This window comes from Trematomus bernacchii, unplaced genomic scaffold (assembly GCF_902827165.1).
Source record: "Trematomus bernacchii unplaced genomic scaffold, fTreBer1.1, whole genome shotgun sequence".
Lineage (NCBI taxonomy): Eukaryota > Metazoa > Chordata > Actinopteri > Perciformes > Nototheniidae > Trematomus > Trematomus bernacchii.
The window spans coordinates 6,970,058-7,042,146 of NW_022987656.1; the positions used below are offsets into that span (position 1 = coordinate 6,970,058).

At 42.3% G+C, this 72,089-nt stretch overlaps 1 protein-coding gene across 1 annotated transcript; it reads left to right on the top strand.

Annotated features, from left to right (window-relative positions):
- The first annotated feature begins 15,160 nt into the window (after positions 1–15,160).
- Positions 15,161–58,945, top strand: LOC117486663. The gene is made up of 5 exons (XM_034135171.1): positions 15,161–15,363; positions 15,516–15,617; positions 16,622–16,746; positions 53,540–54,540; positions 58,243–58,945. The coding sequence occupies exons 1-5, from the start codon at positions 15,161–15,163 to the stop codon at positions 58,636–58,638; spliced, it is 1,827 nt and encodes a 608-aa protein (XP_033991062.1). The 3' UTR covers positions 58,639–58,945.
- The last annotated feature ends 13,144 nt before the right edge of the window (positions 58,946–72,089 follow it).

The window sequence follows — 72,089 nt, forward strand, 5'->3', positions numbered from 1 at the left end:
AATGTAGTGGAGTAAAAATACCAGGATAACCTCTGAATTGTAGTGGAGTAGAATTGCTGTTTTGTTTAGTAATAGATATTGAATATGGAATAAAGGTTTTGACAAGACCTGGTGTAACAATAATCAAAAAGGACATTAAAAGAGCTCCAGATGTCAATGATCTAAACAAAACAGCACACCTAAATGTATATTTAAATACTTTATTAAGGGCAGTGAATTCGTTTTCTCTGTATGTTTTTCAAATCAGTGTTATACAGTAAGTGTCATAGACAGTGTTACATTGCTATTATTATCCTTAAAATATATGTAAAACAAAACCACTTATGATCTTTTTATTTGAGTGGTTTACTAATGACAGTTAATTCTGTTTTTGCTATCGATGGTTTCATTTTTGTGAAAAATAATAAAATTCAATAACGTGCTTTAACCACTAGATGTGCCTTTCTATCAGCTGTGCACCGTTATGGTGTAAATATAACCTATCTACCAATTGGATCAAATATAAAAGTCAGCCGAATTAGTGTTGATACTGCAAGGAGACGTATTGTGTGAAAAGAAATCTAAGATGTTGTTTAATTGCTGATATATTTATGATCCACGTCACGTTTTCAGTTTTGGCGGCAGTGCTTCCTGTTTGTCCAGAAGTCTTCTCATCAGGGCTCTATAAATACAGAACTACGGCAGATATGTCATATTTAATGCAGCCGAACCGTGTATTACAATGCCGTTATGTGATGACTTTCAAAGAGAAAAGCAAGCACACTCGGAATAAAGTATTATTTTTATTTTTATGTTTTTGGATTTCACATTGCATAAACACCATTTCCCAACGTGCATTGCGGCTAAACCATCGAATCACCAAGCTGAGGACCTTGCCTACGTCTGTTTCTGGTATTTTTTATGACGGATGTATTTTGTTATACACATATTCCTTCACATTTAAATTTAAATTTACATTAAAGTATTTCGTGAGGCCTTCTAAAATGTTTTTAAATATAACTACGGTTCTAGTTGAAGAGTTTGTAAATTAACATGAACCGAAGCTGTTGCCTGGCAATGCAATCGCACAACGTCACGTCCGTTAATTCCACATCCACACACATGGATTAACATCAATTTAATACATTAATGTAGCCTTTGTTTCTGCTAAAAGAGGTGTCGACCAGCTGGGGCAACAAGAAAATCGGCGAAATCGAGTGTGACTATTAAAAAATAAATCATTATTATATTAATATTGAAAATAATAACCGACCGTCAGGGTAGCATTTGCTTGGCATTTCCTGGTATATCTCCACTGGTTGGGCCATGTTAACAATACCGTGTAACTGTCACGTTTGAAGGGACGAAATCGTGACATCTTCACGTCTCCCAGCATGGTAAATCGTCACATGTTCACGTCTTGCCGTGATACCGGGTTGGTTGTAAATGGTGGTGAGTGTGATCAGTTTATAAAGAAATTCATCCAGATTTGCAAGGTTCTAAAATGGATTTGCATTGGCCTCGCCTGTGTGACATGGGTTGTCTGTTCTGGAATCCTTACTGAACACTTTAATTGTCGACATGTGCCTTGTAGTAGTTTGACTTATGGGAAGAGCATCATGTTATTGTTGTAAGAAGCCATGTTTCAGTGAAACCTCTGAATCAGCAGCAGAGAAAATAAAGCAAACTGAACAGAAAGGAAAATTGCTGATAAGATGTCTGGACGGCAGAGCAGAGCTAAAAGCAAAGGTGCATTTTTGAGTGGCCTTGGATGAGCCTGAATCTGTATTTAGCTTGATTGTCTAATCTGAAAAATATTTAAAAGAGACTTTGGAGACAGTGAGAGAAATAATGAATTGCTTATGCAAACAGGGACTTGCCAAGGACTATATAACAAGAGCTCCTGGTAAATGAAGCATCACAATGTAGGAATGTCCAACACAAATCAGACTCATGCTCATTTTGTCATAGTAAGCACTGATGTACAAAACACTTTAAGAAGTTTCCGGTATGAAGAGATGCAGGATGCCGACACAGATTCACACACTCCTGGGCTATGAAACAATTCAGTTTAGTGCTACATAGTTTGGAAGAATAAAAAAAACATAAAGTTGAAGGTTATTTATTTTCATTAAAGTAGCAAAAAATCTAAACTATAAAAAACTGATTTAAAAAAAGGATGCAATACAGTCAAATAACAAAAACAGCTCAACGGTCGGACACATGCGTCCACTCAAAGTAACTCATACTATGAAAACTAGCCCACATCCGGCCCACAAACAAACTACTTGTGCAGTTGGAAGTATAGCTCCTCATTTTTGGCAGCTGCTCCTGTCCTTCTTTATTTGCCTTGTAAACCAAAACACTTTAAACACAATACACTTTGTATTCCAAACTTCTCTCTGCCAATGGAAGGCAGATGATTTTTACAAGACTACAGCTTTGTTATCGGCAGAGAACGGTTTTTGGCTTGAACACAAGCTGCATAAGCACTCCTAAGTGCCTATTTCTTAGGACAACTGAGGTAAAAGTCGTTAAACTTTTTGCCGGCAGCAAGGTGTCATGTGACGAAGAACAACCATCAATCAATGTTTCTTTTATAGCCCAATTTCTTTTATAGCCCAATTTCACAAATGTTACATTTGTCTCAGTGGACTTCACAGTTTGTACAGTCACAATCTGCAGATTGTTATATGCAGGGCTGCACATAACTGGTGCGCAGGTGCGCATGCGCACCCCCCGCCAAAAAAGGAACACCGGGCTGCAGTCGAATAGTCCAAAAATCAGCTCCTAAATTCTAACCCTATCGTCTATTCCTTGACCTCTGAGTGAAACGTCACGGGGTTAAGGGATAGTGGATAGGAGAATTCAAATGGACTTAGGAGAAGAGACTGCGGTACTTTAGAGAATCGACTGCACTTTCACTATCCGACGTGTTTATGATGCGGACGTCATAAATGTGCGTCTGCTGCTGTGGGGAAACTATGGAAACTACAGTTTTCTATACAGCGGACTACAACATGGATGTTTAATAAGAACGAGGGACTACTGTAAACTCATCTAGAGACTCTGCACCGTGCTCTGATGCTGTTGCTTTATGCTTTATGAACGGGGACAACAGAGAAACATATTCTTCATGACCAAAGTTGGAATTGAAATAAAAAAGGAAAGTGAAATTTATGCTCGTCACCCTCTCCCTCCGGTCCACATTAATACAAATGATCCCAATACGTATGATTGTATGAAAAGATCTTAAAAGCAATACAAATGTATTTATTATAAACGTTAGTCCTTAACATCTATCACTGTGTATATCACCATTCTAACATCTTTTTAAAAGTTGAACAAACCCCACACAGCTCAGTAAAGACTGTGAAATGTTGACTTTATTTGATCATTTCAGTAAAAACTAACGTTCATATTTCTCTTTTTGATTGTAATACTGATGAAAGTTCAAAATAAAGCACTTTGGCAAGTTACCACATACGTTTTAAAAAGCTTAAAAGGGGACCTATCATGCAAAATGCACTTTTGTACGTCTTTTATACATGAATATGTGTCCCCGGTGTTCCAGGGAACTCACCAAGTGTCAGAAAACACAACCCTCTCTATTTTCCTCCATACCCAAATCTCTAAAAAAGGGGCTGCAACGGATCTGATACAGACTGATCCAGATTTGAACACTGTCCTGACGTCAGGACGGTGGCGATACGGCTATTGGGCCAACTCTCCACCTATCAGGGGAATGTGGGGTTGGGCCACGGCCGGCCATTGCCGCTCGAAAGCGCTGGAGACGCTGTAGTACATATGCCAGGCCTGTAAGTGGCGCTGTAGTCTGCCACAAAAGCAGCGAAGAAGACTTCCCGCCCATAGTTACCATGCTTACCCTTCTGTTTATTCTCCACTGTGGCTTTTTTTCTCCCTCCCAGAGGCAAGCGTTTGCTCCCGCTGCAAACGCTTGCGGGGCAAGCACTGTAATTCTCTCCGGTTAGTCCACCAGCAGATGACAAACACCCACCTCTCCGCTTCTTCCAAGGAACGAGGGGACCGTGCGGCAGAGTTTCAGTTTCAGTTACTTTCGCCGGTCAAGATGTCCGTTAAAGTTTAAATCTTCCAGACAAAATTAGAAAAGTGCCGGTCAAAGGTCTTCTTTGTTATTTATTGAGCTTTAAAACAAATGAATAACGACTCTATATAATAAAACACGGAGGACGGAGATCTCTTTTTCTCCCCCTCTTCTGACAGCCCAGCAGCTGATCAGAGCACGTCTCCCCTCTCCTGCAGGGGGGCGTGATCAGCAGAATCAGACCCGTAGACAGCAAACAGCACATAGAGCGAAATGAGGCATGGCTAAAATGCATGATCTGTTTGGTATTTTGAAAACAGAAACGTATAAATATACCTTATATAGGTATGGCCCTACAATATATCATTTAAATATAGCATGATAGGTCAACTTTAATAAGCACCGTAACTTTCATGATATCATTTCTCGGTCATAATCGGTTGTTTCCGTGAACGGCCGACTGTTGTGTGACGGCAAATGCTGCGGCTGCAAGGCATTGTGAGGGAGGGAGGTCCAGTGGTCCCTAAGCTAAAGGAGGTTATAAAGGAAGTTTGAAACCTCCTTTCCTATCATCTAGAGCAGGGGTGTCAAACTCAATTTCATCGCGGGCCACATCAGCATTATGGTTGCCCTCAAAGGGCCGGTTGTAATTTTAACACTATATAAATATACATATATAAATATAAAAATAATGTTTTATACTGTATAACAATATTGCCTCTGCATTGGAGTATTATTGGTTTTGGCAATAACTACGTCTGAAAGCACATGGTTGTGCATTAATGTATTGTGCACGTAGACACAAAAATACTGTATGTGGGCTCAGACTAACATTTCACTCTCTTACTGTTACATAAATCCCATGAATTTATGAAATTTAGTTAGCCTCATCATATCTTATCAAAAAGAGATACAATGTTTGTGAAATCTATTTTTTGTGAATAATAAAGTATTTTTCTTTTGTATATCAAGCATTATTTAAGTAGGCTATATTTCATTTCAATTCAGCAATAATATTTTAATAGTCTGAAAGCCAAGACTTTGAGAACCCCCTGCCCCAGATCCTGCTGTGTTACTATCACCTGTCACTCACTATTTCAGTAAGCAGTGAGTGGGGGGGGGGGCGGCGGCGTGTTGAGGAGGAACAGAGTGAGAGGGGACAGGGATCGCGGAAGTTTTCCTCCTTCCTTTACAAACTTTACACAAGTATTTATAAATATTTATCGTCTGAATATAGCAAAAAGACGTTCATACTCTGCAAGCCAAGACCTCATATATTTTAATCAACCAGAAACCGGAAATAACCGTAACGCGAGTTTTTCTAAAACATAATAAATCCATGTGTGTCTCTGAGCCGCAGCAACACCGACTGATTCTTAAAGAGCGGGTCATTCTGTCTGTTTGTTCTGGGACTGGAGTTGCTTGTCTCGGTTGCTGAAGCAGACTTTGCTCCGTGTTTGGTGTCTCTGTGCCGCTGTAAATTCTGTTCCTTCAACTCTGTGTCACTCACAGTCACACACTGGTCACTCACCGCCTCAGAGTGCCGCTGCTGATAGGAAGTCACTTCAGTGCGCACGTCACAAAACGAAATGCATTTTGGGACATGCAGTTTATGGGCAACGTGCTTAAACGGCATGTAACCGTATAATAAACTGTTTATATTCTTTGCGAGCTCTCGCGGGCCACATAAAATGACGTGGCGGGCCACATTTGGCCCGCGGGCCTTGAGTTTGACACGTCTGATCTAGAGAATTCGAACGGCACTTATCATGGCTGCCACTGAGGGACTTCCGGGTCATTTCACTCGGGAGAGAGAGAGAGAAAAGATAGAGAGAGAGAGATTTGCGAGTTGCATAAGAACTGGTAAGATAGCAGGGTTTCTCACACATAGACTTTACCATTTAGGTTTAATTTTTTTAATCCGTCCGCGAGCACAACGGCATCTGTGATCCCTCGCTCTACCCCTCGCTATCGCGTGAAGGGTCTGCTTAATGCGCTCCGCACAGTAAAACCCTGCTGCGAGGCATACAGGGTGTTTCTCAATCGCGAGTACGCTTGCTTGGTACAACATGTCTGCCGAGCATCTTGCTTCAGAAGCGAGGCAAGAATACTTCCTGGCATTCGGAAAACGAAGAGTGGAACACGCTAGCAAGTGTGCAGGTGTGCGTCATATGAGAGGCCCCGCCTTACATTTTCCGCCACAGATTTGGGGAAATTGGTCCGTGCGCAAAGCATTGTGGGGATTTTAAGACCGCGGAGTCTACACATGTGCAGCCTCGAAATTTCTCGCTACGAAGTACTCCGGGCTATGTAGAATTCCAAGTATGCTGGAGATTGGAACAGTACTTCGGCGGCACTCGATGACGTAGTATGCTTGAAATAGTGGCTCTGAAGCAGCTTTACTCGCGATTGAGAAACACCCACAGTGAACAGCGAACAGTTCATGAGCGTGCTCACTAGCATACAGTGATTGAGCCATGGCCCCAGTCCTTCCTATGAAAGTGGAGCATGAAGCCAAAATGACTGACTCGAGAAATGAAGAACCTGGGCTTGCAGTCGAATAGTCCAAAAATCAGCTACTATCGTCTATTCCTATCGTCTATTCCTTATAGACGATATTGAAATTATTGAACTCAACCTCTGCTTAAAAAAACTAAAATCACAGCCCATTCATTTGGCCTTTCTTTCATGCTGTGCAAAGAAAAAGCAACCTCTTGATCCAGATATTTTACCATGACTTGCGTATGCATGCACGTGCACGGTGTGGCATGACCACCAAAACAGAAAGATATGGACACAAGATGTGAGCAAATGTATTTAGTTTCCTATCCATGTGGACATGATTTAAGTGAGGGGGGTGGACCTAACATCCTCCAGGGGGGTCCGGGGGCATGCTCCCCCGGGAAGATTTTTTTTTTAATGTTGAAGTTAAAAGCATCAATCTGGTGCACTTTGAGAGCAACATTAGGAGATCTATGGATACATCTCTCAACACCCATAGGAAACAGAACTGTAAGCAGATTTTCTTTTTCTTTATGGATATTTTACAAATCACTCCCCTTTTAAACTGTATTCTTGTTTATTAATAACAACTTTTTTTTATGTTATATAGTATTTTATACCTGTTTACTCTATTCTCTTATTTTTTAATAACTATAATGATCATATAAAGATGTGCCTTTACCTCACTGTTTGTAGAAAAAGCTTCTTATATTCGTTAGCATAGCTAGCTAACCAGATGCTAATAACAACAAAGTTATTGACTGTCTGATCAGTATGACAGATGAACAGATCGCCACTGGGCTTTCAACTAAAGACACAGCCACGCAAAAACTGCGGCATGTGTACGGCTCCTTATGAGTACTGACATTTCTGGAAGTGCCGGAGCGTCGTTCCGGTGCTCTCCGGCAGAACTGCACCCCTGTCCCCCACCCCTGATTTAGGGGCTAATAAAGTGTTCAGACTGTGAAGTGAATTTACCCCAAAAGATAAATAATCAAAGATTTACAGACCTCACTTTCCCAATTTAGGTTAATGGGAAACGTTTCTTTGGCCATATGGCATCATAACACTGACACTGAGGTTGTAGTACAACCATTTGGCTACAACAACAATCAGCTTTTGGCAGTGTATAAGGGAAGTATCCGATTCAGACACAGCATGGGTCTCAAATGACACAGCATGGGTCTCAAATGACACAGCTGGCTCTCTCCAGAGGTGGTGGTGTAGCTACACTGAGCAGCAGCCTCTCCAGGGTGGACCAGTAGCACCACCAACCACACCTCTCATATTTGAGCACAAAGTGTATTGTGTGTGTAAAATATTAATTGTTACATGTCTAATATATGTAATATATGTAATGTAAAGAGCTTTGAGCATCTGGAAAAGCGCAAAAATAAATGTAATTAATTATTATTTATTATTAAAATGTGTGTATAAACGTCATGTTGGTGAACAAAAGAAATATCTTTGTTAAAATGAATATGATGTGCACAACTCTAAATACATACACTTGTTTTCAGTGTGTAAGGACACTAAACTGAATAAAGAGGGCACAGACGTAGCTGAGTTTCCATGTACAGTATAATGTAGGACTTCCTCATTTTTTCGACTTTCTCAGATTCTTAGATAATCTTTTGCCAGAACACACTGACTCGATTCTCCTGAAAATATCTTTGCTCTACAAATGGTTGCAACAGCGAGTGATTGACAGCTGCCTCCGCTGGAATTAGCACTCAGGTATAACTCTAACAAACACCATACCTCAGTCTGTGTCTGTTTCTTATCTCCTGTCTGTATCTGGGAGATGAAGAAACACATAAAGTCAGACAAAAGCCATATTGTCCAACTCTGGCAACTGAAAGTGATCCCAAAATGCGCCAAAAGAATGAAAGGTGTTTTCCACAAGCATCTCTTTGACAAATAAGCATTGTTTGAAAATTGGCAGCAGGAAGCTGATTCCTCCTTGCAACACATTCTTTATTATTGTGACCAACACCCAACACCTGACTTCCACCTCCAGTCCTTATTAAACCAATAAATTGTTGATGGCATGACACCTGCTCTGCGAGAGGGAAACAGAAAAAGTATGTCTTCACTGTGAAAATAATCCTCAGTGGCTCTTTCTGCAAACACAAACACAACTGATATGTCTCCCTAGATGTCCATTCTATAGTTGTTCACTTCAAACATGTATTGTTAGAAGTGTTGTGTCATGTATTTTTTAAAGAGGGTTTCAAGTAGGATCCAACGAAATGGCAGAAACTTGTTGAACATCATTTTTTTCATAATCAGCCCTCTTAAATTGCCGTAGAAAGTTCTGATTGTGAACAAAATGTCACAAGAGAGTACAAAGACACACACACCTGCTGTCAGTAAGCAGCGGAAAATTAGTAAGGTCAGTGTTCAGAAAATATTCATATAGATATAAAATATGTAATATTTTCAGAGCAGCGCACTGAGAACACGTGTTTTAAAATCTCACACGGCTGTGTCCTCAGTGGAAGTGACCATCGCCGTTGTTAGTTAGCTAGTTATTTAGCTCATGTAACCTCTGTCACGTAGCCAAGATGGCTGTCATTAAGTCGAAGAAGTGTGTTATGAGTGCAACATCCGGACACTCATTGTGCATTTTTGCAGTACTTATGCACTCAAATCATCAAATGGTAGTACAGAAGTACACAATTTCATACACAGCACCTGTCTGCCCCCCCCTTCCCTGGATGAAGATACAGAACAATCAAAGCTAAACAAACAGATTGAGAAATAGCTTTTACTCAAGAACTGTAACCTCTGTTCACCCCCCACTGCCAGAGACAGAAAAAGACTGACTGCTGGGGGCAATTAAAATCACAGTGAGGTAAATATTTGAATTTTCTTAGAAATACGTAACAATACAAGATAAAATACAATTGTTAAGCAAAACTTCATAGTGTTTATGACAATTGTGTTTTGGGACGTTGTGCATGGGAGGACCCAACATGTTGAGTCGTGCATTGATCCGTAGCAATAAGAAGCTGGATGAAAAACAGGTTCTTAACACCATGAGCTCTATGAGCAAACACATATGTGGTTGTTATTAGAAGACTTACCATCGACCAACTCCCCAAATTCCTGTCCTAAACTCTCTCTCTGTTAAGTGTGTGTGTCCGCTGTCAGACAGCTGAGAGCCTGCTGCAGGAGCTGATGTCTGCTTGATGCTTCCTGCAACTTTTGGCTGCTGCGCACAGTCTCCACATGTCTGATGCTCCTGATCGGTGATACATGCGGAACCAGTGAAAAACGTTGTACTCAAGGATCCTTTATAGTGGTTCTTTAGCACCGGTTTGCACAATGAACTACATTACATGACATGTCACTTGTTAGACGCTTTTATCCAAAGCGACTTACATACTCAATACTGTGGACAATCCCCACAGGAGCAATTTGGGGTGAAGTGTCTCAGGGACACAACGACATGCTGACTGCAGTGGGGTTTATACCTGTATCCGAACATCAACGCACAACCCACTGCACCACACGCCTCCCTACAACTACAGTTGTATTGTACTCAAGTATTCGTCTAAAGAAAAAGGTGACATAACAGAAACAGAAGTGCATTCCTGTAGTGCATATTTTGGATTTGAATCAGGAGGAAGGTAAACAAACTAAATCAATGGTGAATTGTCTGTTCATATTAACAGGGCTGGCTTCTTTAACAGGTTTGAGCAGCAAGCATCAAAGGTGCATTCCCCCCCTCGCTCCGTACAGTGGTCAAACCGTCCACTGCAACAGCTTGATGGGGGGGATTGATTGAGATGATGGATCCACTCCGACCTGTTGCTGGGTAAACCTTATTCATTTTACCATACATTGGCCAGGAGCATTCTTAAATGTCATCTATTATGCAAAATCCACTTTTTCATGTCTTTTATACATAAATGTGTCCCCTCTGTGTAAAGAGATTCTGAAAGTTTCAGGAAAAAAGATCGCTCACTTTTTGTCCAGGGGCCTGTACTACGAATCAGGATTTTCGTTTAGCAAGCTAACTTCAGGGATTTCCAGGCCTTACGACGCTGGTTCACTTCTTAGTGGGCTAGATAACTTATGCTGAACGGCTATCCTGCTCTGGAGCAGGATAGGTTCCAGGATAAGAGATCAACTGTGCAGAGTTCTTCTTCTTCTTTGCTTTAATGGCGAATCGCTTCCACTTGGAGCATATATCGCCACCTACTGTTGATTTATTTAATGTCCATGTTAAATCCTTGTCCTCAGACCGTTTCAATAAGGATACATCTATTACAGGTTGAGGTAGCAACCATGGTGGAACAGCTGATAACAACAGTGTGCAGAATTTAAAGCAATCAAGTCATATTACAGGATAAAGGAAAGACGGCCGGCCAAAATCACCGACTGTGTGAACGTGAAAATTAATAGAATATCCCCTCCCATCTTCAGAGCAATCTGACTATTATAACATTAGCGTTAAGAAAGCTTACTTAAATATCTGCCACGACATAAGTAACCGGATCAAAGTAACATTACGTACAGTCCGCGGCACTGTGAGTGCAGACGTCGATGTGTCCCATTATCATTCATATCATATCACATCATAATGTATCATATATTTCCTTATTTGAGTCAGCTTCTTGAGCCGTATCTGGCCGTGCAACACTCACAGTGTCACATACTGTATGCAGAAGTATTATTTTAAGCAACACATTAAGTTGACGAAACACTCGAGTCAAATGTAATTAAAGTCAGATCGTGTCTTAGACGGGGCAGTGATATCATAAACCTGTTAATGTACGCATTCAAACACTTTCTGTTACCAGCTGTATGCACCTTGCAGGTGCAGCTATGTGGCTTTTATCCTGGATAAAGGGTTTAAGTCATGGATGTTTAAAGTTTAACTTCTTCATATGTCTAATATTATAGTTGACTTTTCATTCAGGAAGTATGACGCTGCGCTGTCAGTACGCTTGTCCATGTTTGTGATTGGTTGATTGCTCCAAATACCACCCCTTTCATGTGAACGCGCACCTAACTAGATAGGGTACGGCTGGCTTGAGCGATCGAGTTGATAGCCAGCGTCGTAGGACAGTTTAGCGAGAGCGGGTTTGTTTTGGATTTAGTCAACCGGATAACTCAAAACATATCCAGGATATGTTGAACTAGATTCGTAGTACAGGCCTCTGGTGTCTTAGCAGCTTCAAGAAACACAGGATAGAACAGATATGAATTCACACAAGGAGACAAATAAAATAAATGTAATGTATATAACCAAATTCTGCAGTCCACATTTTAATCTTTTAAAAAAGCTTATGTTTGAACAGTGAAATAGCACTCATCGTGAGGACTTTGGTTTCTTTGTTTTACTTCAATCCCACAAACTGAGGGGATTTCTTGCAGAGTTGAAAAACTAAAGTGAGGAACGAAAAAAAGGAATGAAGAAAGGACAGAAAGAGGAGAGGGAGCTTGAAAATCAGTTTTAATAAATAAATACAAAACTATATTAGATAGTATCGGAGTGATGAAACCCTCTTTAATGGTCACACATGCAGAGCACACAGCACACACAGTGACACTTGTTCTCTGCTTTTAACCCATCCTAGGAGCAGTACTTGGTCACATTTATTAGTTTAGGGTTAGAGTGAAATATTCATTCAAAAAGTTAAGTCATTATTGATGTGAATGTCGGAAAGTTGAGTAAAAACAAATGTTTACCTTTTGAAATGTATCAATGAATAATATTAAAATATACCTGAAGAAGGTACTTATGTGAAACACTACTTCAAGTGCTACATCAAGTGTACTAATCCAATGCAGGAAGTGGTGTAGTGTATAGTGCAGATGGATGTAGGGAGGTGGGGGGGTGGAGGTGTAGCCCCTCTAACCCTCCTGCAGCAGACTGCAGATCACATGCCGTCACAGAGCTGCATCTAATTTGCCTTTTTAATCACCATTACCAACATTACTTAACTGTAGTTTACATATGCAGATATTTGTTTCTCCTCAGGTGATAAGAATGATGTCCATATACAGATGTCGGGCAGCTTTCTCCACAGAGAACATTATTAAAACCAAATATGGTTCCAGACTCCCCAATGAGCACCTACATATGAACACCTAAGAATGGCAACAACTTAATCAAGCCGAGGTTTGAGATCACGACAGGAAATCTCACTCTATAATAGAGGGAAAGGATGAGAAAAGTAACTGCTCAGTTGTTATCATGTGATGAGGTTATTCATTTTCAAATTAATTGTACGGTGCTATTATCCCTTTATGTAAAATACATATTTTCATAAATGTTCCAAAATGTATTTTTGAGGTACTTTAATATGCTATTTATGTCACTTAGATTTAGTTTAAATGCTGCTACAAATCTATTTTAGCCATGGTTGTGTACTTATAGTCTTCATTTTTATTTCATTACTAATGTCCTCTTTTCTTTTTATTATTGCATGCCTTGTTTACCTGCTATGCCACTTTTGCTCTTACACTGTTCATTTCCCCACGGTGGGAATCATATTTTGAACATGTAATAACAGAGGCAGCATTTTCTAAAAGTCATCACTAGGAAAATACTGTTAAATATCTGCGCTTAGGTTTGTCTGTAGTGTGAGTTTGAACAGTTATGAACAGGTTTGCATCCCGTCTCTCAGCAGACTTTATGCACATTTGAATATTGTCACCAGGGAAATAAAGAGGTCAAACACAGCTCCCTCCTCCTGTTGGGCGTCATTAGGATGTCTGCGCCTCACAAGCAAGTGCATTCAGGTCTGCACCCAACTGACACCCTGACACTCCCATCTAATGAAACCAGGTCTTGGCACTTATTCAGGAAGCCGACACATTAATACTTATAAAGTTCTTATAAAAAACCAGGAGCATGATCTGTTGCTAATGCTAATACGGCTTTGTAATCTTCACATTTACCCTTTGCTCATAAACGTTGATGTATATTTGACCTTAGCATCGTACTCTGCCCGCCTGTAAGAGACAGTTTTCATATCTGCAGATATTTTGTATATGCTTGTATAAACAATAACAGTGCGTCAGCCGTGTGAAGTATTTGCCCGCGGGGCAGACAGCACAAACCTCCTTTGTTTCATCCGAAGAACAGAAGTTGTATTGTGGTTAAGCTGTTTCGCTCCGATGGAATGTACTGTTGAGGGAAGCCAATTGAAACACACACACACCTGTTTTGACTGCGGAGAGCATCGCGGTTGTCATAATGAAGGCTGCTAATTTCTCTGAATTGTCAGAGGTGAAGATTTATTTATGGCATTCAAAATGTTCTCACTGATTTACGGAGCAGGAGGAAGTGTGTTGAGTATGTTGAGTATGCAAAACTCGTCATATACTCGCTTGCTTTTATGAGGGTGGTGGTCTGTTAGTTTATCCATTCATACAGCACTTCAATTCAGAGGAGAAATACTACTGTTCAATTGCTTTCAAAAATAACCTTTATATACATCTCATATACCTTAGGTCAGGGTGTCTGAACTTATTTCACTGAGAGCCACAAACAGACTAACGAAGGGCTGGGCCCCTCACTAGACGTGAGGGAGCTCCATGCATGCTGGAGAGACACCAGGGACCTCTCCCACTCTGCTGCCATGCAGGATCCGGCGTAGGGTGGGGCTGGGTCGCATGCCATCCATTGAGCCTGCCATCGCCTCCCCGATTCTGGCTCCTGATGAGGCTCCAAGGCCCGATGCCAGGTGCCAGGTGCCCTCAGCCTCAGTGCAGAGTCACAGACGAACTGCTCTGTAAGGCGTACAGTGGCACACATGGGTCGTATCGGGAACTCCCTCTCCCATCTGATGCTGGCAGTCTCTACCTCTCTGCAGCAGGCTCTGGCTGAGCCTTCTTTGCTGGGCCTCAGTGATGCATCACTGCAAGCCTTTGCCCTAATGTCTAGGGAATTGGGACGAGTTATGTCCTTATTGGTGCAGACTCGTCGCCAGGTTTGGCTTGCTCAGTCACCACTGTCGGAGACATGTCCTCCGTAGTGTGCCAGTCGAGCCAGGGGAGCTGTTTAGGGCAGCTGCCCTGGAGGCACTGGAGCGTGCTGCCCAAGCTAGGCGGACCAGGCAGCAGCTCTCGGGTCTTCATAGGCCTGTGCCCACTCCCAGCAGGCCCAGGGGCACCTCTAGCAGCCACACTCAGCCACCAGCTTACAGTGGTGGTCTGCGGAGGTCCCATCGGCCCACTCTACCGCCTCCCGGTGGCTTTGTTGCCCCCGGTCGCCAGCCTTCTAGGCAGCCTCGCCGGGGGGCTAGGCCCTGAAGTCTCGGGGCCGGTCGTCGGCTGCTTTTCCCAGCAGCAGCTCAGTTACTGGGCTGTCTGTACTTCCGACCCTTGGGTGGTTTCCACCTTAACCCAGGGGTACGAACTGCAGTTCCAGCCCCTAGCCTTCGGCCGTGTCAGAATGACAGTTGTCAGCGATCCGGCGAAGGCCTTAGCTCTGGCCCAAGAGTTGTCCGTCCTCTTGGCCAAGGGCGCAATCGAGCCAGTAGACCCTCTGCTTCAGCCGGGGGGGTTCTACTCGGCAAGAAAGTCGGCGGATTTCGTCCGATCTTGGACCTCAGAGGAATCAACAGATTCCTGAAGGTGCTGCCATTCCATATGCTGACCACAGCACATGCACAGGGGGAGTGGTTCTCAACCGTGGACTTGAAGGATGCCTTTCAGGGCCGACACTATCAGTTCCGGGTGCTTCCCTTTGGTCTCTCCCTCTCTCCAAGGGTGTTCACCAGGGTCGTGGCGGCAGCTCTCGCACCCCTGCAGGCGCAGGGCGTGAAGGTCCTGCCATATTTAGACGTAGCCCGGTTGGGTCTAACAGTAAACACCGGGAAGAGTTGCCTGGACCCTTCCCAACAGGTCACTTACCTGGGGATGGTCCTAGATTCGGTCGCCATGAGGGCCTACCTGTCACCTCGTTGTGTGGACGACTTTTTTTCTACCTTCTTCCCATCTTCAGGCTGGGCAAGATGGTGCCTTACATTCAGTTCCTCCAGCTCTTGGGCAGACTGACGGCTGCCTCAGCCGTTGTGCCCTTAGGCCTGCTGTCGCTGCGCCCCATGTAAATGTGGCTGAACAGCCTTCACTTGGACGCCAAGTGGCACAGGCACAGAAGAGTCAGGGTGTCTCAGCGGTGCCTCCACTCTCTGTCCCGCTGGAGGGACAGGGCCTATCTTTTGATGGGCGTGCCCAGGGGCGCCATCCCATCCCGCCGGGAGACTGTCACTGCAGATGCATGTCTCTCAGGGTGGGGTGCAGTGTGGCAGGGCAGGACTGTTCAGGGTCAGTGGTCTGCCCAGGAGTGTGCACGCCATGTCAATGTGCTAGAGCTTCGGGCTGTGCAGCTTGCACTCACGCACTTTTTTACCCCAACTGGGGGGCAAGCATGTGCTTGTTCCTTCGGACAACATGCCCACTGTTGCCCAGACTGCAGTCCCTTCTAGATAGTGGACGTTCTCACTCCACTTTAAGAGTTTATGTGGCTGCTATTATGCCCGACATGTTCGGGTCGACGGCGCCACGGTGGGGAGCCACAGGTCAGTGTCCCTCTTCCTGAGAGGGGCTTTACGGCAGCGTCCCCCTAGCACCCCGAGGGCTCCGGCTTGGGACCTGCCCCTGCTGCTGGATGCCCTATCATCTCCTTCCTTCGAGCCCCTGGCCCAGGTGGGGCTTAAGTGGCTGTCCACGAAGGCAGCATTTCTGCTTGCCATAACCTCAGGGAAGCGAGTTCCGTGAGCAATACATGCCTGAGGTGGGACTCTCAGGTGTTGCCCTTTGGGCAAATGTGGCGTTGCAGCCCAAGGTGCTTCCATAAACCCACTTCAATCAGCCTGTCCAGCTGGCACGCTTTGACATTCAGGAGAACGGCACGTCTGCGTTGCTGTGCCCTGTGGGTGCCCAAAGGGCGTATATTGATGCTACTGCCTGTATACGGCAGTCGGAGCAGCTCTTCGTTTGCCATGACGGCACTAAAAGAGGTTGTGCCCTCTAAACAGCGGCTGCCCCACTGGATTGTCGATACCATCTCACATGCCTATGGGGCCTGTGTCTGCCCCCTGCCATCAGGGCTGAGATGCCACTCTACAAGGAGCATCTCAACATCTTGGGCTACCCTGAGAGGGGTGCCCCTGGAGACCATCTGCGCCGCGGCATCGTGGGCGTCGTCTGGCACATTCTCCAGGTTTTATCGGGTTAATGTCGCCACTCCCCATCCTTTGGGCGTGGTCCTTTTGCCGAGCTCCGCTGCTTCCAGTAGTGAGCAAGGGCTTGGATTCTTCATGACATTGTTGGTATAAGTCATCCAGTGCTAAAGCACCGCCTCTGGCGGTCATTAGGGACGAAATAGAACGATAGTTACGTCTGTAACTACGGTTCTATGAGTCCCGGATGACCGCCAGAGTATCCTGTCACTCAGAATTCTTGTGTGCTCGCGAGAAGATTCTGGGAACAGATCCTCTCGTGACACCGGCAGATATAGCCGGTGTCACGTGGGGTCACAGGTGACTTTGTTGGTATTGGTACTCGACCTGCGCATGCGCGCGATGGACATATCCAGTGCTTAAAGCACCGCCTCTGGCGGTCATCCGGGACTCATAGAATCGTAGTTACAGACGTGACTATCGGTTTATGATTATGCATCGGTTGATCACATCTGGTAAAGTTGGAGCTACTTTTAATTACTTTATATACTTCTGTTGGATATCATAACCTATAATTATATGTCAAAGTGTTATTGTTAGTTGATTTATATTTAGTCGATTTGTTTTTTTGTATTGTATTTATAACAGATAAGAAATGTGCTTTAATCGCAATTAATCGCTTGTTTAAGCACTGTCAAGGGGGGCGATATAGCGTGTATGTAATTACATTGCAAATACTGACTTGAGCCCCACCACTGTATGGGTTAGCCCTACCATAGATTACCTAACAAAAATACTCTGGAGCCGCCACTGATGACAGCCCCACTAAATCTAGAGTACCAGTCTCCACATGCTGACTATCACCTGTATCCGTCAATAAAGACTGCAATCCTGAGAGCTTCGCCCTGTTACATGATGAGGGATCATCAACTGTCAAAATACCAGTAGACACAATATCAATAAATAAAACATATTCAGAGTCCCCGGAGGATGAATGCACATCATTTATTTTACAGTCTTTTTAAAATCAGGCCAACATTTCCACTTGGATCGAAGCAGAAGTGTGCCATGGCATTACTGAGCTCAGGATCAACCCCTTTAGATGAATAACCCTGCAGTTTTTCATCCAGTAGTATGCAGTAATAGTGTAAGTAAACAGCTTCCATGGACCTGTTTTTTGTGAGCGTTATTCTCTGTTTTCACACTTTACTGAGTGTCCAGATACTTGCTGTCAGTCCCACTGATCACTGATCAGCTGTTAGTGATGCATGCCTGCTGCTCGGTGATCCGGCTAACGCTGCAGGTTAACTCAGGCATTTGATCTTGTCTCTGGTCTTAACTGTGATGAAGATGAAAATTGATCCTGTCATATTCTCAGTTAATGGAAACGATGTTTAACTCCACTTAAAGCATCCTGAACTGACTTACCACTGAACACATCTCAGTGATCTCCAAGAAATGTGGAGTTTCACAGAAAACATCAACAGGTAGAGTGCTGATTTAACTCAGTCTGTGTAGAAAAGAGTTCATTGTGAGAGGAATATAAACGTAGCTTTTTGAATATTAAAAAGCTCACTTGGTTGCTGTACTAAGGCTGTGTCCTTTGCAGTGGCTCTTTGCTGTATGTCTCTCTCTTGACCTTTTATATCTATCTTCAGCTACACTCTAATAAAAGCCAACATATAATCTTAGGAAATGCTTAATGATTATTTCAAAACCACACAAGGCTTCTGATGCATCACTGATGAATCGCAGTTTTTATAATCAGGCTTCTTTTTTCCATTTTGAATGCAGTATTTACCTTTATGTATTGTAGCTAGCTTAGCTATAAACCCCTTTCGATTGTAACGGGAACTGAACTGACATTCAAACATTTAATAACTCAAACAAGGAGATAGGACAATCTAATTAAAATCTTTAAAAATGTGTGACTTCAAAATTAAATAAATGTATTTATAGGAACTGGATGCTAAAAAAGCCTTGGGGAAAAGAGCAGAAATAATTATTTATACACTTTCTAAGTATGGATTTGGAAGAGAATTAACTAATTGGATAAAGGTACTTTACCACAAATTAGATAAAACAAATGGTGTAGGCTTTAAATCATTCCCTCATCACCAATTATTTGTATTCTTGCCAGTGGCGTAACAAGGTTGTGATTGGCCCTGGTGCAAATATTGTTTTGGGGCCCCCCCCCCCCATCGCCCCAAACATAAGCGCACGCTGATGCGCTCACACACGCACGGACACACACAACCACTCAGAAGCGCCACATGTAGGCTATCAACAACAGCCTGCCCTGGCCTCATACCACCACAGCCTGACAACGGCACAGCGAACTAATCACACAATCACTTTACAGAATTAATCGAGATTTCGAGGACGATGTATGACAAAAAAAACAGTCTAATTTCGTAAGTTTAGCCGTTACATCTCCTTGTTCTCTCTTGTCCTTTCTCTTTGAGAGCCGCTCTTGTGCAGGTTTCACCAACTCAAATGTAAGACTTTTTAAGACCTTTTTAAGACCACTTTGAATAGAATTTAAGACCTATTTCACGGCAAGAAAGTATGAAAGAAAATTGCTATGAAAGAAGAAATACGTCCCATAATTACTTAAAAAGTAAATGTCTTCATGTTCAACATAAGAACAATGACTGAACATAACAGCATAACAGTACACAGAAGTGTGTGTGTGTGTGTGTGTGTGTGTGTGTGTGTGTGTGTGTGTGTGTGTGTGTGTGTGTGTGTGTGTGTGTGTGTGTGTGTGTGTGTGTGTGTGTGTGCGTGTGCGTGACAAAAGCTATATGCAGAGCTCTGCTGCCTTCATGCTGTTGTATGATTGGTGTTTAGCTACGGTATTTAGCGTCCACAGCACCTCCGCTTTTAGGGTTGACGTAGACTGCTGCACTAGCGAACGCTGCACTAGCTGACGCTGCTTGAGCAAAACAAACGCAAATTTTGTTTGCAAAAGGTGCAGCGGGCTTCAAACACGTTCCCCTCCACTGGTTTCAACCAAGCACTAAATTTGATGTTTTCCAACCAAATACGGTTGAACTTACACTTCCCTATATTTATTTTAAAGTAGATTCGAAGATACCTGAGTTTCTGACTGCCGCTAGCTGAAGCTTGGTTGGTTGCTAGGTTACTAGCTGGATGTTCTCCGATAAGTGGCCCGGGGAAACAAAGTTAGTGATTACTGGTTCCATGTTGATTTATTTCAATACAGATTGTTGGGGGGAACTGAAAGGCTCTTACCGTACTGGTTACTTTGCAGCCCGGACATTTCCCCCAAAACACATTTAGACGCGATCGCAACACAGAAGTACCTTTCAAATCCCATCATTTTTAAGACCTTCTAAATCATATTTAAGACCTTTCTTATTTTTTTGATCATATTTAAGACTTTTTAAGGCCTTAAATTCTGATTATCAAATGTAAGACTTTTTAAGACCCCGCGGGAACCCTGATTATAAATGCAGGCTATTCAATTTTGTATGCTGCCGAACTTGCTGCTGCCAGACAAATTACAAATTAATTTAGGTTGCTTGGTTACTTTGAAGACTGCGTGAACCGGCCAATGCCATTGGGGCCCCGAAAAAAAAGATGTATATATTACATTATATGTCACTTGTTAGACGCTTTTATCCAAAGCGATTTACATACTCAATACTGTGGATAATCCCCACAGGAGCAATTTGGGCTGAAGTGTCTCAGGGACACAACGACATGCTGGCTGCAGTGGGGTTTGAACCTGTGATCCTCTGACCCCCCTGATCCGATCACCAATGCACTAACCCACTGCGCCACACAATGTGCCCATATATATGAAAACATTTAATTTTTTTTTTTGCATGGGCCCCTGCCCGGCTCTGGGCCCCGGTGTGTTGCACCGGCTGCACCGGCGATAGTTACGCCACTGATTCTTGCTCTTAAACTTCAAATTAGATTTCAGTAAAAGGAAAGCCATTCCACTAATCTTCACACTTTCCAATCACATTTGGACAACCCCCCTTTAAGTGGAAACCAATTGGCATGAAATACATATAGGAAGGACAATTTGATCCCCCATTGAAAATATGGTTGAGTAAAAATGCATCGGACCTTCTTAAGACTTTAAAATATGGACAGTCCTACATCCAGATCCATCTGGGGCAGATCTGAACACATTTATTTCAACACAGCTGGACTTCCTTATGTTATCTCAGGCTTCCTTATAAAAAATATAGTCGGGCTAGTAGATATTCACCAATACTTTATAGCATAATATATATACATAATTCAAGATCCGCCCTGCAGAGGGCTTATAATGATGTGAGAAGGATTGGGAGTTAGGAGCGGCTTGAAGCGCAAATTATAGAAGAAGAAAACAAAGATCTATCTTTTATGTTACAACCCATAAGTCACTACCAGAAATCACATCACACTGTTACAATTTTGTTTATTGCGGGTGTCAGAAATGGAAATATGGTCCCATTTAACAAATTGAAAACACAGTTTGGCCTGAAGGAATGGAAATCTTTATTTATTATGTAACTACTTTCTTAGGGCAAACACATGGGAAACAATAGACGGATTAAAAGGAGCTGCTGGCAGGTGTTTGAGTTCTGACATCAACTAACCACAATAGGAAGGTGACATGGGCTTATCACACTTAAATAGTACTATCAAAATGTAGAACTTGCAAATAAAGATGATCCAAAGGGCCTACACTGTACATTGAACAGAATTGATCATACTTTACCCAAATTGTGCTGGCATGGTACACTCGTGTCCTCCTGAAAACCTTTTCTTAATATAGTCTTCCAACCTTGACTTGTATATTTGACGTGACAACTGCCATTATGCAAGCAGGAATCAAAACATGGTATAAAGCACTGGTCTTCCTGTCAGCTAAACGGATTGTTTAAATGAATGGCAAACAACGTAAATCAAACTGAAGGGAAAGGACTTTATGGACTTTTCTTCCTCCCTTCTCCTCTTTTTTCACCCTTTTTCGCTCTAACTCTCTTCCATGCTTGCCATAACAAAAGACAGAAAACACAAATAAATGACAGCTGCTAAACACACACAACGAATGTGCGAGTGTGTGAGTTTTACCAATAAATGAAGACCATCCATTTGGCATAAAAATGTAGTTGGTTGTCTCAGGCTTTCACATGGTTTCCATCAGCTGTAGCGTCAGGCAATAAAGTCCATGTCTCCTCGCTCCTCATTACAGAAAGAGGAGCATCAGAGTCTTTCAGGATGGAAGACAGGAAGTGTTTCTGGGTCAAGCAAGTGAGGAGGGGTCAAATAAGGAGACTTTAGTGTACAAGAGAGAAGGAAGAGAGAAGGAAGAGTGATGGAACGTGCTCTTAGTGTTGTTGCCTGAAATGTGCCTCAATATGTTATTTATACATATGCCATCAACTCTTAGAAATGTCATTATGTTTGATTCCAATCTGGGTGATGAGATGTTGCAAAACATTATATTGAATTCCAGGATGAATACATGTTCTAACTAATCTTATCCTACGAATGGTTAAGTGCCATAACTATGATAGTGAATATAACAGAATAAGTACTCCAATTGGTAAAGACTCTAGGTTACTGCTCCCTTTTTGTGTCAGTGTCTGTTTCTTTTCTGTGGTTTGCTTGTATGTTTTGTCTTAAGTGTAAGTCTTAGAAATGTCACATATTTGCTGTTATATTCTCCATGTTGTTTCTTTGTCTGAATTATATTCTTTTTTTTGTAATGCTTCAGACGCTGGTGACTTATCCATCTCTGGGAAGTGTGTGACTCTCTAGGACAATACAGGTGAAACATTGCTCTCCATTAAACCTCTGAAGATGTTATTCTAGGTGAAAAAACACAGGATATTTCGGTGCAGTGCAAATCCAAACAGAACTGGATGCACAACAAACTGAAAAGCTTAAAAAACTGGACAACCACATGCTTCTGTAAAGCTTCCCTTCACTCATCTCCTCTTTATTGTCTGCAGGACAGCACCCTGGTGCTGGGTACAAATATGAACTCTTTACTAGTACTTTAATCGTACCTATCTATTCAACCTTACACACACTTCCCACTCTGTATGGGCGGTTGTGGCTAAGGATATTATTGCGGCATCAACCAATCAGAGGGTCAGGGGTTTGACCCCAGGGCCCTGCAGTCAACATGTCAAATGGCGCATTTCCACTGCAGCGACGGTTTAAGCGTGCCGTGACTAACCCGGCCTGTTTTTTGTTGCGTTTCCACTAGGGGTAGTTCCGGCTAACGGGTACTTTTTCACAGTTTTTCTGGCCCTCCAAAATCGTGGTTCTTTCCGGGCCAACAACCGGGCTGAATATGCTAAACTAGAGAGAGAATCGCTGGCAAGGGGGCTACAACTACAACAAAATGAACATATTTGACCGTGATTTAATTGTAATCCACGTTTCAAAATGATGCCGAAGTAACAACATACTGATAGCGGTTAGTAAAAACCATTAATTAATGCTTTGACAAGTCTGCAGACAAGACCTTTTAAAATGTGTGTTTTCCGAATGGAGATCGGCTAAGCTAACGTTGTATATGCTCCGACCGTCCACACTCACAACAACGGCCTATACAGACATAAATAAAGCAGCGACTGTATTCTCCATGACACAGGCAGTCTGTGGTTTGTACTTGTTTAACTTTTGTCTAGTTTCTGAACAGATATGAGGAGCTGTGAGCTCTGAGGGCTAACAGCTAACGGCTGATGTTGGTTTTGTGGTTCGCATTGAAGATGACTTCACGGCTCCGCCTACACTGCGTTACTATAGTTACTACCCCAGTTCCTAAACTGTAATGAAAACGCAGCATAAAGTGAGCCTGGCCTACCAAGGCCTAACTATACCGTACTAAGCCGTGTGAGGCCCTGCAGTGGAAATGCGCCAAAAGTGTCCTTGGGCAGGACACTTGGGAAGGAGTTTCTACGGTATGTCACTTTCTATATAAAAATGAAGGATGGAACAAATTTAACAGACCATTTTCAAGCCTTGGAAGGAACGGTTTTACACCATGAAGATATATTTTGGTATCCTTTTTTATATCATTTGTACATTACCTTAAAGTAATAATTAACCATACTGCAGCTGATTTGAAGAAAACGTTCCTAAACCTTTCCACACCTTCAAACTGTCCTCTCTGTTTGAAGCTTCACATGTAGAAGTTCTCAGATCACATGAAGACAATGCACTCTCTCCCTCTCACACACACACTGTAAACCATATACTGTACAATATATTCATTTGATTCCCACCAGGGCTGCTCTCTCACTGTGACGCATTTGGTCCTGGGAGCCATGTTGCATACCTCAGGCCCTTGTCTAAACAGGAAAAGGAGTTTGAATCAGTAGTCCTTTGTAGTGGATGAGCTTGGCGGGCAGCCAGCCAGCTCTTCTGCTGCAGAGAGCGGGAGGAGAACTCGTGGATCCTGATCTGATGACGGCCCTCTCCGCTCTGTTTACATGGGCCCAGGACTCTGCTCTCAACCTGTTTTCTCATGTAACCTTGCTCTGGCCCGGCGGTGTGGAGCAGCATTGTGTTTGCATTCCTCTCAGTGGTAACGTGTGGATTTCATCGAGTACGGGAACAGGAACACAATCTATGGACACATTAAGATACTTCATCTCTATGTTGTGCATTCAATTTGAGGAAAAATTATTTGCCAGTCCTATTGTTAACCCGGAAATGTTCAGTACCTAAAAGAACTGTCAGATAATAACTTTCTCATGTTGGACAATTTGCATAATTAGCAATAAATAGCATAATCACCTGTATGGGAAATATTTTACCTCACCTTTTCGTTTATCATTTTTCATTTATAAGTGTAAATCACACTGGGGCATGTCACCTCGTCATTTGTAATCGCTGATTTTTTCCATATTACTTTGTCAAAGTATAATTTCTAAAATATGTTTTAAAAAAAGCTTGCACCAAGACATTTTAGGTAAAACAAAAAGCGCTTTCAGAGAGGTTTATTCGCACAATAAGAAAACGTAATATGCAATGTTTATATATTGTAAATGAATGTGCATTGTCATAAGTTGAACAAATCTACCAATCTGCTAAGAAAATCTTCTGATCAGTAACTTTACATTTTTGTAGTTTCTTGTTTTTTTCCCGATCTGCTAAAACTGATCCAACCCCACCCAAATATTGCCTGATATTGTGTATGTTGAGAATCTTCTGACCCCTATGTCCCGACCATTGACACCCTCGACCTTAATCCTTTCAGGATCAAAGATGGCAGTTAAAACCAGGAAAGGGCCCTTTTCCGTGGTGGGCGGATTTTGGTTCACTTTGAGTTGATTTTGAAGTTTTAGATGATGCTGGATCAGTTCTATTGGACAGATTGCTTAATCTATTTGAAATAAACCAAAACCACACAACTATTCCCGAAAGTAAACTACAGTGTATTATCCTGCCAACAATTGCTTGCATTTATAAATGAATGTAATCATTAATTTGGTTATTTTTGTCTACTAATGCAAAGCAGTCGTCCAGTTCTTGAGGGTTGACAAAGATAAGTGTCGACTGTGTTCAATCTGAGCTGTAGGATAGATGATACACACCAGGCCATGGTATACATGTGAACATACAGAATGGGGACAACATGTTTTTCATTAATAGAAAAGAGGAATCTATAAGTTAGGGTTTCAGTTGGGCTGTTACACCATTCCATCACATGCCTCACAGTGGATAGAACAAACCTAAGATTTAGATTAGAAGACACTTAAAGGTAGGGTAGGTAAGTTTGAGAAACCGGCTCGAGATCGCTAGAATTTGAAAATACACAACCGGAGAAAATCTGCCACTTCCTTACAGAGCCCCTCCTCCAACACACACGAACGCGCACATGACCAATGAGGGCACGAGATAAGTTTGTGCACAGATGGAAGGCTGACAGGCAGGTAGGCCATCCAGTTATTTTAGCCGGGCCGGCTAAAATGATTGGTCGTACTTTTTACAGTACTACGGCTTCCACAGATGACATTTTTTTATGGATTTTTTGTCAAAGCACTTAAGATATTCATTGCTATCGGGATGTTAAGAGCATTCCATGGAATATAACAAAAAGTGTATCTCGAGCCGGTTTATCAAACTTACCTACCCTACCTGTGAGACTTTGTGCATCTCTAATGGCCAGATCTCAAATCTGAGCAGCGTGCCAATTTGTTTCCTGGCTTTATGCAACTCAAAGCGGGCCCATACAAATCTAATACAGCAGTGAGGCTCCTTAAAATGAAAAGCAGGAGCACTTTAGCAGCTGACTTCCAAAAATAATAGTTTAGGTAAGATGCTAATAATACATGTAAGAATAAACTACAATTGCAATGAACACTAAACACACACAAAAGAAAATGAAACTTTAATTAAATGTATTATGTCTACAGTATTCACATAACTGTATGAGGTTAGTTGAAACCAATAATATCAAGTTAAAATAAGAAATAGTAGGTTCAACTTAATATTATTGCTTTCAACTAACCTAACACAGTTATGTGACATTTTGTTGACATAATACATTTAATTAAAGTCAACGTTTCAGTTTTTTCAGAGCAAGCAAGACGTTACATTGTCTCTGTGTCAGTTCTCAGGTCAGTTCCTTATAGACAGCGGCCCCTCAGAAATATCATTCATTTGATAGAAGTTTAAGTACTTCCTTGTCTTTCCTGTCTGATACTGGATTTCCCTTGTGTTCCCCCTGTCTTTTGGTTTCTCAAGTCATCCCGGTTTGTTCCTTGTTTTGTTCTGCTGTTTTCTTTTCCTTGGGATTTTATGACCTTGCCTGGTCTGTCGTATTTATTCAGTTTATCTGATCAGCCTTAGTTAAATTAAGCTCACTTTTAGTTTTTCATACCTGCCTCGCTTGTGTTTTCGGCATTATTTGAATGTATGTAATTCCCTTTGGATAAAAGCTGCTTGATTAATGTCATTTGAAATAAAAATGGGTTCAGAAAGAAAGACTCAGGGAAATGTAAATAGAGAGTTTGGATCATGGTTGGAGATAGTCAAACTTATTTCAGATGAGAAATTACACCAAAATGAATCCGTTATTCTCCTCTGTTATTTCACTCTTTTTGGATTTTTACAGATAAACTTTCTTTTTATGATAAGAGTAAGACTTTAGGCCCAGGACAACATGTAGCCCCCCTCAGGATCTAAATTGTGTAAAGAGCACCTTTTTCTCTGCTCATGTAAACGTTGTTGCTGTAGTGACAGGCCTGTTTTAGATCTGCCACAAACAGCTTCTGGCAGGGGAAGACACTTGTGGAACTTCCGGCAGTTTCCTTCTCCAAAACCCTTGTGTTTTGACAAGAAATTATTTTAGAGAGCCACTGTTTGAAATGTGGGCCGGTGAACACGGGGTCCCCCGCCCCCCTGCTGCTGACACTGCAGACTGGTTTCAGTTGTCAGGTGGAAACTGTTTGCACTGAGGTGAATTGGATATGGAAACGATTGTTTGAGACATTCACCATGTTATCACTCTGTGTGTGTGAGTACACTGGCTTATCAGAGCGACATGAACACTGTTCAAGTGAGCACGCTGTGATTCTGATAAGGGGAGGAAATGTACTTCAAACACAGGTAACTGTGAATACAAATATATACTGCTACTTGTTTTTTAATATGGTATACTTATCTGCTATTTGATTGTTTTACTTATTGTGTATTTTTTTATTAATAAAGTGTGCATAATTAGTTATTTTTAAATATTGTAATTGTTTGTCTTTCCTCTTGACTTTATCAAGAGGATATATTTACAGGTTTAGCTGTAGACTAGATCCTCAGTGCCTTGTGTTTTGCTCTCTAATGCCGTCATCCCATCTTTTCTTGATTTATCAGCTTTTCTGTAGGACATAACGTTTTTTATAGAATACTTCTGCTGTTGTAATAATGTAAATGTCCCCGTTGCGGGACAAAAAAAAGGACTATTTACAATTACATGAACACATTTTTTGAAGAAATTCCAAATAATTCTTTCCAGTCTAATAATCCAACAGAATAAGTCATTTATTTCACTTCAGTCATGTTAGGTACACTGATAAAACTGAAACGTTGACATTAATTAAATCTATTATGTCAACAAATTTGACATAACTGTATTAGGTTAGTTGAAAACAATAATATTAAGTTGAACGTAATATTTTAACTTAATATTACTGCTTTTCAATACATTTAATTAAAGTCAACGTTTCAGCTTTTTTCAGTGCTGGGTACCTTTTGGAACAATAAATTCAAAAAGCAAAATCAACATAATTCAATAAAACCACCATAGTGCACCTGCCAATTTGAATAGCACACATTACAAAATGTTTAGAATTAATATACTATCCATTCTGTGTTTGAAACAAGAGCATATTATTAACAGCTGCTACTGAGTGAACAAACTGGGTTACATAACGTATTAAGACACACCTGTGATCCAGGGGAGGGTGAGCCGTCAGCATCATCTTAATTACCAGTTACATAAGTGGTGTGTACTATAATCAGTCTGAGAGTTCGTCTAGGTACAACATGTGCTGCCAATGTAATACTGAGATGAATTCATTCATTAAAGCAAGGTCAGCAGTGCAATCCGAACCGCAGAGCAACTGATACAAATACAAGAGAAACAAAACCTTTTTATTTATTTTATAATTAACAATCAAATCAAATGAAATCATCAAATCAGGCGAGTTTGGAGTATTGTCCATAAAGATCAAAAACATTAAGGAAGTCCGAGCCAGACACACCAGGGGATGTCGGATCTAGAGCTATATGGGGAGCGCGTAACAAAGAAAAGATCCAACTTTATGAGCTACAGTATGTCTGAACCAGTGAGTATCAGCACAATTCGGTCACTGCAATTTCCCATTGTGATACAAATTAAATACATGTTCCACTGCCTTTCCTATTCAGCCCCAAGTCCTCCTTAGTGTCCGCACTAAAACCAATACATGTTAATGTCTTCCAGTGAAACACTAGAAATAAGTTGTGCTCTGTCACAGTTTGTGCCGGCCAGCTGTCTTGGTTGTTAGCACACATTCATTTGATTTCTACCTGATTTGATAGGTGAAATAATAAATTCCTCAGTTTTTGAGCAATGTGCTTTTGTTTCCCAGCTATATATGCAAATCGGACTGGCCTCAACTAAAATCCTAAGAGAGTGGTTACAGTTATACAGCAGTACATTTCCTTAAGGTGAATAACCAGAGCAATTTGTCAGTTTTCCTTCAACAAACAGCTCAGGAAATGTTCTAAAAATGCATTCAAGAACAATCTCATGCATGAATACATGGAAAACTACGAGCTAGACACACCGATCATTTGATAGTCATTTACTGGAGCCTTGTCTTGTATTCTATTTGAAATGGGTTCAGATAGAAAGCCTTAATATATATACAGAGGGTTTGGATCATGGTTGGACTTAGTCAAACATGGTTCAGATGACTAATGACTCCAGAATTAAACAGGCCACATGTCTCATTCTCCTTTGTTATGTAGCTTTTCCAGAGTTTTGGGAGCAAATTTGTATCTCTTTACTAGAGACAAATTTCCCCACCATGATTGATGAGGTGGTACTCCAAGGCTCTTCAGGACTCAGGAGAAAGGGAGTAGTGGGCAAAGAGGGGACAAATGTGCACGGCAAACTCCAGCCCATTCTGTCAGTGTCAGTGATGTATGGCACACACCCCCTTGATGTGTTGGCCTCTTGGACCCTGCTTCAGAAATCCTTTTCAGTGTCACTCTTTGAAGGCCTTATTCCCAGTTGAGTCACTGGTCTATAATGGGAAGGTGTCGGCTGGGCGTGGACGGGCACGCTCACAGCGCTCGCTTCATGTTTGAGTTTCATTGGCTGAAAGTCAACATCTCTGAAAATAAGTTTACTGAACTAGTACAGACACTAACTGACTGCTTTGATCGGAGTTCAAAAGCAGCTATTTAAATAAATCATTAAATAGTCATGGACACTGTTGTAAAAGTGACACTTTTGACTCTCTATAATACTTGGAGATTATTAGCCCTACTGCAGTAGTTGAAGTAAAGCCAACCTCTCTGGGTGCTCTTACTGTTACATTGCCACTTTACACATTTTATTTCTACATTAATTTACAAACAGGTTGGTTCAAATAGATGAAAGTCAGCGAGGATGGAAATGTAAGAAATGATTGAGATTACATGTGATAGCTTTTAACATTATGCCTGAAAACAACCTTGAAAACATAGGCTAAAGCTTACGTTGTGAGCTAAAGAAAATGTAAGCTAGTTAGCTAGCTAGGTGTTTTATTAAATAGTATGGCAAACAAAAAACTCTCACACATTCTTGATGCTCTGAATATCCAAACGGTACATTCCAACAGCGTTCCATACAGTGTTGAAGGAATACATTCTAAATCCCAGAATTAAGTTAGCATTTTAGCACTTCTGATTCTCTCTTCTCGGAGAAAACATTTTTTTAGCATGATTTTTGGTTAGATGCTGAAAATAAGATCTGTTATCATTTTGTTTTACAACATATACATACCCCACTGGAGAATGTCCGAAGCTAAAACAGCGGTTGCTAGCAAGTGACTAAACGCTGAACATAGCTGCCTTTAGCTTAGCAGTGGTGACCTGTCATGTAGGCTAAGCATGATGTAGTTTGTATAAAGGCTTTTTAACACTATGAATTACATTTACACTTCAACAATTATAAAGTGTTGATAATATGTGTAGATTATCCTGCAGAACAAAATGTCTTAGTATGTGTTAGCCAAAGATCGGTTGTGCTGGATGTGTTGGGGGGCATGTCTCTTCTGCCTGGGTCCCCCAGAGTGTCTTGCAGCGCCACTGCATTCACCGAATCCAGGTAGCCCAGAAGCTTATTGACACCATCAATTTAGGACCAGAACATTCTGGAACATCCAGTTCCCGAATGCGTAATGTCAATGGTCTTGGTGCTGATGACCCTCAGAAAATGAAGTTTGAATTACAATCTTTTTTGAGCACTTTAAAAGTCTTCTCAGCGCTAAAATTGAATTATGAATTATTGGAGAACAAAGAGATTGGTGGCAGGAAACCTCAGGTGATGACAGGAGACAGCGCAGGAGGACGTCCATGGCTTTTGGACATCAGAGTGGCTCCTCAGTGGGTTCATTGAAGGTGTGTTTGAGTCCTAACATCTCCTGAAAGCTGTGCGCATTTCAAGTAGGCACTATTTTAACAAAAATAAAGCAAAACAAACAAAGACTAAGACACCACTGTTGTGCAATAACACTGATGTGCCAGATTTACCTAGTTAACATTATTTTGATTACAGACTTCTTAGTTTGACAATTTTAATACTGGAACAATTATCTGTAAGTAACTTTGCATTACAGAACATAATTGTACCTCTGTTATCTACCTTTTACCACACTACGATCTACATGTTATTTAATAAATACAGCTGCTGCTACTTTTCTACCGGAATGTGCACTTTGTAAATTGGAAAAACGTATAATTTGTATTTTAAATATTATGTGCATTCTCTACGTGTGTACCTACTGTGTTGTAATTGTGATGTCTGTCAAAAAGCCAATAAAAAGATTTAAAAAAAAATATATATATATATTATGTGCATGACCTTCATCTTAGAGGGTTTCATTTTTTGTCTCTATCTTACTTTTGCTGTAATAATGTAATTTTCCCTCTGTGGGACGAATAAAGGAATTCTGATTCTGATATTTTTATTATCTAACTATTCATATAAAATCAAAAGTTTTCAAAATCCAAACGCTTCATTTGTTGCCATGAAATTCATCAAAGTCATTAGCTGTAGTGGAAGGTCACTCTGAAGCCCTGTACAACATGTCTGTAAATGTTCAGCTGTGATCCCAGGAACCACAAAGACTCAGTCCAGTGTTATCACAGCCACTTGTTGCTATGCACATCTGTCTTTAGCTCTAAAAGCATTCAAACGAAGACTAAGTGATTTTATAATACACTGCATGTTTTCATTTTGTGCTCTTGACAAGCTGTCAAACTCAAGCCGCTCCAACAAGATGCAGGCAGGTTTCCAGGCACACAATTCAATCAAAAAGAACTTCCTCCATGGAGACGCTTCTTCTCCTGTGAAGGTTCCGAGGCCCGGCTATTGTCATTTCAGCAGCTCCTAAATGAGAGAGATACTGTGATGTGTATTAGGCATGTCCAGTTCCTCAGAAAGGCCTGTGGATGAAGGGTGTTCCTGCTCTTCATCAAACTATTCCCCCTGCGCTGATTCCTGTCAGAGAACATGAAACGCTCTCCTCCTTTATGCGCTTTCTCTTTTGCTCTGTCTCACTTTCTTTTCAACAGTTCAGAAAGCAAACTGTTTATATTCAGCGACTTCCCATGATGGAGGACCCTTTTGCACTGCATGTAATCATGGGAACCAAGCTACGGCTAGGGGTTTTGGTGCCGTAAAAAAACACAAAACAAGAAATATCACAGGCGGGAAGCTTAAATACATATAATAAATAGAATAATGCAATTTCCAATAAGACATAATACAGAACAGAAGTCACAAATAAACTACAAAAGCAGTAATGTGCACTGTTTTTCTACACTTTTTCATACCTCATTGTCATCTTTTAACCCTTGTGTGGTGTTCATATTGTCACTCAGCCAGTGTTCGTGGGTCTGGTGGACCCGCTGCCTTTTTGGCCTTCAATTCAACACAATCAAACTATTTGATGTTCAAATACTCAACAGATGTTTACTTCATCTTAATTACAAGCAATATAAACAGCATAGATGGTTCATATTTGCCCTTTTACATTTGTTAGATCACATTCATGAATTCAAGTGCTACTCGTTGTTTTGTCCGCAGACCGGCTCGTCCTGTGTCTTTTTTTTGCTGATGCTCAATCTCATCCTCTTCTTCAAAGTCACTCTCAGACTCTGACTTCTCAGAAATGTGATCCTCACATTCTGAAACCTCTTCCTCTTCCTCTACATCAGGGGTGTCAAACTCAATTTCATCGCGGGCCACATTCGCATAAAGGTTGCACTCAAAGGTTGTAACTATATAAATATATAATATATATATAAAATAATGTATTATATTAAATGATTGCCTCTGAATTGGATTATTATCGGATAGGATAATAACTTAGTAATTAACTACGTCTGAAAGCAGAAGTCCAGGGCAAATAATTGCAAGTCTCTTCAGTGCGCATGTCACAAAACAAGATGCATTGTGGGACATGTAGTTTATGGGCAACCTGCTTCTGTAAAGTGGCATGTAACCGTATAATAAACGTATTATATTCTTCGCAAGCTCTTGCGGGGCCACATAAAATGAAGTCGCGGGCCGGATTTGGCCCCCGGGCCTTGAGTTTGAGACCGCTGCTCTACATCATCATAAAATAGTTCTCTCTCTTCCAGAATATTTTGCAAGGCCCTCTGAGCAGAGAATCTTTTGGCCATCTTGATCAGTTGTGATAAGGACGCAAACTGGCAAAGCTTTATTTATTGTGTCTTGCCCCAAATTTGCAGCTGGGATAGAGTGGGAACACACACACACACACACACACACACACACACACACACACACACACACACACACACACACACACACACACACACACACACACACACACACACACCCGAACACCCTGTATGTAATGTAAATGTGTAGGGGGGGGGTACAGTGGGTGGTCATTGAAAATGTGTTCTGATATATGTTCTTCACAGAAAATGAGCCAAGGCCTTTGAGTGTGGGTTTGAACAAATAATTCATCATATCATTTTTCTTTAGCTAAATAATTGAAACGGGTCCCACAGACCCGAATACCATACCAGGGTTAAGATAAGTTGTTCAAAATGTAAAAAAAAAAACAGCACTGAGGAATTCATAAAAAGTGCAGCAGAAAATGTGTAACATTAAACTGGGCCTCTGGTGCAAATTGAAAACTATCCAAGGCTTGTTCTCTGGAACTAACTACTGAAGATCTAAAGTGCATCCATGAGCTAGTTACAAAGAAACAGTGAAAGAAATTGGCAATTTAATTGTTAAGAATGAAATACAACAGTAGTTGATGTCAAATCCAAAGTTTGAAGTAATGGGGTAATGTGGGAATCCCAGCGAGAGTTAGTGACCTAGCAAATCTAACCAAACAAAATGATATTACAGTTTATTCCCAAGGCTGTAAAGAAACCAAGGGAAGGACATATTATAGAGCATTTAAGGGCGGAAGTTTAATGAACCTGTTTCCAGTTATGGGCCAGGTGATGAGAATAAACTAAAGGTGAAGGACCAGATGAAGGAAATTAATTGCGGGTGTGTCACCAGTTGAGTCAAATGATCTGCATTTAAGGGACCAGGTGGGGGGATAAGCGGCAGGTGATGAAGATGAACCAGGTGAATGCAATGAGTTGCAGGTTTGGCACCATGTGAAGGAAAATGACGTTTGAGACAAGGGAAGGAGATTATGCCGCAAGTGAAGGAACTACATAGCCACAGGTAGCAATCTAGTTTCAGAAATCATTATATCTGGGACTATTTCTTTGTTTGAAAAACAGTTCGTCATATCATCATATCCATGTAAAGATAAATATATTTGTGCTCTGCTCTAGCCAAACATCATGTTACAGAATAGGAATCTAGACTAGTTGTATAACTGATCTGAGAAAATGTAGGTTACCTACAAGTGTTAAAATCCATACAGTGTTTCCACTCTAGGCTGATAATTAGCTACAAGTAGCAATAGTTATCCAACATCATGTAACCCGGGAGTATTTCTTTGGTAGAAATGAGTTCCCATTCAAACTTTGTTATGCTCTGGGACCTTGAAATCTGGTCTAGTTTGGTCTCATCTAAGATAATTAAAGGTGGGGTAGGTAAGTTTGAGAAACCGGCTCGAGATACACTTTTTGTTATATTCCATGGAATGCTCTTAACATCCCGATAGCAATGAATATCTTAAGTGCTTTGACAAAAAATCCATAAAAAAATGTAATCTGTGGAAGCCGTAGTACTGTAAAAAGCACGACCAATCATTTTAGCCGGCCCGGCTAAAATAACTGGATGGCCTACCTGCCTGTCAGCCTTCCATCGGGGCACAAACTTATCTCGTGCCCTCATTGGTCATGTGCGCGTTCGTGTGTGTTGGAGGAGGGGCTCTGTAAGGAAGTGGCAGATTTTCTCCGGTTGTGTATTTTCTTACCTACCCCACCTTTAAGGTCACCTACAAATATTAAAATCCATAGCCTGTTCCCGCTGTAGGCTGATTAGGAAAAGGTACAAAGCAGAATCATCCATTGACACTTTTTACCCATCTACTATGTTCAAAATCAGATTCTAGCTGAAAAGGCCATGAAACAAATAAGAGCAAGTTTGAATACTAACCGGTTAAAGGAGGACAACACTAAGAATAAAGGCCACCTGGTTTCTTTTGTGGGCAGTTAAAGATGGAGAGCAGCTTTTCATGGACAGAGACAGTGCCAGATTCTCCAGATGTCCACCATTGCTGCTCAGATTTATTGGATGCGTTGAGCATGAAGAGCATGTGAGAAACATGCTGCTGGCTAGAGGGGGAAACAGATCCAACACTTCTTCAAGATGGATGAGGTGGTTTGTATTCATTTGATACAGTGGGAATTGAGAAAACATTTTAAAGGTCCCATGTCATGCTTTTCCGGTTATTACCCGTCCCCTTGTGTGTTATGAAGGTTTTTCTGCATGTAAACGGTCTGCAGAGTCACAAAACCTCAAAGTACACCCCTTAGCGAGTAAAACTCTAACACAGAAAATACCTGTCTGTGCTGCCCCAGAACGCCTCGTTGGACATTTCTCTTTTTCCATTGTTTTCTTCCTGGGTTCTGTGACGTGCCCATACCCAAATGGACCAATCCGTGGAGCTCCTCACACACACACACTCTCTCAGCGGCGAAACTGGGGGGGGGGGGGTGTTGCGGGTGCTAGTGGAGCCTCGCAGATGGGGGTGCTGCAGCCCCCTCAGCACCCCCCCCCCCCTTCCCGCGTCCATTCGCGATGTCTCGCTGTCTCGCAGACCCCACGCAGCAAGCAGGAAATGAACCCAGCTCACACTGTCCGCTCCTCGCAGCAGCGAGCCACTCAACGTCCCGCCAACACGGCACCCAGACCCCACGCAGCATTCTCATCTGTTTGTCATTACTGGTGTCATTTTCTGGTTGCTAACAAACGCCATTGTAAAACATAATCACTGATGTTCCGCTGTAACAGTGGTGGGCTCACAGGGAGGGAGGGGGGGGCAGGAGCTCCAACAAGGCGTGTAGGACAGAGAGTGAATACACATACTATACAGAGATGCTGTATGAGAAACCAATGTGAGTTTGGAACAGTAGAAATGGCCATGACGTGGGACCTTTAAGTCCTTATTCTCTGATGTCTAAACAGTTTCTGGAACGGCGGCCATGTTTTTCCTGTAGAATGCATGCCAATAATCATCTCAGACAGTGGTGTGCTATCAAGGTCAGATGTATGAAGGGTTTATGTTGATGGCAATGACCGAACACTAAACCATTTATCGTCCAGCCGCTTTAAATATACATCTTAAGATATCTGTGAAGCTATTTCTGGCCACATACCAGAGGAGAAGAGTTTTTGTAGAGTTCCGTAAACACATCAGTTATTCCTCCTCTAGATGAGACCAGAACTGGGGATTTGTCTTTGAAATCAGTGAAGTGTTTTCCTCTTAAACACACTTAAGTGATGCCTGCTGTGTGTGTGTGTGTGTGTGTGTGTGTGTGTGTGTGTGTGTGTGTGTGTGTGTGTGTGTGTGTGTGTGTGTGTGTGTGTGTGTGTGTGTGTGTGTGTGTGTGTGTGTGTGTGTGTGTGTGTGTGTGTGTGTGTGTGTGTGTGTGTGTGTGTGTGTGTGTGTGTGTGTGTGTGTACACACTCCTGGCTCCTTTGGAGTTATTCATCAAATCAGAAGCATGGTTGTGCTGGAGTATTCCCAACGCACCTGCTCCTTTCATTGTGCTTTGGACTCGCTCCCCGAGGGTCTGCGAGCTCATTACTGTGGACACAACTGCATCATAAACAAACACTGGACACACTTTATCCATTAAACACGTGGTAGCTGGAGTTTTTGTTATGCAAGAACACAACAACTGGAGTATCATTAGTCACCTTCATCCTGTGTCAGCATGCAACAGGTCTGCAGCTTAACACTTATTTAAAAAACAAACAACTTTACCTGGATGTAGGTCAAAAGTCGAAACCCGATTTTAGCGTCACGGTGTTAAAGGTGTTATTCGAAATACTACAAGTGTTGTTCTTTAACTTACAGATGTTGTTCTACACCAAGCAAGTGTTGTTCTCTATACTTACATTTCTGTTCCATGTACAATATCTTTTTTTCCCTTTTCCATGAACCGTGGAAGTAGGGGAACTTGTGCCTCACTCTGCTTTTACAGGATTTATTTCCATTCAATAATTGTCTCTCATAAAAGCTACTGTAAAACCACCTGGTCTCTCAGCCCTGGTACAATATTCTTCTTTATACCACAGGTGTTGTTTTTTATACGACTGCAGTTGATGTTCTTTAAACAACAGAGGCCTGTACTACGAAGCCGGATTTTCGCTTAGCGGGCTAACTTCAGGGAAAACTCGGGCTTTCCGGTCCTACGACGCTGGTTCTCTTTTTAGCGGGCTAGATCTCCATGGTAACTTATGCTGAGCGGCTAACCTGCTCCGGAGCAGGTTAGGTTGCAGACTAAGAGATCAACTCAGTGAAAGCACCGCCTGCTGACCAATCAGAGCTCCGTGTGCGGAGTTTAAAGCTATCAAGTCATATTACAGGATAAAGGAAATACAGACGGCCTGCAAAAATCACCTGACTGTGTGAACGTGAAAATGAATAGAATATCACCTCCCATCTTCTTATAATCTGACTATTATAACATTAGCGTTAAGAAAGCTTACTTAAATATCTGCCACAACATAAGTAACCGGATCAGAGTAACATTAAGTACAGTCCGCGGCACTGTGAGTGCAGACGTCGATGTGTCCCATTATCATTCATATCATATCACATCATAATGTATCATATATTTCCTTATCTGAGTCAGCTTCTTGAGCCGTATCTGGCCGTGCAACGCTCACAGTGTCACATACTGTATGCAGAAGTATTATTTTAAGCAACACATTAAGTTGACGAAACACTCGAGTCAAATGTAATTAAAGTCAGATCCACTCGTGTCTTAGACGGGGCAGTGATATCATAAACCTGTTAATGTACGCATTCAAACACTTTTTCTTTGACCAGCTGTATTCACCTTGCAGGTGCAGCTATGTGGCTTTTATCCTGGATAAAGTGTTTAAGTCATGGATGTTTAAAGTTTAACTTCTTCATATTTGACTAATATTAAAGTTCACTTTTCATTCAGGAAGTATGACGCTGCGCTGTCAGTACGCTTGTCCATGTTTGTGATTGGTCGAATGCTCCAAATACCACCCCTTTCATGTGAACGCGCACCTAACTAGATAGGACACGGCTGGCTTGAGCGATCCACTTGATATCCAGCGTCGTAGGACCGCTTAGCGAGAGCGCGTATGTTTTGGATTGGGCCAACCGGCTAACTCAAACATATCCAGGTTATGTTGAACCGGCTTCGTAGTACAGGCCTCAGGTGTTGTTTTTTTATACTTAAAGTGTTGTTTACTGCAGCTGTTGTTCTTTGAACTACAGGTGTACTGTGGCTGTGGCTCAGTAGGTAGACCGTCGTTCTTCAATTCAAAAGGATGCTGGTTTGATCCCAAGCCCCTGCAATCAAAATGTCAATGTGTCCTTGGACAGGATACTCAAATTGCTCTCAATGGTGTGGCCAATGGATAGAAGGATACAGATCACACAAAGGGTTTCACCTTAAGAATACTGTCTGGTCATTTTTCTTGGTACTTGTGGGTTATCTGTCGCCACTTTTTTTGTTTTTTTCAGACTCTCTAAATAACCCTAACCCCTAGGATTAATGTTTGTTATTTTGAGAAATTATAAAGTTCACCCGCTATTAAAAAGTGGCGGCAGATAACCCACAAGTACCTTTCTCTTTTTATATAAAAGGACCTGTGAGTTCATGGATACTTCTAAAATTCTTGCCCTTGCCCTGACCTGTGCTCAACTGATACCATTCTAAATGATGGGAGAAGGTCTGTGTGACATGCTTGACATGATGAACAAAGAAAAGATCAAAACGATTATTTTAGTTTTCTTTTCAAATGAATATGTCAAAAATAATGAAATACATCTGCTCCAGTGTGTCATGAGGGGTTGAACATGACTTGGTTTCTGTTAACGTTAAGAAACATAGGCAGCATCGATAGACAAGGCAGTTTTACAAAAACATCTCAAAAGGTAATATTGGTTTAGTATTTTTAAGCTACCATTTCTAACGTTATTCCTTACGTTTTTCTCTTGTCATGTTTAAGGGCAGTGATATTTGATATTGTTACTGCTGGGCTGATATTGGATTTGCTGTATTGCTAAAGCTGTGGAGGGATGCATATAAAGATGACTGTTATTTTCCGGTCTTAATTATCTCTTCCAACCTCATCCGAATATGAGGTTGGTGTGTCCCCCCTTCACATTATATAAAACTGTGAGTGAATTGCATCCACACCACAGGTGCATGCTGGTCAGTGTGCAGTAGTTTTCCACAGCTGTGTGTGTGATCAGGCAGATCTTTGAGCGGCACGTGTGGGCTGCATGTAGCTCTACATCACAGATTCATTATTGTCTACCCTCAAAAGAGAACATATTTACTCAGAATGAATGCAAAAAGTATGTTTGTCATGTAAACAAGGCATCATTAATTCTCTTTGCTTAGGAAAGTTCCAGAGTCCTGGAGCATTTCTCACATGTTAATCATTAATGAGATCAACTAATGAGAGCGAGTGATGTCAACAATGAGCTTTTGAAATGGCAGTAAATGTTCTTTCAGCGGGTAAACACTTGATGAGGCTTTTCTCTGGGCTTCAATGTGAGCCAGGCTGACAGATGTGTTGATGTGGTTCCCTCTTCAGGAGGTCACACACATTTGCATTTACCGACGACTTGTGTGCTTTTAGATAGCTCTTGTGAAGTGACAACTTGCACTTTGGCCACAAAAAACTGCCTTAACCCAAAAATACACATCTATTTTAAGCCAGGAATGTATATGGGTTGATAAGACAATAACATAGTTATCATATGTTAGAAAACTCTGTATAAGTGGAATAAATTGTGAATGTCCTTTTTTATCAGAATCACAAACAGGCTTATTTCCAAGTAGCTTAACACATACAAGGAATTTCCCTTTGTGTATATGGTGCATCCATAAACACAGTCCAAGAAGATACATTGTAAAAAATAAAACAATGATTCAAAACTATTTAAAAAAATCATTATAACATTAAAATATAGCAATATTTACATGGAATATAGATGAAATATAGATATACCCGTAAAAATTCAATAGAATAAAATAAAAATATGTGCAGTATTGGTATGACAAAGATGTGTATTTTGTAAATTGTGTAACTTTTACAACTTTCTTATTTTTTATTATATCATAACTTTTTTTTTTACTTTAATACTTTTTAATGCATGTAACATATGTAACATTAAGCTGTCTGTGGCTCTTTTTCTGCTGTAACAACATACATTTCCCCTCTGTGGGACTAATAAAGGTATTCTGATTCTGATTCTGATAGTTTTGTGTACAATGTGCAACATTCGGTGGTTTGTGTAGGACTGACTGTATTCAAATAGTCAAGATATTGTTTGCATAGAGTCTATGATGTGGCTGAGTTATAGTGAGTTATTTACTGTATAGTGAGAAAAAATGGTCAAGCCATGTGAACAAAAACACAAAAGATACAAAAATAATGATGAAGTTTTTGTGTGTCCATATGTATGTCACTTTCTTGTCATTCACTCACTTATACTCTGTGTGTGCCTGTCTGTCAATATGATGGTGCAGCAACCGTGAAAGATGAATTCAAGAAACTGTGAAGTTGAAACACACAGGGTGCATGAAAGGGTCCAGAAATAAGGGGGTGGCCACTTCACGCCCCTGACCTGATTGAGTTAAGGCTGGTGTGATCTCATCGCAAAATGGTTTACTTGTATTATTGACTTTTAAAAGGACTGATGGTATGAAACTGGGTGATGATTCTGTGTGACTCGGGCCTTTCATTGGACGATGTGGACAGTGGAGAAATGTAGCATTGAATGAGGATTCTCCTCATCATGAGTAAAGATATTGACACATTATACTCATTTCATACTCGTCTTTGTAAAAAGAACATTATCCATACCTTATACTCATATAATCCAAGTTCTGGCTCATAGCATGTAACACGGTATGTAAAGTTAACACTAACATTTTGGATGTGGGGCTTGAAAGAAGAGCTGGTAGAGAAAAGGTGGCTGTGGCTCAGTGGATAGTGTGCTGGACTTCAAATCAGGGGGTAGCAAGTTCGAGTCCCACTGCAGTCAGCATGTCGTTGTGTCCCTGGGCAAGACACTTCACCCCAAATTACTCCGGTGGGGATTGCCCACAGTACTGAATGTATGTAAGTCGCTTTGGATAAAAGCGTCTAACAAATGACATGTAATGTAATGTAAAAAACACTTAATTAACATACGAAAGAATCAACCTAATAATGAAGTGGTCACTGTAACATTAGCATTGTCGTCACACATTCATTACATCAGAGCAGAAACACTGACCACAATGAGACATCAAACATACTTTATCCTGTACAATACCAGTATAAACTGAAGGTGGATCTACTGATTGTATCCAAACGGCTTGCTTGTTGTAAACCAGATGTTTTAATAGATCTCACACGTTGGGAATTTGACAAACAAGGAAAATACATTTTAAAGCCAGGAAGTGCTACAAGCAATAAAGCACATGTTGCTAGTGGCCAAACGTTGGTACTACATCTCACCTGTAAGTCGTTTCACGCCTTGGGCCCTTTTTCAAAGTGGCTTGAATTGAGAAAGAAACATCTGAAAAAGGATCATTTGTTTTCAGGTAAATCATTAATTTGACAGAGCCGGGACCGGACTGGAAGCAATGCTTAAGGAAGACGTAAGTGCCATGCTCTTAGGGCCCAATTGATGAGGTAGATCGCTCGGGTATTTTAGTTCTGGAGAATAAGGCCATTTTGTCTTCATGCCCCACTGAACAACTTTCATAAGAATGAACGGAGCCCTGCCTACACTGTATCCAGTTCTCTTCATAGATCCATGGTGTGATCCCATTGTAATAATGTTTTCTAGTATTTATTATATGTCCCCTTAAAACATTTGATGAAGAAATGAATAAAAACGAAGTCATATTTCTCTTAAAGACTACTTTTGGAGACAAGTGATCTCCACCAGCAGCAGGTTCATACATCTTTGAATTACATCTCAGTGAGTGTATGACAGCTTATCAAAACACCACTGATTAAACCACAGAGGGAGCATCAATTCAGAATGTGGTCATGTTTACTCTCCATGGTGCAGCCAGAGCACAGACAGTGATTTTACATGACTGATCTGCTGGATCCTAATCAGGGCCAGATGACTGACTGTGACACACTGGCACACACACAGCCTGCAAACAGAACAGCTTCGGTTGTCTGTGTGTAGATGTTGGTGCAACCATCGCTTGATTACTTTACATTTTAGCATTGATGACTATTGTTAAAGAATTGTTTCTGCTGTAGCTTCATATGGGTCTGTCTGTAAAGGCCTTAGTGCAGGGGTGTCAAACATAATGCCTGCGGGATGACTTTGTAATGTGTAAAAATGACAGAGAAGACATTAACTTACATTTTCACAACTTTTAATTATTTTGTATTTAACATTTTATACATCTACAAGGCAGGGGGATAACTTAACCTTCTTATTTATACTTATTCCACCTTTTAAATGTTTGAATGCCTGTATCAAAAGAGTTTCCCAATTTGGGATCAACAAAGTGTCGATCTATCCATCTATCTAATAGTTCCCACTTTAGTTTGTCTGGTGGGGTGTCAGGATGACTACACAGATGTGGAAATTCATGTAAAATAGAACTTGACAAGTTGTTTTGATCATAAAGTAAAATACTACTGTATATCGTTCAGTTCCAGATACCAGTGACTAAAACATTTTTGTAGATACACTGTGATCTGTAAGTGTTATGCCCATGTGTAAATGATAAACTGAAGCATAAAGTTGTTAAAATTGCGCTTATTTTTCTTAAGAAATGTCAAGTTGTTCATAACGTTTCGTAAAAAGATAGTTCATTAAATGTGAACATTCACAGAACTTCCTTTCTTGCATTAAAACAAATGGAACATTTTGGAGTTGTCGTTACATATAGTTTATTATGCTATGATTGAAATGGTCGGGCCCACTTGAGATCAGATGTGGTTGTATGTGGCCCCTGAACTAAAATGAGTTTGACCCCCCCCGCCTCAGTGTCCCCCTGACCCCAGTGACTCGGCCCCACATTTCAGCATTCGCTCCATCACTGTCACTGCACCGCCGCCATGTTTGCTTTCCTGGGAGGAGCTGTGAGGTGCAGACGATGACATGTGATCATGTGTGTCCACAGTGCGGATGACACATGGTGGATGATGCTGTCCGTTTCTAACATGCAAACATACATGACTGGTTTGGTCATGTCTCAAAATTAAATATCGTTGCATTCTGAGCACTGCTGTCTTACATTCTAGTCTGTTTGCCAGCTCATAGAGTACTGTGGTGAACCCGGAAATGTTGAGTACCCCAAAGTTTTATGTGAGAAATGTATGGTACGGGTCCCCAGCACATTCAAACTGCCGGATGATAACTTGCATATGTTGGGCAATTACTTATTATTATGACTTAATCGGCCGGCCCACCTCAATCATCAATAACCATCAAAACTACTCCAAAACTGTCCAATTGTCCACATAGGCTATAATGCTAATGAATGCAACTTATGCTAATTGTGCAAATTGCCCAACATTTGCAAGTTAGCATCCGGCAGTTTATAATGACTGGAGACCCGTACTATACATTTCTATCATTACACTTTGGGGTACTCAACATTTCCAGGTTCACATGCTGGCAAGTAGACTATTCTGCAAGTTAATTCTGGACCTTGGGATCAGTGTATTTAAGGGCGTAGGTTTGATTTCAACATGTTTATTGGGGCTTAAGCTTCCTCCCACAGAACATTTGGAGCATTAGACACTTCATTTCCTGGTGGATTTTTATGGTGGGAATGTCTTTATTTATGTAAAAGATACCACACAAAAATCCGGAATATAGAAATATAATGGAACATAATGCAGGCACTATAATGAGTGCCTGCATTATGTTCCATCCTATAATATAAGGCAGCCATTATGTGCTGCCTTCAAACTTCTATATTCCTGTAGATCAACATGTCACATTTAATGTTATTCCTGCTGAGTCAGAACAAATGCATGGCGGGGGCGATTCTACTCTTCCCATGTTGTTTTGTGTATTATATCAGTTGTGGTATTCACCTTAATGATCCATTCGTTTGAATGAACCTGAAGTCACAGCTGATCTCATTATCAGAGAAAAGGTTGTGACTTTGTTGACAACTTACAACATTTTTACTCTTGGAGTATTATAACTCAATTCTCAAAATGTGGGGCAAATGCACTTGTTATTTATATTAAGGGCGGTCGGGGGTGCAAGACATACCATAAACGTATTAACATCAGTATACAAAGACTGCTTACTGAAGTAGTTCAACATACTCTCTTCAAATAGTTTGTATGATACGTAATGAAAACGTTTTTCCTAATTTCCTTCAAAATATTTCCGGCATTATGTTTCAATATGTGTTGATAAAATGCAAACAGACTTTTCTAAATATTAAATTCTTAGGTTTTTTTCTTTGATAAAAAAAGCATGGAAGTTGTGTTAGTTGGGAAGTAACCAGACAAATACATCCATTCTTTTTTAATGCAGTACGTTTCTTGGACCCAACCATTCACCCTAACCTACTATCTAACTAGTGTGTGTAATATTGTGGCTTTTAATACTTCCTGGTTCACAATTACATAAAAATACTTACACATTTTGTTTGGTACAGGCAAATTGCAATGCGTTACTTTTTTTTATAAATGTATAGCTACGAAAAGGTATGAGAACAGCCTTTGTAGGACCAGTATAAGGGGAGTAATGATTATAAATGAGAGATGGGAAAAAACATTTGATTAGAATGCATTGGATTTTAATCAACCTTGAATTGATTTCGTTGACGTCTTTGTTACTGTGATCTGTCTAGAGAAAAAAAAGCCAACTAATAAAAATGTCAAGTAAAAGATTGAGTGTTGCTTTAAATGTGGAGGTTAAAACATCCATGTGATTATGAAGATCAGGTAAGTAGCAGAGGTTGCAACATTGCACTGATTAATGTTGCTGTTCACTAACTGCAGCAGACCTGTGAGGCATTCAGGCACTTCAGCCTAAAGCCTTTCATTGCACCTTGACACTCTGCGGGGTTAATGGACTATTCAGCTTATTGACACAGCCAATATGGGTTTAAAGGTCCGTGGAAGACTTATCACCTCAGCTACTAATTTAACAAGGATCCCCCCCGATTCGGCACACAGGTAGACAAGAATGCAAAGGTAAACATCACACCTGTGAGATAAGAGAAGTTCAATCTGTCTTCCTGCAGGTGAGCTGCTGCCTCTCCCAAACTGACTGATAGGCCACTGAAACAGACTAACTGCTGAAGCTGATAGCAGATCCTCATGCTGACGTTTACATCCTAACACGGGCTAATTAGAACTACTTAGCCAAGTCTAGGACCCCATTTACACGAATACGATATCAAAAAAGTATTCCGTTCACACGAGACCGCTCGAAAGTGCTGGAGACGCTGTAGTACATATGCCGGGCCTGTAAGTGGCGCTGTACTTCCGCCACAAAATACACCAAAAGCAGTGAAGAAGACCCCCGAGCATGGTTGCCCTTCTGTTTATGCCCCGCGGTGGATTTAGCAACATGTAGTTCATGTAGTTCTCCATGTCCACTTGTTGCTGATGGTTGTGGTAGAGGAGCTGTAGATTTTGCACTAACATCTATAGCATGGTCAGTAGCAGTAGATGTTGCACTAACATCTGTAGCATGGTCAGTAGCAGTAGCAGTAGCTACTGACCATGCTACAGCAGTGAGCAGCAGAGGTGGGGAGAGGTGGGGCTATGGCTTCATCGTTATCAGGAAATGATCGTATAGGGCGTCCACACTGAGCCGTTTGCCCCCCAGAGTGTTCCGTTTGCAGATCTATCCACCTTGGGACCCGTTATCAACATATTATGTATTTCTATTTTGTAGCATGACTGAAAAGCTTATGTTAAAATACAGCTATTCATATTTTATCTTAAGTAATGGAATCAAAAGCAAAATGGCACAGTGAAGTCCACTGATCCGTAGACTGGGGAAAGCAGTTGTTGTGTTGCTCTCTGGGAGCGTCTGGAGGAATGTAATGGTCTTATGATGACCTCCTGGCCGGGGCAACAGTGGGCTGCAAAACTCTGGGTTTAGACAAACATTAGACCCTGGGGAGCATTGCAGCTTTAAGGGTGCGCTTACAAGCATGATTGGCTACATGTGTTTATTTAAAGTTTCACATATTGTTAATTCAGCCCTCGTATGTAACGGCCAAGAAATGTTAACCATTTCAAAAGCAACATTCCTGAGCTCAGCTTTGGCAGAGACCATCAAAATGGGGAAATTACTCGACCCAAGATACTGTTTAGTTGCACATGCGAGGTCGCATTTGCCAAAGGAGTGTTTTCTTAACAATTTCTTCACTTAGCAACGTCCCAGGCCAGCTGCCCCCTTTTACAAACACACACACTCACACACAGATGGAGCGAGAGAAGCTACTCAATCAGTCATCAATCATTTAATTCTACAGAAAACAATTATGAGTGAGCGCTTACGGCTCAAACTTGAAACAAAAATCAGTGGAACATATGGACTGACCAATTGTTTTTCTGCATGTTATTCACCAGTAAAACTTGTAAAACTTAGAAAAAATTGATGATACCATCCAACAGAGTTGCTTGTCAAATTGGGAGAAAAAGTTCAAAGAACTGCAGAAAACAAGTGGAGTCAAACAGTTGTAGAACTGAGCAAGTCATTGGGGACTAGCACTAGTGCTAGCTGAGACATCGGGGTCACATGGCGGAAATGTTGTGTTTCCTTGGAGATTATTTGATTCCTAATGTGCCTAGCATTAATAAAGGTAAATAGGTGATGCAAACCTAATGAGATTACATTCCGAAAAAAATCTTCCCTAACCCTAACCCTAACTCAAATCCTTCTCCTTCACTTTCTCAGATCACTTTGTACAATCGCTGTTATTACGCTGCTTAGTTGAATACTCCATTCTGATTGGTCAAATTGGACATTCCAGAGGTTGTTATTTTTCGCTAAAAGAACGCTACTGAGAAGAACATACCGTTGCTAAGGAGGATCAAGGGACTATGTGCAGTCATATCAATCCGCAGGAGGAAGTACGTCAATTTAACGTCAGTTGTGGACAAAAAAAAAACAGTTTTCATCCATCAGAAAAAAACATGGAATACTTTTTGATTATTCACTTTTATAATTGTGGAGAGCATAAAACTTTGGATTCATGATGGCTGAACTGTCCCCAGTAAAGAGAACAAGAGAAGGAAAGAGGTTAAAAGACAGGAGGTTCATCCCAATTGATTATCTCGCCTCCTCCTTTCCCTCACTCGCGTCCCTTCCTTGCGTCTTAGCTCCGCCCCCATAAGACGCGAGCGAGAGACACGAGGAAGAGACGTGAGGACAGAGGAGTCCTCAGGTATGAGTTGGGATGTCCTCGTTTACTCCGGCATCACCATACACAACGCCCTTTACTTCTGGCGTGCGCGCAGTTTTATCACCTGTCACTGGACTTCACTCCACATAAATCTGTTCAAACCTGTGATTTAGTTTCACATTGAAATGATTTCGTCCATCTCTTCTGTCCATCTCTTTTATTACAGTTTTCAATGTATTATTTTTGGTCCTATTTTTGTTTTTCCAGAGTAGTTAGGTGTGCTACCCGTATTTTTATATATCCTTAATGTTTGAGGTTCTGTTGGTTTTTATCCACACCTGCATCAAAAACCACAAGTAAGAACCTTATTATTATTTTATAATCAAAACATTATTATTGAATTTGTAAGTATATTTCACACACTTTTATGTCTTAATAGAGTAGGATCTCCTCATTCGTTTAAAGGTGGGGTAGGTAAGTTTGAGAAACCGGCTCGAGATACACTTTTTGTTATATTCCATGGAATGCTCTTAACATCCCGATAGCAATGAATATCTTAAGTGCTTTGACAAAAAATCCATAAAAAAATTTCCTCTGTGGAAGCCGTAATACTGTAAAAAGCACGACCAGTTATTTTAGCCGGCCCGGCTAAAATAACTGGATGGCCTACCTGCCTGTCAGCCTTCCGTCTGTGCACAAACTTATCTCGTGCCCTCATTGGTCATGTGCGTGTTCGTGTGTGTTGGAGGAGGGGCTCTGTAAGGAAGTGGCAGATTTTTTCCGGCTGTGTATTTTCAAATTCTAGCGCACTCGAGCTGGTTTCTCCAAAATTACCTACCCCACCTTTAAGAGATTTATATATTTTACTCTTATTGAAGCACTTTAAACATTTAATGACTCTGATCCTCCTTTACCAGTCAGAACAGCTGCAGTGAGCAGAGGCTGTGCAGCTGGGGGCGGAGCTTTGATGCGCTAGTAGTGAAAACACTTCTGCGTAGTCTACACTCATGTATCCTCGCTCTCGTCTCCTCTGGAAGCCTCCTCCCTCCTCGACTCCTGTGTGTGCATTTTTAAGCGATTGGGACGTCCTTCAACATGGCGTGTCCCGATCGATTTCTGGGTCAAGTCACCAAGGAGAGAGGAGAGAGGAGAGAGGAGTCGAGGAGGGACATTGGGATGAACCTACAGTGCTGGACGTCAGAGAAATCAACAGAAGAAGATAGACAGGAAGTAAACACTAAAGGGAACAACAGAATAAGACAAACAAGAAGTTAACAGTAAAGGGAACACTTTTTAAATTAAAAAAACAACTTTTAAATCAATATTGTGAGTCAAGTCGTTGGTTTATTTGGTATGTAGCCGTGTTATAAGCAGGATAATGTGCACTGGTGATCTGGATCCTGACGCGAAGTGGAGGACAATGTTTGTTGTCCACAGCTGACATCACTTATAAAACCCAGCAGACGATGCCGTTTTCTTTGTTAAATCTTCAGCTCTAGGTCAATGCTTGACAGTTTATACTACTGTCATACATCTGGGAGCTACACAGATGAAAGGAAAACAAGATGTCATTGATGTTGCCTGCTTTCCATTAAGCATCCATTCCAAAAGCAGAAGCAAATGTTTCTGCTCAGCCTTCTAAATTACGAGCATCAGTCAAAGTGTCATTTACCCGGTTAATGTCGGCTAATGCTTTCCCTGTCCACACAGCACAAACTGTGCTAAGTAATGGCATGTTTAGTGAAGAGAATCCAGCCCGGGCTCCAGTGCGGATGCATGGCCCGACAATTAGCAAGAGTTGATTGCAGTCAAGCTGCAATTTCAATTGTTAATAACCAAAAGAAAACATTTATTTATGATGCTGAAAATGGTTTTGCTTTTAGTAGCAGTGGCCCTAAACCATTTGTGGTATTTTATTGTAATTAGCTAGGAAAACATCACAGAGGTACCCAGAACTGGAGTGACACATTTTAACTAGATGCATTTAATGACCCCTTGGAAAAATAAATTACTGTGTATAATTCCAACACACAAACCATGGTTGAATGATATAAAACATCATGCAGCATCAGATATCAGTTTGATAATCAGGTGCTTCCACCCAATCCATATTTTGCACTGGTTCAAAAATAATGAATGTTTCCAGTCCCTTTTTTAAAATGTATTCTAACCGAATGTGCTAGCTGTGTCAAGAGGATCACATCAAACCAACCCACTCTCTTCAGTCTGCGTACAAATGACATGACTTTACACATTGGAAATGCGTGCAATAGATACGCAGAAGTCCGATTTTGCGTGCATATGATATGCTAACCATTCCCATTGAGATCTGAGGCCGAGTTTCTTAAATACGTTTATTTTCTACATATCTTTGCCATTTATTGTCTTGCTTGTAATAATGATAATAGTCATTTATAAATATCATTTTAGAGCACACATTTGAAATCGAGAATCGGGATCGATATATGGTTAAATTAAAATCAGTAGGCGAGGCTGTAATTTCGCCAGCTGTTACTCTCATGAGCAAGGCAGAAAATAATAGTTGTATCATGCCAAAAAGCTGCTGTGTCCTTTGATGCACCTCAAACATTAAAACAAATCCAGAGTTACGTGTTTCTGTACTTCCTCTAAGAAGAAAGGAAAGCAGAAGAGCTCTGTGGCTTCAGGCTTGATCGCCGTTCAAATGACAGCGTTGGTTTCCCCAAAAGTGGGCGGGGCTGTAAAGTGACGTAGATTTTACTCTCATCTATTATTCAAAACCATTCTATTTATTCTAACGTAAATTACATGCCAGTGTTTTATCTTTTTATTTATTTGTTTTTATTTTAAATTGAATAATGTCTGACTTTTTTTGCCGTCCGTGAGGAAAATAAATGGGGCTGAGAGCCTCAAAATACTGAAATCTGTATTTTTTTTAATCTTTTTTTCATTCTAATTTGCTATTCTTTTCTAAATAACACACTGTTATTTACTCAACAATAACACACAATTATCCTTGTTTTTATTTATTCGTTTAATTCTATAATATTGGGCTTTTTAGCCGTAAATAAAGTCGCTGGAAACAGACGTAGGCCTATATGGGACATTTCGAGCGATACACACCACACACCCACTGAACTGATTACCCAAGATCCTCAGCTTGAAGCTCGTTGATTGGATGTTTTAGCCGCAATGCACGTTGGGATATGGTGTTAATGCAATATGATATCCGAAAACTTTAAAAAAAATTAAATAATACTTTGTTCCGAGTGTTCTTGCTTTTCTCTTTGGAAGTCATCACATAACGGCATTGTAATACACGGTTCGGCTGCATTAAATATTACACATCTGCCGTAGTTCTTTATTTATAGAGCCCTGATGAGAAGACTTCTGGACAAACTTGAAGAACTGCTGCCAAAACTGAATGTGACGTGGATCATAAATATATCAACAATTAAACAACATCTTACATTTCTTTTCACACAACACGTCTCCTTGCAGTATCAACACTAATTCGGCTGACTTTTATATTTGATCCAATTGGTAGATTGGTATATTTACACCATAACGGTGCACAGCTGATAGAAAAGGACTTGTAGTTTTTAAAGATATTACTGATTTCCTTTGAATATAAGAATGTAAATACTGAGTTGAGAGAATAGTCAGGGGATGTGGGTGATGGGAGACACATCTATGGAATCACAATTTCAATAGCTTACCATGAAATGACAGATATACCTTTCTGTCTGTGATGTTTTACAAATCAGATATTAATGTGTAGAAGTAAAACATGAGAAATAGTATAGCAATATCCTGTAAAATTATGTAAAAACATGAATAAAACTACACATCTTCAGATGTTATACATACATAAGTGTCCTTATACATACAAAGTTATTCAGAAAATTCAGATTTTACATAGCAAAAAACTGTAAATTATAGTTTCCGTCCAAAAATTCTTTTTTACTTATAGTGAAAACCACCCTTGGATGATGGGTTAGTAGACTAAAAGCTTTAGGAATCCAAAGTACAACATATAAGTAGTACCCTGTATCAAGATTGATGCAAAACAAGTGACATTTGACCTTTTTAGAGAGATTTAGCAAAAAGAAACCACTTCTGGGGTCATTTGGGTGGATTTTCCATATCTCTGGCCCCCCTTGCTCAATTTTGATGGTTGACACCTCTTTCTGACCGTTAGAGCCAATAGAATCGAAGGGGGAGTCCCCCACACACACACGTTGTGAACAAGCTGCAAACTCTGGGGAAGAGCCGGGACGCCAATACGGAAGTGCCACAAACTGCAGTTCACATATTGGCCGATAGGCGCTGACTGCAGAAAGGAGCAATTTCCATAGACCCCCATGTTAAAATGCCCAATTTTACAGCCTAAAAAAACATGTTTCTACCCATGGATCCAATAAATATTATTATAGATATAGTTAGATTCCACCTTCATGATTATGAATCTTTGAGTGAATTGTTTTCTCACGCGACCCTTTTATTTATATTAGGTCTTAAAGTTTTTGCATAAATTAGGGCGTGGTCACATTGAGTGACAGCTCTGTCAAGTCACTGCTGCTGTTAGCTTCTTGTCTCTCTGCTAGCTGCCTGCTCCGTGAAGCTACAGGGACTCTGCCTGCTCAGTTCATCCAGGGAACACAACTTGACCCCGGCCGTGTTTGTTTGTTCTTCATGCTTATATCGGACTATTGTGACTCGCTCTGCGGTTAAAACAGACGGTGCATGAATGCGGTTTTGTGGTAAGTGAAATTCGAGTACTTTATTTATGTGTTTATGATTTTAATCAGCTACGTAATGAATGTGTTAGCGTGTAAGCGAGTGGTAGCTACATCGGTGCTAACGATGCTAATCGTAGCCTCCAAGTTAAAACCATAGACTGTATATATAAAGGTTAAAACATAGACCAGTGTTAAGCTTTAAGTGGATAATACTGTAGAACAAACGTCTTCTGTTTGAGGTTGATAAAATAAGGTCATCCTTGTAACTTAGAGAGATATTTTATTATGTAGGTAGGAACTTTATGCATCGCTAAGGTTAATTTAAATTGGCTATGCTCGAGTATGTAGACAAGCTAATGTCGAAGTAGTGTATGTGAAATCAACCTCACAATAAGATGTGTGTATATTACAATTATTAATGTCATATTTCAAGATGATTACTTCGATATTACAATATGGTTGGTTGAGCTGGAGTTCATTATTGAGCTTACACGTTAACGTCACAGTCATCTGAAGAACGAACCCAAACCTTGTTGTTTTTATTAATTGCATTACCAAATTGGTAACAAATAAATAGTAAGCATTGGTAACACAACTTCCAAAGTTACAGCAAAATAAAAAGGACCCTGACTCGGACAATACACAATCCAACATGTTCAACAGAAGAGAATAAGTTATATTGTTTGTACACATGGTACTTTACATATATATCTGTTTGTTTAAAGTGTCCAGGCGATGCAGACAGGCTGGACCAGAGAGTGAGAGACAGAACTGGACTCCTCACAGCAGTGAACTTCAGCACAGGTACAAATACTCTTTTTTCATACTGTACAAAGAATCAAGAAAGATATTGGTTTAAATAAATGAAGTATTGACTTTAATACACTGATATACATTCCATTAAACAATACTAAATACTAGATCACCTACACATCAGTTAAGTTGAGGGTTTTTTCCATGCAAAAGGTTACTGTGGCAGCGGGGTGTGGTTAGGGCGCCGGCTGCTGGTGTGAAGGGAGTGGCTCGGCCGGAGGCCAGACAGCTGATCGGAATCAGGTAATCAATCACTGAATAAAAGCATGTGGTAACCTGGTTCTGGTCGGTCTTGCAGTAGGCAGGATCCTGGGAGGTCGCCGAAGGACCTGTGGAGGAGCCCACACGGGCAACGTTTTGCAACCCGTGTTGTACACTTTGTGTTGGTGCTAATAAACGCCTGTGTTAAACCCAAACCCTGCTCTTTCCGTCACTCTTTGAACCCTGTGTGAGCAGAGAGGCTCACAGTGGCACCTGAACAGGGACTCATGTCGGAAGGAGAAACCCCGCTGGGTCAGGCCCTCCAACGTCTTGCCCACATGCAGGAGACCACCACAGCCTTGCAGCGACAGCAGAGCGAGGCTCTGCTCGGGATCGCCTCGAGCCAGCGCGAGGACCGGGCCCTCCTACGGGAGCTGCTGCAGCGTCCGGCCGCCCGGGAGGCCGATCCCGCGACCAACCCGGCCCGACCGCCTTCGATTGCCCTCCAGAAATTGACGGCAGACGACGATACCTGGACATCTTTGAGGGCACAGCGGCGGCGTGCGGGTGGCCGGAGGAGGAGTGGGCAGCGCGGCTATTGCCCCTGCTATCTGGGGGTGCGCAGTTAGCCGCCCACAGCCTGCCCGCAGCCTCTCGGCATGTGTACCGATATCTGAGGAAGGCCATCCTGGACCGGCTTGGCAGCACGCCAGAGGGACATCGCCGCCGGTTCCGGGCACTCCCCTTCGAGGACGCTGACCGGCCCTTCTCATACGCGCAACAGCTTCTGGATGCAGCGAGCCGCTGGCTCCAGCCGGGGGTGCGCTCGGCGGAGGAAGTCGTCGGGCAGGTGGCGCTGGAGCAGTTAATCGCCGGCCTGCCATCTTCAACGGCGAATTGGGTCCAGTGCCATCGCCCCGCCAACCTGGAAGCAGCCGTCGTCCTCGCGGAGGACCACCTCTCGCTTCCCCGGCGGAGCGTGAAAGAGGAGCCCCGACCACCGGCTGTCTCAGCGGGCAGACCCATCCCAGCCCCGAGGAGGAGATTTCCTGGAGCAGCTGCCCTTCCTCCACCACCACCACACGGGCCCAACCCCGCAGCCCCGACACTTCACCCCCAAGCCCTACCTTACCCTCCTGTTTTTATCTCTCCCCAGGGTCCGGCCTACGCTTCTGGTCGTCCGGCACCACGGGGGGCTCCTCAGACGCCAGGGCTGGATTGCTGGCGGTGCGGGCAGCCCGGCCACTTCCGACGGGAGTGTCCTCTCATGGAGGTCGGACAGCTGGTCCGGGTTGCGGGACCGCCAGTTGCCTCCCCCGATTTGGAAGGGACGTACCGTATACCGGTATGTATACAGGGGGGTACACACCAGGCTCTGATGGACACGGGCTGTAATCAGACGATGATCCATCAGCGCTTGGTTCGGCCTGGGGCATTGATTGAAGCATCGTGGGTGAAGGTGAGGTGTGTGCATGGGGATATTCACCAGTACCCGGAGGTGACGCTGGAAATTTCTTATAAGGGAAAAAAGCATAGAGTCAGGGCTGGAGTTAGCACTCGCCTTACGCACCCTCTGATTTTGGGAACGAATTGGCCGGGGTTTGCTAAGCTAGCGGGGGCTATGGGGGTGCGTTCACGGACGGCAGGGAAATGTGAGTTGTGTGCTGTGTTTAGTGGAGAGTCGGAGGCGGCTGACGACGTCGAGGGGGAAACGGACACGGAGGGGGCCGCGGAGGTCCCTCTGGCCCCGCTGGTGTTTCCTTTGGAGGATTTCCCCCTCGAACAGTCGAGGGACGAGACCCTTCAGCACGCCTTCGACCAGGTGGTGAGTATTGATGGCTCCCAGCTACACCCAAACGCAGCACTCACTCACCCACACTTTACGGTGGTTAGGGACAGGCTGTATCGTGTGAGCCGTGACACACAGACAGGAGATATAAATACCCAGTTGTTGGTGCCAAAAAGCCGTCGGGAAATGGTTTTCCAGGCGGCTCATTATAACCCCATGTCAGGTCACCTAGGGTACGACAAATCACTACACCGGATAATGGCCCGATTTTATTGGCCGGGCATTCGCGCAGATGTGAAGCGGTGGTGTGCATCTTGCCGTGAATGTCAGCTGGTTAACCCGCCGGCCACCCCCAGGGCGCCTTTGCGCCCGTTACCATTGATTGAGGTGCCTTTTGAGAGAGTTGGTATGGACCTCATCGGGCCATTAGACCGGAGTGCACGGGGATATCGCTTTGTACTGGTCCTAGTGGATTATGCCACGCGATATCCCGAGGCAGTGCCGCTGCGTAATATCTCTGCAAAGAGCGTCGCACAGGCACTGTTTCACATTATCTCCCGAGTCGGGATCCCGAAAGAGATCCTGACTGACCAGGGCACACAGTTTATGTCACGCACACTACGCGAGCTGTATGAACTATTGGGCGTCCATTCAATACGGACTAGTGTTTACCATCCTCAGACCGACGGCCTGGTGGAACGGTTTAATAAAACACTAAAGAACATGGTTCGTAAGTTCGTTCACGAAGATAGTCGTAATTGGGATAAATGGCTAGATCCTCTGTTGTTTGCAGTGCGGGAGGTGCCCCAGTCCTCCACGGGATTTTCTCCCTTTGAGCTCTTATTTGGCAGGAAGCCCCGGGGTGTTTTGGACCTAGTTAAGGAAAACTGGGAGGAGGGTCCAAGCACCAGTAAAAACGAAATACAGTACGTTATGGACCTGCGAGCAAAACTCCACTCACTGGGGCATATATCACGGGAGAATTTGCTCCAGGCTCAGGAACGTCAGCAGCGCCTGTACAACAGAGGGTCGAAACTGAGACAATTTTCACCGGGAGATAAAGTGCTTGTATTACTCCCATCCTCTAGCTCTAAACTACTCGCCAAGTGGCAAGGACCCTTCGTGGTCACACGACGAGTGGGGGACGTAGATTATGAGGTGGTGCGTTCTGACAGGGGGGGAGCAACACAGATTTACCACCTTAACCTCCTGAAAGCATGGAGGGAGGTGGCGTCTGTTTCTCTGGTCACCACGGTGATTGAGAGAGATGAGTTGGGACCGGAGGTCATTAAAAGTGTTGATAATTCGTGATCTTCTCGTTCCCAGGAAAGAAACTTAAAATAACGAGACTAATGGAGTCTCTGAAAAGGTTCAAATGGGTAGTTTAATTAAGTAACGTGGTAAAAGAATAAGCATTGGGTAAGGGAGAGACAAAGCCGGCGTTGTCTTCAGGGAGGCTGCAGCGAAGAAAAGGGGCGAGCGGTCCTCTGTCCGCTGTTTTTATCCATGTCTCGTCGTCTCCCGCTGTGCAAATAGTGGGTGGCCCCCTACTCATTTGCCGGTTCGATATCGCGAGAGCACAGATGATTTCGACATTGATATTCTCTGCCTACTTCCTTAAGCATTTTCTCCTCATTATCTCTGTCATGACTTTCTATTTAATACCTTATAAACAGCTGTAATACTTAGTTTAGAAGTCCTAGTGGTTCCGCTCCGGCAGTTCTTATTTTACGGAAATTCCCTCTGACGTCATAGCTTCTCACGTATCTGTAAACACTACGATCAACTAGACCATTTAATATTCAGCAGTAATAATATCTTAACGTCTATCGATGTAGTGTTAAAGTCCGTACGATTTGGTGTGTAACACTCCAAGTCATTTTCACTTTACATTCAGAAAACGCAACATTAGTCACAAGCTAACCGGATAAAGGATTTTTCAGAATAAAAGCTTGGCATTGATTTCCTGAGAACTTCCGGGCTTTTCCACAATAAAACAGCTTTAAACTGACGATATGTTTTAGACTGAATTATGCTGTTTAACATTGATTTTAATTTCTAACAATCCCTCCTTTCACACCATTTAAGGTGTGAACACAATACTAAAAGTAATAAGTTCTTCATCTGACTGCTTTTAAACTGACGGTATGTTTTAGACTAAATCATGCCATAAAACATTGAATTTTAATTTCTAACAAAAGCAACAAATTAGCCCCGGTCTGTTGTGGCGACAATCTCGCACCGGGCCAGAGAGCAGACGTTGCTTCGTTGCAAAGGCAGTTTGCCGATGTGTTCTCCCCGCTGCCAGGGCGCACCTCTCTCATACACCACCGCATAGAAACGCCCCCGGGCGTGGCCATTCGTTCACGGCCCTATCGGCTGCCTGAACACAAGAGGAAAATTGTTCAGGCGGAGCTTCAGGCTATGCTAGAGACGGGAGTGATAGAAGAGTCCACCAGTGACTGGTGTTGCCCCGTCGTGCTGGTACGTAAGTCCGACGGGTCAATCCGGTTCTGTGTGGACTACCGCAGGGTGAACGAGGTGTCCAAATTCGATGCTTATCCAATGCCCCGGGTCGACGAACTCCTGGATCGGCTAGGCACTGCTCGCTTTTACACGACGCTGGATTTAACCAAGGGCTATTGGCAGATTCCCCTTTCTCCAGAGTCTAAGGAAAAAACGGCCTTCTCCACTCCGTATGGCTTATACCAATTTGTCACACTTCCTTTCGGGTTGTTCGGAGCTCCAGCCACTTTCCAGCGGCTCATGGACCGGGTGCTGCGTCCCCACTCTGCATATGCTGCTGCTTACTTGGATGATGTCATCATTCACAGTGAGACATGGGAGCAGCATATGCAGCAGGTGGGGGCAGTGCTCGAGTCCCTGAGGCAGGCGGGGCTCACGGCCAACCCGAAGAAGTGTGCGGTTGGACGGAGGGAGGTACGGTATCTGGGGTACCACTTGGGCGGCGGGCAGGTGCGGCCACAGATAGAGAAAACAACCGCCATTTCAGCCTGTCTGGCGCCCAAGACGAAAAAAGAGGTCAGGAGGTTCATGGGGCTGGCCGGCTACTACAGGCGGTTCATCCCGTCCTTTTCGGAGCTGACCAGTCCCCTGACCGACCTGACCCGAAAGGGTGCTTCAGATCCGGTCCAGTGGACGGAGCGGTGTCAGCTGGCGTTTGAGAGGGTTAAAAAAGCCCTCTGTGGTAAGCCGCTTCTGTATTCTCCTGACTTCTCTCTCCCTTTTGTGTTGCAGACCGACGCCTCGAACAGTGGGGTGGGGGCCGTTTTGTCCCAGCAGGTGGAGGGGGTCGACCGCCCCGTACTGTACATTAGCCGTAAGCTCGCCCAAAGGGAGGTGAACTACAGTACGGTGGAAAAGGAGTGCCTCGCCATACGGTGGGCGGTCGGCGCCCTGCGGTACTACCTCCTGGGGCGCCCTTTCACCCTCTGGTCGGACCATGCCCCGCTCCAGTGGCTCCACCGCATGAAGGATGCCAACGCCCGGATCACTCGGTGGTATCTGGCGCTACAGCCTTTCAACTTCAAGGTGATCCACAGGCCGGGTAACCAGATGGTCGTGGCTGATTTCCTCTCTCGCTCGGCGGAGGGGGGGGGGAGTCAGCTTGCGGCCGGCGGGATCCCGGCCTGAGTCGGGCGGTGGGGGTATGTGGCAGCGGGGTGTGGTTAGGGCGCCGGCTGCTGGTGTGAAGGGAGTGGCTCGGCCGGAGGCCAGACAGCTGATCGGAATCAGGTAATCAATCACTGAATAAAAGCATGTGGTAACCTGGTTCTGGTCGGTCTTGCAGTAGGCAGGATCCTGGGAGGTCGCCGAAGGACCTGTGGAGGAGCCCACACGGGCAACGTTTTGCAACCCGTGTTGTACACTTTGTGTTGGTGCTAATAAACGCCTGTGTTAAACCCAAACCCTGCTCTTTCCGTCACTCTTTGAACCCTGTGTGAGCAGAGAGGCTCACAGTTACATTTAGATGTTAACAAGCAATATGACTTGTCAGCTTTCTAATTTAATGTATTGAAAGCAAAACTATTTAACACATAGTGAGAACTGCTATTTATCTCTCAATATTGTCTGTAAAAAACGTGGTAAAAGTTATTCTTTCAGTGAGACAACAGAGCAAGCTTCTACAGTTGCACTAAGTTTTGATAACAGTTCAATATTATTTTGATAATAAAATATATTTCAATGTTGATGCATTTCATACTGTTCATTCATAATCTGATTGTCTTTGTAGCTCACTGTTGAAATAAAAAACAAACATACAAAACATATAAAATAATATCTACAGCCCCTAAACACACAAACACACCGCTTTCATAAATAACACAATAATAATATGTTTTATGTTTTATGTTTCCTGTAACTTTTGTTAGGAAAGGACATGCCTGAAAGACACGACTCAACATTTTCTCCTTCTCTGAGGGTCAAGAAGAACATCCAAGAGGAAAATTAAAAGCTGATGTTATGAGATTTTAAGACCAGTACAGGACATTCACTAAGAAACTACTTTTATTGTGAAAACAAAGTCAGCTGATCGAATGCACCTATTTCCACATCTACACTCCATCAGCTGATTAATTCTATTTGCCTCACTTTATGAGCTTCACATCACTTGTGCCTTGTACCACAGAGGCCTAGGCTCCACGGGGACGAAAACGGGTTGAATCCGCATATTTCTCATGCGTATAACCCTTTAAGCTCAACGACGCCGTAACGGAAACGTAGAAACAGACCCCGCAAACGACAACGGGTCCAAAGGTGGATAGATCTGGGAACAGAGCGCTCTGGGGGGTCCAACGGGGCCTTGGGGTCGCCTATACGGTCATCCGTTTCATAGCCCCGCCTCTCCCCGCCTCTCCCCACCTCTCCGCGTACCCCGCATCATTGCTGATGTGTTTCGTTAACAACAACAATAGCTATTTTAATTACCTCTCAAACTACCTAAACTAGTTATAAATATGTTTATTTTTACTGTTGAGTCATCATTACTGGATCAGCTGCTGCATGAGACAGACACTGACGCTGTGAGAAGAGAGGAAAAAGAGACAGGCTCTGTGTATTTTATTATCATATATCATTATATCGTCGTTATCCATTTGTTTTAAAGCTCAATAAATAACAAAGAAGACCTTTGACCGGCACTTTTATAATTTTGTCCGGAAGATTTAAACTTTAACACACGTTGACCGGCGAAAAACTCTGCCCGGATCCCTCGGCCCCCACCGCGGAGAATAAACAGAAGTGCAGCCATGACAACCATTCTTCTTCGCTGCTTTTGTGGAGGAAGTTGCTGCTTTTGTGGAGGAAGTTACAGCGCCACGTACAGGCTCGGCATATGTACTGCAGCTTTTCCAGCGGTTGGATGTAAACGGAGCCGTCTCGTGGAGCTTGACACAATCCGGTGTATATTGCGTGTGGGCGGAAGGTTTTTTGCGGTTGCGTTTGCGTTAATCCGATGCGTTTTGCCGTATGCGTTCCCATGGAGCTGGGGCCAGAGTTTGCAACGTCACAAATAAATGGGGCCAATCTTCAGTCAGATGTGAATGTGTAATCTAACATTTTCAGTAAGAATAATGGACAAAAGGAGTGCAAATACAAATTCAATTTATTGAAATGTAAACCTATTAAATGTATAAGTAAACACATGTAGTCAAATAAAGTGACAGACTAGGCCTGATCAGGTGGTATCAGCTATGCATGGGCTCCTCCATCAGGCTTGGTCCTCCTCGCAGAGGAAAGACCCTCAGTCCTCTCCGGCCAAACCAACAGACAGGACGTCCATCACACGGAGGTTTCTCTCTGAAGTCTCTGCAGCTCTCTGGACACCACGCTGTCTCAATCCATCTACACTGAATATGAGAGGGGAAAAATGAAAATAATAAATGCTTTAGACAATAAGAAATATAAAGTTGACTGTTGAGTTGCTCAGTTTTTTTAGATTGTCAATACTATTACGGAGCGTCCACACAGCAGCGTTAAAAAAATCTTGGAGGTGGGCGTATCTGAAGCTTGGGGATTTTTTGCGAGCAAGGCACCAACAACCAATCACATGAATCTCCCGCCCCCGACATACGAAGCAAAAAAGTTTGAAGTAAACTGGATATAAACTCCCCAAACAGGCGAAAACATACCACTGTCTCTGCCACCTCCCTCCATGCCTGGCTCCTCCGGTTTATATCCCGGTAGGTAAATAGGGACTGGTCATAAAGCACCGGGTGATTCCCTACCGCTAATTTCTCCTCCATTTTTTGGAATATGAGGAAATGAACTGCGGTATGTCACTCCCAGCTTACACGCCGTTTGATTGGCTAGAGCTTGAACGGTCAGATTTGCGTACACAGGATTTGATTGGCTGACGCTTCCACCTCAGCCTCAAAAGTTGAACATTGTTCAACTTTGAATCCTGAAAATCCTGAAAATCTCCGCTCGCCTGCCCACAATGCAGTTCGGCGAAAAGTGAGGGAAAGTGACGTCACCCCATTCAAAGTGAATGGGCAGAAGCGTTTCAAGATTTTTTTAACGCTGCTGTGTGGACGGTCCGTTACTGTATAACTAATATCTCAGGTTAAGAGGCACATTCAAATAAAGATTGGTCTTTAAATACATTTTGTCTTTTGAATTGTTTGTCTAAAGTCAAGGATCTAGAACTGGTACTTATAGTTTTAATGATACAGTCTGGTTATAATGCTGTTTGGAGGAGGCCTCACAGGTAAGAGCACTAACTAGCTACCATCACATGTACCTTAGCTTGACTTAAATGTATTAAACGTATAATTAAGTGATAGCAAAGTATAAATAACTAATGTCATGCAAACATATTAATATTTGCTTGATTCCAGTGTTGCATTTAGCACATTGCATACAAACGTTAAGGGATTTTAAGATTCTGAAGTATTATGCTAAAAACTCAATAACTTAGATTATTATTTATAGTTTTGCTGAATAGTTTCATGTCCGCTTACCTTAGAAACGTAAAATGTGACGGCAGTGTGCAGATGGGGAGCATGTTAGCTTAGCTTCTTAGCTTAGCTTCTTAGCTTGAGCTAGCTCTGTTACTTCCAGCTCGGAGGCAGCAGGTCCCGCCTCGGCTCCGCCTCTTTGCCCTTATTTGGAGCAGGCGGGAGTTAGACTCTGACTTCACTGTCGAGCCGTTAGTGGCCGACTCCGCCTACTAAGGGCTTCTCGGCAACTCTGCAGAATCCTATGGGTGAAGTCACGGACCCTACGTCCATTTATATATACAGTCTATGGTTGTGAAGAGAAAAGGTGGGGGCTTCGCGCATGTAATTTTGCATCAGAGTGAACCTATCTCTAGCTTTGACATCTGGAAACGGAAAAGCAGTTTTAATGCTTATGGATTATCAGAAATCATTTCAAAGGGACACAGACACATTGGATTAACCTATGGACTTAACTTCAGCAGCATTTTTATCGTTTTAATGCCATTGAAGACCACTTTGGAGAGACTACAGAGCCAAGGTAAAAATATTAGCATTTTTAGCTACCTAGCGTCACCTGTTTTGATGTCCGTTTTTGCTTATAACGTCGCAAATACGTATAATTCAGTGGTAATGTCGGTGTCAATAGATTCTGTGTCACCTCACGATGTGAAATGATGTGTTGGATGTGGTGAAAAGATAAATAATAAGGTTTTGTGAGTGATTTTCGGTGCAGTAAGGTGTTAGCATTTTTCGCTCGTTGCTAATTCAGAGGCTCAGTGTTAGCATTGTGGGTTTTCTTTTGAAAAAAAAAAAAAAATGATCAGTTAGATGAGTTTCTTCCTGTTACATGGATATAAAACATTCATAGTTTTATTAAATGAACATGCCCTCAGACACTGTTTCCTGCAAGATGTTGCGGCAGTGCCCCGGTACCGGGGTCTCTCTGGCTTAACAGGTTAAAGAATACTTTAGGTTAAGGTCTTCTTTTAAATAAGAAAAAAGCTTTGGGGGTATTTACAGATAAATATTAAGCCTGACAAAGTACTTAACGTCTAATATATTGCTTTCCTGCAATGTTAACTATGTTGAAGCACTTATTTTAACTGATATTATACACATTAATTATACTCTTATGTATGTAGATAGAATAAGAAATGTGCAGAATATGACAGTTTAATGGTAACAGGGTTGCTCCAGTAAACACAGCCTACATGGCAAGCATTTTTATAATATACAGTAATGTACAGTAAACACTATCTTTGAACTTACTGCAAAACTATAACATCAAATTCACCCCTGGTGTCATTCTGTCTGTCACCCCTTGATTCTACTTGCTCTGACTGTTCAAATGAGATGTGAACCATCAAAATTGGATAAGGGGTTCCAGAGATATCACTGTGCAAAACACACCGGCCAATTTTGACCGAAAATAGTATGGGAAGGGGGGTATGACCGAACGCAAAAGAAGGGGTTAACTTGTGCGTTGAAACCATTTTTATGTCATTGCAAATAGAACTTGTTATACAGAAGATGTTGTAGGAATTATTTTATAAGATAAAAATATTCTCATTTAGCAAACATACTGTAATTCATGTTAGTCTTATATTCATATTTCTAACATCACATGTTATGTTGTTATTGTTATTTAGTTTTTATTTGTGCTTGTCGTTTTGAAGGAAATTCAAATACTGTATTGAGTTGGTTTCTTCTGTTTTGGAAGCCTTGTATATCTTTTTGGTCTTGTTAAAATACCCCATGGTAAAACTGTGTTCTAACAGCAGTTAAAGAAGCTTAGTTTGCTGTCTTAGGCTGCGACATGTATTAAGATGGTTTGCTCATCACAATTTACACATACAACCTAAATGTTCATCTGTTTATTGTTCTTCTTGCCTTCATATTGGCTATATCTTGACATTATGTTCATTTTATCATACTTGCCATACATTTATTTTAATTGATGTAAATGTAACTTTTCTCTTTACATATTCAAAACACAAAATCCTCTCATCATACTTAATCCTAGACAGTAGCACATGGTATATATTGTACGACTTTGTAATTTTTGAATGTTGATATGTATTCGCTCATAGCCTACTGTGCCTTTCACGCAGACAATAAAAGTGAATTCTGAAATGACAAATAGGTTTGTTTCAAGTTTATTTGCATTAAACACGTGTTTTTAAACCCTTCTGTTCAAAGTTGATATTTTGTTCCTTAAAAGATGAAATCTTTAAAAACATGCTGTTTGCCATTTTTAAAGTTTGTTGGAAGAAATAAAAAAGAGTAATAATAATAAATGTGAATGATTGAGCTCATTAGTGGCCTGACTGGCCTTCCTAATTTCATGTAAAGGTCAATGATGATCATTGTGAAGGGGTGTCCAGCCCATATCAATAACATACCAAACTACACAGGCTAATGTGAGATTCAGAAATTAGTTTTAAAATCATGTTTTCATGTTATAGTAGGCCTACCTTACATGAACCTCTTTGAAACCTTAATGACCCCATGATGTGATTATTTATATCTTAAAACCTTTAACAACTATATTTAGATGTTCATAAATATCTACATTTATGTATAAATACATGTCTAGCAGTTAGACAAACATAATTAATAGATGATCTCATTAATACCTATTTTATATGTACTAAAAAATAAAAATAAAGTTTACTAAGCCACCTTTTTGTTTGAAATGATTAATTAGACAAAATGATTTGTGCTGAAATTAAGAAATTAAAATCAATGTTTAATGGCATAATTTAGTTTAAACATACCGTCAGCTTAAAAGCTGTTTTATTCTGAAGAAAACCGGAAGCTCTAGCACAATCTTAATGCCAAGCTTTTATTCTGAAAATCCTTCAACTCCGGTTAGCATTTAGCATGTGGCTAATGTTATGCTTTCTAGAAATGTGAATGAGAAGTAAAAATGACACGGAGTGTTGCACACGAAAACCTACTGACTTTAACACTACATCTATAGATGTCGAGATATTATTATTGCTGAATATTAAATGAAGGTACAGTTTATTTTAATACGTTTTGTTTACATACGTAGGTAGCTATGACGACAGACGGCGCTATCGTAAATGAGAACGATGCCGTAAAGTACTTCTGGTATTACTAAAGTAACTATTACAGTCGTTATAATGCATTAAATAAAAAGTCATGAAAGAGATAAGGAGGAGAAAAGGCGTGTGAAAGTAAGCAATGAATGTAAAATGTCGAAATCCTCTGTTTAACGCTATTTCGGACATTGAAGACTATGGTGGGCGGACCCCCTATCTACACAGCGGGAGAGAACCGGAGGAGGATAAAAGCAGACCGCTGAGGACAACACGCGCTCTTTCCTTCGCTGCAGCCTCTCCAGGGACAGCGCCGGCTTTTGTCTCTTCTTTACCTTCTGCTTGTTCTATAACCACGTTACTCAATTAAAGTACTCATTTAAACCTTTTCAGAGACTGCATTAGTCTCATTATTTTAAGTTTCTTTCCTGGGAGCGAGAAGATCACAGTTCTTCAACAAAAGTCATATACTGCATGTTGTGTCTCACGGATAGACTAGGTTATTCATTTATTCGCCTAATAGTTGCTTAAAACGCTACAATAACATTTGCAATTCGATTTTAATCTACCATGTACGGTATCAATGTCTCTCAGCCACCGTAGTGTCGTGTAGGGGGCGTGTCGTGTACCGTCTTGCTGCGGCTGCAGCTGGGTGATATTGAAGGCTTCTCAATTCTCTAATTTCCCCTCCTCGACTCCTATCCTTGTGTCTTAGTCCCGCCGACAGGAGATGCGAGCGGAGGAGTCGAGGAGGGGAACCGAGGAGAGAGGAGGGGAAGCAGCAGGCGGTTAGAGAAATGAGAACTCCTCTCCTCTGAGCGGTCATTTTAAAGAGACGTCCATTAATGATGACAGGGGCACAGCCCTCTGTCTGATGGACAGATGTGTTCATGATGACTTATATTTACTTTTAATTCATTGACAGTGCGGTATAATGAGACTGTTGCATGAGCAGTGGCGGCTGGTGGAAAATATTTTAGGTGGGGCTGTGGAAATGGTGATCAAACAATACTAGGGGGGTCCTGGGGGATGCTCCCCCGGTAATTTTTTTTGAGAAAAGACCCCTTAAATGATGACTTCTTGTGATGTTAGAGGGGGGGAAGGACAATTTGAGGCTTAAAAATATGAGAAGACTGATCAATACCTCCATAACTTCAGTGTGGTTAGAGCTATGAATCTTCCAAAACTTCCAAACACCTTGTCCTGGACATAGTTTCTACAGCATAATCTGTGCAACAGTACAGTATGCCCACACAAACTGCAGAACACCGGGGCTTTGGGAACACTGATTTAATTCCCATTTAACCTGTTAAGGGGCTTTTTTCCCCCGTTTTTTTTCTCACGAAACTGTGTCTCAGGGCTTCTTAAAATGTAATAAACTATTCATGTGTCCTACTCAGAGGAAACGCATCTAACTGATGATATGAACCATGTTTACCGAAACATAACACAAGTCTCACAAGAAGCGTCTAAATGAGCCCTGAGCGAAAAAATGCTAACGCACTCTAGGTATAAATCAATCGATATACTTATCGGATATGCACAAACAAGTTTACAAGCTGAGATTCCACAAATTCTAGAAATATGAGATATGCTCACCTTTTGCAGAATAACAATTCTGATCAAAAACGAGAAAAACGCAGCTGAAGGTTAATCCATAGGTTAATCCAATGTGTCTGTCACTTTGAAAAATTATTGATGATCCATAATTCCATTTTTATGTCAAAAACGGAGTTTTCATTAGTTGCTAATGGTAGCTTCCAGAGTGTATGACAGCTTCCTGTTTTGTCTCCTTGGATACGAGTCCAAACAACTCACAGACTGCACCGGGCGCTCACGTAGGAGCCCTGTGACTATCAGATTTGACGACGCTGATTGGCTGAAATTATGTTTCGGCGGCATAGTTTAAAGATAGCAACAGTTGGCTTCTGCTGCACTTGCTGCACCCCAGACGAGAAGGAGTAATGATACACGGGCAAGGCCAGGCAGGAAACATGTGATTTATCAGTAACTTTAGACATCGTAACACAATTTTAAACGAGATTTTATTGTAGATTATACATTTTACTGATACCAATTATATAATATTTACCTTGTTTATTAAAAATAAAAATAAAAATAAAAAATATATTTTTTAAATATATATTTTTTATTTTTAATGTGGGAAGAGGGGGGGCGGCGCCCCTATGGGCCGGCCGCCACTGTGCGTGAGACATTATATTCAGCAGAAGTCTCCACGTTTGCAGTCAACCAAAGTAGTTTGTAAGTATGCTAACGGACAGAAGAAACACACGACCACATCGCTTGAGTTTGGCCTGGAATACGGACCGTTTATTACATCTGCGCATGCTCATTAGCATCACCACGTTTCAGGCATATTCTGATGATGTCATACACATGAACTGAAACATGACTTTGTTCTTATACAAATATGCTTAACACTCCCACTCAAAGACATGTTGATAACTCTCTACAGTGGTACACAGAATCCAAAAAAAAAAAAAAAAACTTCTCTAGCAGTGTTCAATTTTTACACCTGCAATTCACATTACTCTCCAAACAAATACCCTTTGAACTTGTCAAATGTAGCCTTTGTCAATGGCTTGGTTAGGACATCAGCTACCATATCTGCAGTAGGACAATATGTAATAGATATCTTCCCCTCAGCATGTGCAGATCATACAAAATGGTATTTGATGTCTACATGCTTGCTTCTCTGTCTGGATACAGGGTTTTTGGATAGAGCTATTGCTCCCTGGTTGTCCTCATATATCTTCACTGGTACATGTGGGCTATTACGGTCTACCCCTTTTAATAACTGTACAAGGTACATGCTCTCTTGAGTAGTAGCCGCTAATGCCATGTACTCGGCTTCACAGGTCGATAGCGCCACTGTTGGCTGCTTCCTACTTTTCCAGGATATAACTGGACCATTTTCAGTTAAGCTGAAACAATATCCAGTTGTGCTTCTCCTATCATTTTGATCGGCTGCCCAATCAGCATCACTGTATCCCTCAAGCTTTAGGCTTTCCTCACTTTTCTTGTAATGTAGCTCTTGGTCTATAGTACCCTTTAGATACCTCAACAGTTGTTTTGCTGCAGCCCAATGTTGTTGTTTTGGTTCTGCTAAGTGTTGTGATAGTTTACTCACAATCCAGCTCAGATCAGGTCTAGTACATGTCATAATGTATATCAAGCTACCTACTATCTCTCTGTATCCTGTTGAATCGATAACTTCACCCTCAGTGTCAAAATGTAACTTTTGCTCGCATGGAGTTGACCTTGGTTTGCACTCTGTGTACACATGCCAAACCTCTCTAGAATCTTTGCTATGTGTCTCTTTTGGCTCTGGTTTGGTTTTGGCTTTTGAGTACCATCTGTCTGGATCTGACTAGCCTCAATATTCTCCTCACTATCGGACTGTACACCCACATTAGGCTCTCTCTGATTCCGGTTGACCATTTTTGTCCCTGCTGGTGTTGTGGGAATAATTTCTCCATAAGTGTCATCATCCATATTATGATTTGTCTGAGTCTGACTATCTGCGCTACTCTTTGTGATACATTTTACCAGCCTATGTTTCAGGACTTTCCCTGTCTCAGGATAAAATACTTAGAATGCTGGGCTATATTTGTCGTATCCTACAAAAATACCTTTTGCACATCTAGAATCTAGCTTCTTCTTATCCTGCTTATACCCGTAGCATTCAGAGCCAAATATTTTCATGTTGGACAAGTTGGGTGTTTTGCCAGTAAAAACACGGTATGGTGTCTGCTCTAGACGCTTACAGTAACACCTGTTACGTATCTGTGCTGCTGTTTGTACAGCATATGTCCATAACTGCTTTGGGAGGTTACTCTCTAATAGCATGCATCGTGACATCTCAAATAAGGTCCTCCAACCTCTCTCGGCAGTACCGTTCTGGTGAGGTGAGTAGGGGGCACTTGTCTCGTGCCTTATCCCTTTCGTCCTAAGTAAAGTTTGAAACTCATGCCGTTGTCAGATCTTATGCACTGAAAGTTTCCATATGGAGCAGTATCCGCTATGAATTTTTCAACTTCGGCTTCTCCCCTCATCTTCGCCATCCCGGTCGTTTTCGTTCCACCTGCCAGCTCTATCACATGGTCCTCGGGTCTAAAGCTCTTATCGATTGGCTTAAACTTTGCTGGGTCATTAATCATGTGTGTCGTGGCACCACAGGTCTCACACCTCTCTTATTTCCTACTTGATTTTGACTGACTTATTTTGAAAAAGAATGATGCACCGGTATCATCCTCCATGTCTCCGTCTGCCTTCTTCACCTGATCACGGCCCAGTCCTCTGCCTCGGCCTCGCCCCCTTCCTCGGTGTGGCGTGTCCCACCGTTGCTCCTCTCGCCTTGCTTGGATCTCGTTAAGGCATGTCCTAGCCATATGCCCCATCTTTCCGCATGTGTAGCATTCAGTGTCGGCTAAGTCCATCTTCTTCCCTCTTCCAAGTCCTCATGTCTTCGTCCTGCTAGTCCTCATAACAACACACTCTCAATCCCTAAACGTCCAGGAGCGACGCTTGGTCAGGGTCCCGTGGCGTGCAGTTGGGACGCGCCGAGGCTCCTTCAGCTTCATAAACGGACGCAAAGAGCTTTCAACTGATTGCAATGTATTCCCATCGGCGACGGTATTTGACGCTCTTGGAAGCACCGCATCGGTCCATGTCGGCGGCCCTTAAAGGCAATGTGAGCATCCATTCCCATTGGATAACGGAGGATTTTACACCCGGAAGTAACTATTGTCCTTACTGTCGATTGATTTTACAGTGATATCTGCACTACTCATCAACACCAGATTATCCTTGTTAATTACACAACATTGATTGGTTTAAATTGTGTGCAATGCTTTTGTATTTTTCCCCTTCGATTCGGAGAAACAAATATTTTTTCGGAGTTTAGGATGGCAGAAGACACTACACTACCCAGAATCCTCAGCTATCGTTTGGGACTACACCATGTGCTTTGTTTGACAAACCCCGTGATTAGTTCTCAAGCTCTGTGATTGGATGTTAGATTGGGCTATTGGCTCTGCTGTGTCTCTTGCTCTCCTGAGATATCCACCCGTGTCCGGGTCCCGGCGTCGTTTCCATCAACCTGATGGCTGGCGGCCCAGCCGCTGAGCTCCACACGCCATCAGTCGGCTTCCGAAGAGGCTGGCTAGCTGAGCATCTAGCACCACCGGCGGGTCTCTGCGGTCTCGCGCCGACGGCTGCTGGCCTAGCAGCAGGACCTCTACCCACACCACCGGAGGACTACGGGTCCACGCCGAGGGCTGGTGGCCGAGCAGCGGAGATTCTCGCACCACCGGACACCAACGGACACCACCGGACACCACCGGACACCACCAGACACCACCGGACTAGCTGAACAGCTAGCTCTGCTGGCGGGTCTCTGTGGTCTCGCGGTGACGGCTGCTGGCCTAGCAGCAGGACCAACATCCACACCATCGGAGGACTGGGGGCCCGCACCGAGGGCTAAAAGCATAGCAGCGGAGAACCATGCATCACCGGCTGGCTTCAGACGAGGCTGGCTAGCAAAACAGCTAGGTTGGCCGGAGGATCTCTGTGGGCTCGCGCCGGCGACTGCTGGCCTAACATCTGGACCAACATCCACACCATCGGAGGACTGCAGGACCGCGCCGATGGCTAGCAGCCTAGCGGCAGAGATCCATAAAACATCAGCTAGCTTTGACTGCTCCACTGTCAACAATGGCACTGAGGTAAAGCCTAGAAATCCTGTATTTAAAAAACACTGTTGCACAAAAATGTTTCAAACAGTGAATCAAGCTAAAATAGTGTAGGATCCTCGGTGCAAGCCGAAGGGACTATTCAGTGGACATTTACATTTCCGCAGCATCTGCAATAAACATCTACAGCTAGAACATCTCCTCCTTGAGTCCAATATTGACAGTTTGGGAATATCTGAATCTTGGCTAAAACAGTCGTCACCATCCACTATTGTATCTATGTCAGGATATAATGTGTTTAGGAAGGACAGACTGAAGGGAAAAGGAGGGGGTGTGTTGCTTTATGTGGGGGATACCTTTACTTGTAGGGAGATTGCACTCCCAGCTAATATTGAATTTGATTGTGTTGGTGTGGAAATCACACTATCTGAGGAAATGTCCCTCACAGAGATGTGATAGGTGGGTCGCGAATGGACGCGATGAACGGGAGATTATTTATTTATTTTTTAATAAACTTTTTTGGACCTCAGGCCGGAATCGAACCTGGGTCCTCGCGGGCGGTAGTAGACTTTCACAGCGCCGCTGCGCCGGAGCCTCGCAACGGAGCCTCGCAACGGCGGGTGTTTGCGGTGGCAGATGCGGTACCGGCGCTGTGAAAGTCCACGGCCCACCTATGCCAGAGCCAGCGGCCCACCGAAGGCAGCAGCCCACCAACGGCAGCGGCCCACCGGGAAAAGTCCCGAATCTCCCGACGGCCAATCCGAGCCTGCTCACACACACACAACTGAAACCATTGGGCAGAGAGCTGTGCACATTCTTCTTCCCTTCGCCACATCTTATCTCTGTGAAATGGGCTTTTCAGCTGTTGCAACTAGGGATGCCAGCGATTATTCGATTATTCGTTACAGTCTCCATAATCGAAGATTATTTTTAAAATTCGATTTTATTAATATATTTTTTTATTAATATTTATGTTTTTCTTTTTTTTCCTGGTTTGGTTTCAACCAAAATATAGACTAATGCTAATAATAGTAATAGTATTAATAATTGTAAATGACCATTGATCACACCACCAGTTTGTTTTACTGTAAACTTGGAGGAAGCCAGCAGCGCAGAGTGCAGACTGCTACTGTCGTACGAGGTGGAATTCCATCTACGACATGTTTGATCGCCTGCTGGAGCAGCGCTGGGCTGTTGCTGCTGTTCTTTCGGACCGAAGTGTCACAACTCTGTCAGACGCTAGGACCCTTGACCTGGCCGTTGACAGCTGGATCGTGATGGAAGAGATGCTGCCGGTGTTGCGCTCCCTGAAATGCGCTACTACTGCCCTGTGTGGAGAGTCAGGGGTTTCCAGCTCTATGATT

Bases quoted from the DNA above. Each gene is read 5' to 3' on its own strand.
- LOC117486663 (XM_034135171.1), top strand. From the start codon at position 15,161: ATGCTGACCACAGCACATGCACAGGGGGAGTGGTTCTCAACCGTGGAC. The intron at 15,618-16,621 runs GTAAATGTGGCT...CCCTGCCATCAG, and splicing joins CTGCTGTCGCTGCGCCCCAT to GGCTGAGATGCCACTCTACA. The intron at 16,747-53,539 runs GTTAATGTCGCC...GCCCACATGCAG, and splicing joins CATTCTCCAGGTTTTATCGG to GAGACCACCACAGCCTTGCA.